Source organism: Perca flavescens, chromosome 3 (assembly GCF_004354835.1).
Source record: "Perca flavescens isolate YP-PL-M2 chromosome 3, PFLA_1.0, whole genome shotgun sequence".
In the NCBI taxonomy this organism is placed as follows: domain Eukaryota; kingdom Metazoa; phylum Chordata; class Actinopteri; order Perciformes; family Percidae; genus Perca; species Perca flavescens.
Window position 1 is genome coordinate 17,153,492 of NC_041333.1, and position 60,948 is coordinate 17,214,439.

Below are 60,948 nucleotides of genomic sequence, written 5' to 3' on the forward strand. Positions count from 1 at the left end.
GTAGTTATAGGATATCTAGAAAATAGGTCGTTATAAGAATCTAGACGTGGAAAGACATCTGCTTAAATGGAGAACAAGTGAATTGTTCAAAGTTGCAGTGACGGGATTCCTTGCTCAATTAATTTGAAATTGTAATGTATGTGAATTTCTTCCATTTACATAGGTTTACATTAGTTTGCATCAAACATTTTCATACCCAAGTTTGCTATGCATCTTGCATTTTCATGTGTTGAGGAATTAATGCTGATTTGCAATCTATTCTTATTACTTTGTTGTGTCATTAGCCAAACGAAGAGAGTGAGGCAGTGAAAGGAATGAACGTAGGAATCTTGGTGGTTACAGAGGAGGATCCTCAACGCCCTGTCCCCAAGGAGATGATTGATATTGCACTGATTCTGGAGAAGCATATTGTTCTTTGGGACCTGAAGGATGTGCCCAACGCATTCGCCCTGCTGATGGGTCTGCTCTACGTCTTCAACATCCATTACCCAAAAGGGCTCAAGTACATGTTCGAGGTAATACAAAAAGTGATAATGAACATTGGTGGAGACCTTTGCTCTTCAAGAGTTAATGGACTCCGGTCTCTGTGCGGCTGATGGGCAGATGGACTAGGCAGTCATAGCTGTTTTTTATATTACTCAAAAGTGCCACCCGTTATCTTGGCTACAAAGTCGTCATGGAGTTACTGTTCCTTGTTTTTAAGTGTGTCTTTTAAGAACTTGTAAGGTCAGTTGTTCGTGGGATGAAAAGGAGAACATTATTGTCATTTGATTTTGGTTTTACTACCTCAAATAGTCTTGTTAAATTATCATTGCACACACAGTTATGCAAATATTAGCTGTCAATGCTAAGGTGGACTAGAAGTCCTGAGAGTTGTTTTGCTCTGTCTCTCAAAATATGCTGTTTTTATTGCCTCTACAGTTGACATATGTGACTGTATATATTCTCTTATTTTATCTTACACACTCAGGCTATCTCACACAAACACTCACTCTCTGTCTCTCTCACTCACTCTCTGTCTCACTCACTCACTGTCTCACTCACTCACTCTCTGTCTCACACACTTACTCTCTCACTCACACAAACACTCACTCACACACTCACTCTGTCTCACACTCACTCACACAAACACTCACTCTGTCTCACACAAACTCTCACTCTATCTCACACACTCACTCACACAAACACTGTCTCTCTCACTCACACTCACTTTCTGTCTCACACACTCACAAAAACACTCACTCACTCTGTCTCACTCACTTTCTGTCTCACTCACTCACTGTCTCACTCACTCACTCTCTGTCTCGCTCACTCTGTCGCACACACTTACTCACTCCCTCACTCACTCTCTCCCTCACTCACTCTGTCTCATACACTCACTCTCTGTAGCACATTTACTCACTCTCTCACACACACACTCATTGTCTCACACACATTCACTCTCTGTCTTACACACTCACTCTGTCTCACACACTCACTCACTCACACTGTCTCATACACTCACTCACTCTCTGTCTCACACACACACACTCACACACACACACACACACATACACACACAGTAACAGTAAGGCTTGATTTGTAATGGCAGAAAAAGGCAGATAGATATTTAACAGAGTGGATAAGGAAAAAAATGTTGATGCTGTGTCTTACCATTGTTTTATATTGTATGAAACACTTGAATGTGTGAAATAAATGTTTTTGTTAATCTTGACTCCCATTCTTGTCTTGTTGGTAGAACTTAGATTTTCAAGGCAACCGAGTCAACTTACTTGATATGTTAATACAACACACATAATGAAGTCAACAAAAAATACAAAGCTTAGTCAAGACAACTTGTAAATGCACATTAGCCCCACTACATAATGTTGTTGAATTGATGTAGATTGGAGTTGACTCCACACAATCATTAGTTCATATAATGCATAATTAGAAGTTGGATCCACTAAATTGAATGTTGTGTTTACAAATAAACCTTAGTTGACTGAACATGTTATTAGTACAGTGAACTTGCAACATTAACTTGAGAGAACTGAATAACCTCTTTGTGCCAACTTAATATCTGATTTCCAATCAACTTATAATTTCAAGGCAACCAAGTTACACATATTTTTAAGTTGAGTCAACAATTTTTTTTTTACAGTGGAGAGACGACGTAAATGTGACGTGAGCAACCTGTCTGAAAGTTGTAAGTCTTCTGGTAGCTGTGCCAAGAGAAATCTCAATCATTCCCAATCTTGCAGAGACGGAGAGCGTAGGTATATGTAAGGAGATAACATAGGCACAGGCTAATTATTGCTAACTAAAATGCTAGTTAACATTAGTAATTAAACTTAAACAGCTAATGTAAGTCGAAACTGCCTGCGAGCTTCTCCTGTACTATATGGTAATTCCTCTACTATGCAACAGTAAGTCGCGTGGTTATGACACAATTGTTAGCCTATTTTTACAAAAACGTCTACTATGGAGCCATAACGTGAGGTACAAGGTAATGGAGCCTTTTATAGCTTGTCGTGTTTCTTTAGAAATAAACAATGGACAAATAAAGTCTTTAAACGCTTCAGATGTAAAGTTATTCGCTGTCAAAGTGACGTCAAAATGAATGGCAGTCAATAGAATGCTAACGGCGGGTGATGGCTTGTTAGCATCAAAATGTCGCCATAGGAGCTGCACGTTGTGAGGACAGGTTTACCCCTTTGGGGACATCCAACCTAAAAAAAGAGGGACATTAGGCGAAATATCCAGCGGCACCTTAACAATCCCGGAAGTGGAACGTCGTTGATATAGACTATTGTGAGCCTAAAACTCCTATGCATTCACTCTTAGACACCATAACGTTAACTGTTATCAAAGTCCTTTTAGGCAAGTCATGCCACTCGGCCGCCATCTTGGCAACGCCTCCGGGCAGCTATTTCGGACTAACAAGACCAGGCTCCTATCTAAATGAATGGGCAGAGAGTCGAAACTGCACTTTTACTGGTCATCGGGACATAAAAACTACATGTATAGAAACATCAGTAGAATATGATAAAAATCGCTGAAAAAGTTTGATGACTTTGACTCAAAATAACGTTTAAAACGCTTTTTTCCCCACAGGTTATACTGTTACTACGCATGCGCAAGGGTTCACGACACCAACTTCATTTACGTCTCTATCCAGAATGCCGGTGTTGTGCTTTAACTACCTTGGTAGTCCGGTGCCTTGGCGTTGTTATCATCCTCTTCCATCTGATCTTGCACACACCCGCCTTCACACTGGCAGTTGAAATCAGCTCCGTAATACGCCCCCAGCGGACGTCGTACTACACCGTTGAAGAGCTTCGGAAGCGATTTACAAAAATGTCAGAACAACTAGAAGGACTGATAAGTGTCTGAATGTCCGATTCTCTCTGACCTCTCTTATACAGCTATAAATAGAAAGGCTGCTGCGTGGAGAGAAGTTGCCCAGGACGTTGACATGTCACGTCGGTTAAATGTGATATATAGCGGTATAATGTCAATAGTTAGACGTCTGTTGCTAGCTAACCAATTAGCATTAGCAGGTTTGTTTATCAGTACCATAGCAACGCTACCTTCCGTCGGATAGGAACCGTCCGTAGCTTTTCGCAAGAGTTAAATTTTTTGAACGCATCCGGATGACCAACTGACACGATTTGTTTTCGCACTGCACTCGTTCGGATCCGGTTCGGACCCATTCGCATGCGGTCTGCGAATCTCCACAGGAAATGAATGACTTCAGGCCGTTTCGAAGCCGTATCGGAGCTGATTTCAACTGCCAGTGTGAAGGCGGCGTGACACGCCACAACTCGCTGTGGCCAAATCGTCTCCGCTGCAAAACCTCAACTGTGCGCATGCGTCAGTGGAACCAGACGATAGGCTTAAATGTTTTCCGGCTTGACTGTTAAAAAGCAGATGATTGGCTTTCCAGCGGGAGGGGCGGGACATGTGCATACAACCGCCATCTTTGCCGTTACGGGTTTTCCTTATATAGTTGTATTGAGGATTGAGGAAGTGGCATGTCTCTTCTAAATAGTCTCTGCTGTTATTCAACACATGAATCACATTACTATCACACCTGAATAAACATTAAACCACATTGATTGAATTTCATACAATAACATGTTTATTCCAGAATCGGGCAATTTAACCCTTTAAAATGTCCGTATGGCCATCAACAAAATACACCTGGGGTTTTTAATACTCAGTTTGTGGCAACGTTACCACAACGTTGGCGCGCTTGTTGGAGCTCATTTGAAATCCTCAAGGAGAATACTATGTGTACTCACTGTTCCTTGGTAACTCAGAAAGCTGTTAGTAGCAGTCTTTTCAAACCCTCTGTCCAGCGGGAAGCTGTACGATGAAGACACCTGTCCTGAGTCTCTTTGTGTGCAAACCGAACCTCAGGCTCTTCTGCCATGCAGCGGCGGCAAGTCCTAAGCACCTCTACTGCAGCATCACGTGTGGCAGCATCCGATGTACACTATCCAGAAATTCACAAACACTAGCTAATGAGCTTACTAAAGCTTAACTATAAAAGTCCATATCATTATCGTTATCAATTCAATTCAGTTTTATTTATACTATCAACTCATAACAAGAGTTATCTCGAGACACTTTACAGATAGAGTAGGTCTAGACCACACTCTATAATTTACAATTTACAAAGCCCCAACCTAATTCCCCCAAGAGCAAGCATTAGCAGTGGCTAATGCGACAGTGGCGAGGTATCAATACACATACTCACAAAAAAAACTTGGTGGCAAGCATGGTGGATTTCGGCACGCACAGTTTCTTCTCCCAGCTCCTAAGGGTGATAGTTAAATGGCTAGCTGAGCTTATTAGCAACAGTCCATACGTGGCTATGGCGTTAGCTCCACTTCATTACCGTTACCGATTAAAACAGCTACAAAACACAGTTTACTCTACCGTTTCAGCAGGGTCACACGCTGACATATATTCCCCTGGTTTTAACTTTAAAGAACAGTAATTTAACCGATGTACTGAATTTAAAACCAACTCTTAGCGTTTCTCAAATTACAGTACACTCTCAATCTGTTTCTCGTTCCGTTAAATCCCGCCCCCTCAAAAGAATCCGGTAGGTTACAAGACTCCTGTCTGATTGGCTAGTAACAAATTTGACACCTGGCCGCACCCAATACAAAAGAAAAGCACCTGAGAGGTTCATGGACTACTTACAACAGAGGACATTTCATTATCTCATTGTCTCTATGTTTATGCAAATTGCAAAAGTTATTATATACCAGGCATAATTGAACCAGCCCATATACTTTTTTAAAAGTAAAGCATATCCAAGAACAATATATAAACAAGTTTAGCAGGGTGCTACATTTATATAATATAATTTAGCTGTTAGGCTAGCACTCCATTAGCAGCCATAATCCTGAGCAATCTTTTGAGTGATTTTTAAAAGTGTAATTTGCGATCAATTAAAAGTAGCAATTGTTTGGCTGTTTTGTAATGGTTTGCAATTGTGTGTTTTTGTTCTTGCCAGACAAAGCTAAATAATTGATGGCTGCTTTTACTGTAGCATTCTCAGCGTGTCAAAAAGTGATGCTTGGTCAGGTGCCTTTGGCGTTTGTTACTGACGCAAAAAGTCTCCTTTGGCGCTGTGGCACAGCTGATGGACTATCAAAAATTGACCTGAATGGCCGTGATTGCTCACGGGGCACGCGCTCGGAACGCAACACAGATGCGCCTGGTGGAAATTAGGTGTTAGGTCATACTACTCGCTATACTGTTGCATTTTACAGTGTCGCGGTCGAGCTACGGCTATGTCCGATGCGTTCCATACAGACCCTAAAGGGTGATTTTTGCGTCGGTATCTCACACTGACAAAGCGTATTTTACAAGTTGGGAGTGAGAATGAGTTGGTAATGCATGCGTTGTTTGTGTTCTGTGTCCAAGGCTGTAATCAAAATGTAATGGATCGCTTGTAAAAAGAGGTTACATAGAAATGGAAAAACAAAATTAATATATTAATATAAAACATGTTTTCTCTCTATAACTTATTTGTTTGTTATTTGGCATTGAGCCTTTGGGCTTTGCAACTAAAATAAAAGTCTCTACAACACTGATGCACTTGCATGTGTTAGGGTTGTGGTCTGTAGTCTTCAGTTATTAAACAAAATTACATCAAACAAAATTTACTTAATTTACTGTACAACTGTCAAGATGTTTTCTTATATATTGATATGTTGTTTTTTAAGGTGCAATTGTACAACACAGCCTTGTGCACTAAGGTTCAATGACTGTGAAATTGTATAATTATATTTAATCACAGCAGTGAGATTTCAAAGACATATTGTTTGTAGCTTTTCGGTAAGGTACAAAGAAATTAATATTGTGTGTCATCAGGAGGACTGAACCAACGGTGAATCAAACACCACTCAGATGTGTATCTGTTTCTGTAATTTCCTCATGCCTCCACCTCTTGTCCTTTAGACTTCAGCAAAGATTACGTTGAACCTTTGCAGATGAAGGACAGTTGTTTTCATCACAAGCCTCTCATCAACAAACCTCAAAGCATCAGTCAAAGCTGCTGCTGATGCTACTGCTGCTGCTGCACACTTCCTGTCACTCTTAACAGGCTCCTTAGTCACTTACTGTATGCATTATTGAGTAAGGAATGGCATGCAGGCATGTCAAACAGCATGCACGCAGGCACGCAAATTTATTGCACTGCATGAGATGAGACAGCATTTGAAAGATATAAATGATGATGACACAGCATGATTTAGCTGAGCTTAAGATTTTGATAAGAAATGTTTTTCAGGCTGAACATATGTATTCAAACCTTAAATACATATAAGTATATGCAAATCTAAGGTATCCCACTGCAGAATGCAATAACTGGTGTGGGTTTTACCGATCATCCCCAATGGCAAAATGTTATACACTGCAAAAAAGTTAAACCTTCTAATAAAACTAAACCCATAATGGCACATAATGGCTTTTTTTTAGCTGTGTTGATAACACTTTGGCCTCCTATTTTATCTTCATTTATAATCCCAAATAGGGCATGTGTTATCCTTTTGAAATTTCCATTAAAATCGGGCCAAAGCTCCTTCAAAAGCACCACTGAAATCCCCTTGGTATTCTTTGCAGCAAGGTAGAAACTATAATGGAATACATATAGAATAGGTTATCTGTTATAACCCTTACAGACTACTCCACACCAGTTGTAAAGCCAGGATCAGAGGAAATGACTCAATGGATTTAATAATGCAGATTAAAGTGAGACTGGTGTTATTATGGTATTGGAAAAATGCTAAAACCTTTAATTAGACACAGTGTAGATATTTATCTCTCTCTTTTCTTTTGAATCAGGTTGTCACTTCCACATATTACTAGGTGACAGTTATGTCATGGCAAATAACTCACTCTTAATGACTGTCAAGCTGTATCTCAGTTGCAAGGATGTGATGTGGTCTCTTGGGTCGATAGCTGACCTACTGTAGAGCGGAGGCTCTCGAACCTCATGCTAAAGCCCCTTAAAGCACCCACAGTGTGCACAAGATGCTGGGAGGGAAGTTAAAAAGAGGATTATAACCCCAACATTGTCAATTACTGTTATTTTTATTTGGTTACTATGTTGAAATTCTTCTAATTGCACAAAATATTTTACCTTGCAACGCAGCTGGATTTTCACGAGATTGCTCGAGAATCGCAGGATCACATATCACACGAAAATTCTGTTCGTTCAAAACAACAATGGGCGAATGTGATAGACAGATGGTTTATCCGATCACCTGCCAGGTATTTTTTGTGGGGCTTCTTATTTTAAAAAACGGATGTCTTTCTATTCGCGTGGGTCAGGTGCACCACTCAAATGGTTCTCCTGTCTCTGATGTTGAGGGGAGTGAAAGAGGAACGGATTGGGGCATGGGGGAGCGGTGTGCAAAAGCAGAAAGTGGAACACATTAAACAAGGCCAAAGTGGAGATAGATAGATATAGAGAGAGAGAGAGAGAAAGAGAGAGAGAAGGACTCATCTTGCCAAGGATATGATTATAACCGCACCAAGAGAGCTCTCCAATCTCTCACGTTCACCCCCAGCACAATTATCAACACAGCCCACTGCTCGTATACCAATCCCAGGCTTCTGATTTGATAGATTGTGTTAAGATTTAGATTGATGCTCTGCCTAGGGGGATAAATGATTACGAATGACTTGGACCCATCTTCACAAACCTCCACAGTAGACAAGAGCCAGGTGGAATGAGTTGGTCAGAAAGAGGGGAGAAGTGGAAGGGGTCTGAGTTGAAAAGCTCAGCACGCTGCACTTCACTTTAGACATCTGCTTTCAACATTATACTGTCTTGCATATCAAGCCAAGTTTGCAGAATTAGAGAAGAAACCAGACGCGAGGCGTATCCAATTGATCCAATCATATCCATTACAATAATGTTCTTGTCTCACAATTTCTCATTTTCTTTGAGATGAAATAACTTCCACTTTTGAAGCTTCATTGTGTTCTTGTTTGACACTTTTAACTTGCCTTTAGCATGCAGTTGATTTGCTGGTGCCACTGTGGAAGAGGGACTGCTCCCTAATTGCATCTCAGTGTGAATGCGGATAAACAGGTAAATCACAATTACCATTCATCTTGACAAACACCTTTAGTGAAGAATTTGGAAAATACATCGACTAGGAAATCTTCAATGCAGACATAAATCCATTAAGAAATTCATTTTAATTAAGGCGGTACATATTTAAACTTGGTAATACATTTGGATCAAGATAATTCACATTTAATTTCATGTTCTTCTCCCTTTATTATTTCTTTTATTTATTCATATCTCATCTCAGCCATTATTGCTAGAAAACAACATTCACTGAAGCACACATTTTTTTTCAAATTAAAAACATTGCAACAAGGGACTCTCCCAAGCTCCCTCTGCCTATTAGTTCTTTCATCTGTGTTATCATTTAAACTCTGTTATATCCATCATCATTTAGTGGAGAAAGAAAAACAAAAATATGTGTGAGAATCATGGGATTAATGCCACATTCAAAGCAATAACTGCTTACTCAAGAGTTGTGACAAGGGGGAGCATAATCACTTTTAACAGGCATTTCATTCAACATCCAAATGAATGCAAATTATCTAATAATTGCAAATACTGCAGAGTTGTTCAAGCTGTTGGATAGCTACTGCACGAAACACATTTTTCAAAAAGGTCACAATAAGAGCTGTTCAGAAGGGTGTGAGTGTCTCATTGGCGCCTGAATGATGAGAAAAGTACAGGGTCTGCTGCGCTTCAAAAGGGGCTTCTTCAAATGCCATTTCAGCTCCCTGATAATTATTGTAGGCAAACCAACTAATAGCAACACAGTATAAAAAGATAAATCATACTGCAACAACTGTAATTCTGAGTTAGTTAATGTAAATGAAGGCAATAGGTGCTCCAAATATGTTATCCAATTATCCTTTCAAGTGGGGTGAACACAAATAGTCTTGCAGCTAAAGCTCCCCCAGCAACACTAACGATTTCACACTTCTAGTGGTTCTCATAGATGTAGCAGTCATAGCAATGGTAGTATCTGACTAAAGTCGACACGTACACAGGTTTTTAAAAACTGCTTTTTCTATGTGTTTCAGCCTTTTGTCTATTTACAAACTGTGTTTTAGGTTATTAAAAACAGATCTTTTGAATAAACTCCTGCCAGAGTAAAGATTTTCAAATACTCTGTTTTCAGTGTTGTTGTATAGACAGGGAAAACAGAGGTTTTGGCTTTTAACATCAGAGTGTGTGACGTTATCTCCTTTGTGAGGCGTCACAAATAAGGCAACATTTTGTGCAATGGCAGACGTGGCCAAAATAGTGCTGGTTCTAATCTTGCTAACAGGACTATTTACATGTTTACACATAAATGTACAGTTACTTCTCCACTATATTGAGAGTCGTCCAAAAATGTTACGTAACTATCGATGCGCCAAGACTGAGGGGACATGATGCAATCAACCTTAATTTATTAAGGTATCTTGAACACTCATGTTCAGGCAAGGTCACACAATTAACATTAGACATGTGTATAAAACAAACAAATCCGTACACATTTGTCAAAATTATGATCCAAACGCATGTCAAATTGCATTGGCTTCCATGGGATCATCTGTTTTCTATCCCCCAAAAGGGGGTGCGGCCTTGACGTTTAGCGAAGTACCTGTAGGTGCCGGCCTGATGTATATCACCGCCTCATGGTTATGTGTTTTTTTTACGCTGAATGACATTTATTTTTCTTAGAACAAACCATGAAAGAAGAAAAATATCCATGTATGTGCGAACTGTGCCTTAGATGCAAAATCAAAAGCTCATAGGTGGTGCAGTGTTGCATGTTAAAAATAAATAATTGTAGGCCTACTTGATTATATTACCAAAAAAAACAACACAAGCAGAAAACCAGTTATGATTACAATGCTTAGCCTACAAGTCAGGATATTTCTGTTAGGTCTTACAATGCATACTGTATGTGCTTCTAACACAGGCGACAGGTCATCTGTCATCACAGGTGAACCCAACAGTCAAGGTCAGTATCTGTCTTCAACAGTAATTCCCTTCAGAAATCATTAAAATCTGACAGTTATCTCTTTGTGTAATGTGTGCTCCCACGAGGGGAATGGCTTCTCAGCTTTCATAACTTACTGCACACTTACAAAGTGAAGAAACGCAAAAATCTACAAAACATAGGACTATAAGACTTGATTCTTGGTTTACTTATTTAGAAGATTACCCCCTTTACGATGAAAACAGGAAAACCCACTGTCATTTTCCTTTCATAATACTAACAAAAAAAAAATCCTGACAGTTCCCTTTGTTTGCCATTTTTCAGATTGAATCAATTAATTAAACTGAACAGCAGCAGCATGCAACACAAACAAGATGTATCATTAAGTTAGCCATGGCTCAAAATGAGGCAGACAATTAAGTAACCCTTCCATTTCCTCTTTGTATCTCTTGGGAAGACGGAACAATGGAGTTCCCAACTCTTTAGACTTTTTCCAAAGATATTACCATATTGTGCCACTTTGTCTCACTTAGCACATTGCCTGCAGGGCCTGGACAGAGAATGCTGCTGGTTGATGATCCAGCAGTAATCACACTTAAGGACTCAGTTCCTTGGTAAAAGAAGATTTTAATAATTCAGCAAAGCTATCGTGATTCAGTTAATTAATAGTCTCCTTATTGCTTGAACAGCATTGTGATTGTGTCCCACCTCTGTTTAAACTCTCCTTCTCCAGCCTCTGGACTACTACAAGCCTGGCTGTCACTGAGCTCCACATAGCCAGGACCATACAGAGTTGATGAGGGAAAACATCCACTGGAGAGTGAAGGGGGAAGAGAAGGGGAAGACAGACATAAGGAAGTCTCTCCTCAGAGACCCTGTTTTTCATGCTGCAGCAACTCCCTTCATGCACAACTGACTGCTTTTTTTGAAATCGACATCACCTTTGGTATTCCTTACAGCAAAAATAAATGATATAGTGTGTAACATTATAAATCACTGATGAGTACCACTGCCAGGACACCTGTCATTTCAGATGCAGTATTAAAAGACAAGCCAGAGTTGATTGGGCCTTGAAAGTTTGTGTGGATATGTTGGTCTCAGAGTGTGTGCCTGTGTTGTGGGTAACACCAAAGTGGAATGGAGCTTCAGTATATCAGTGATGCTTGAATTGGAGCCCTGTGGTGCTGCAGAAGGAGATTTTCCCTGACGTAATACAATTATAATAATAATCCAAAACATGGCGATGCCCCGCAGCAACAATGATAAAAGAGGGATCAAAACCACAGCAGTTTAAAGACTGGCAAAAACGAATAACCACTTAACAGTTTTCTATATTTGTGACCCCGTGTCTTTGTCTTCTTGCCTATTCATTACAGTGTGTGATTATTGCATTTACTGTGTAAATTATTACTTATTTATAATTAATTAATTGATTAAAAAAAATAATGACATTGAGTGCTTTAAGGCTGTATCGCTTTATGGATATACTGTATGATTGATTTAGGCTAACTGACAAACCAATATATTCATAAATTGTACTTACCAATTGTTAAACAGTACAGCTGCTAATTAAAATGATTCAGTAGCTATCACTGTATACGGATGGGAAAAGTGCCAAGGATGTGCCAGACATCAGTGGTGCTGGTCCAGTACATTGGTATGGGAAATTCCCCCTAGGGATTTCTATATGGGAATACCACGTGTACAGGTCTAGGCGTGATCCATATATAGCAGAGAGAATACATATGGATCATATATGGATCTGTGCCAGTAAAGCAGACACTTAAAACCAATCTGTAAAAAAGTTAGTTTTAAACATCCTGGTATCCTAGTGGGAACACCTATAGTGAAATATGAAGCACAGCATTGTCTTTCATTGGCTGTGTTAATAGAAATTATTGTTTTATTCTTTGTCATCAAAAAAACTGTATCCTGGCTCCTCTGTACCAACTTTGCTCTAATGTTTGCCAGGGGGCAAAATAGAATCCAAATGTCCAAGTAGATGGCGCAAGTCCATTAAACTGTGTCACCAAGTACATCACATTAGTCAGCCACTGCCTGAAGGGAAAACATATCCTCTCTACCAATTCTGCTGTTGTTAGACTAAGAAAAAAGCAGATTAAAAGACATTTTAAACTTGCTGCAATCAGGAATTTACAACAGCTTTAATTCCATTTACGTTGTTACTGGCGGGTATGGTACACAAGTACAGAAAACGCAACTGCTTCTGAGCTAGACTTTACATCCATTCATCAATGTAAAAACAATTTAGCTTCTTTTGTTTCAAACACAGCATCCCAACAGAAAGAGTGAACTCTGCATTTCCTGAGAGTCCTCTGCCAGCAGCAGCAGCAGCAGCACTCGCCATGAGTGATGATTGCTTTGATTGATTTGCAAAAGTGAGAACTTTTTCATTCTGTTACCTTTGTCACTGGGGTTGAAATCAGTGATTGCTAACAGTATTACAGGGACTTCTATATCATGCTCTTGTTGCTGCTGGCTCTTGCCCTTCATGTTAGCTTGTTGTAAGATTTTTTTTTTTTTTTTAAATGATGCAATGCTAGGATGTCTTTGGTCTGACTTTGGTCATCACAAAGACTGATGTTACACTTGAGTGATAAAGTATCAGTGAGGTAAACTCATGAAATTCACATTACACCATCCCTCCCTGTCCAAAACATGGGGATATCCATCAACTGTGTTCTGACACCGCTAGTCTACATGCAGGCATGCAACATAGACTATAAGGTTTTATTTTGAAATGTTTATTTCCTTTTGTCAATTAAGATTTTCTTTCTCCATTACAACATTATCTTTTTCCAATATTGTGTTTCCATACAACTTGCAACACTGTTGAATACTTCCATTAAAATAATTTTTAACTTTATTACATTAAGAAAAAAAGAACAAAGTTTTGAGCCTAAATTGGGTCTTCATCAGTCACAGATGTATCGAATTGACTCAGGTGTGTGTCACTGAAGAAATAGTCTCAGTTCCTCCCATGGGTATGGCTACAGTCCCAGGACCAGTGCTATGTAAGCTAACATAACATGGTGTACATATAGGTAATTTATCACAAAATCAGCAATACAAAATATTATTAAGGAATTAATTAAAAATAATTACACAAATATATACAAAATAACAAAGTAAATCACTAAAGGAACAATCAAAGGAAAAAAGTCAAACACAAATATCAATTTAATTAAGGGTGATATTAGACAGCATGAGTTTCCAAGGTGTAACTCACCAGCATGCATCACACTTCTCATGGGAGGGCCTGGGACTATTTAATGACACACACCTGAGTTAGTTTGATACCTCTGTACCTGATGGAAGAGCCAATTTGGCCTCAAAATGTTGTACTTTTTTTTTTTTATGAAGTCCACATTGTTGCGAGTCTTTGGAAAGCAGAAATCACCATACACTTTTTGGACCCAGAATCTGGACAAGAAAGATGTGTTTTACACAGATTCCCACACACTTTTTTTGCAGACTTTATTTTCTTGTCTAAATTGGACTACAGCGCCTGACAATTACAGAGTTTTGTGATTTCACTTAAGCTACAGTGCTCTCTGGCTGATATTCATCAAAACATTAACATTTCTTTGTTGATTATGTGTTTATTGTTAAACTGAAATAAAATGCAGGATTTGTCGGCCAAAACAACACACAGATGTAATTGCTGTATCTATTATTTCAGTTTTGCCAAGTTCACCTCATTCTTACTCAGCAAAGGCCCCGGGGAGCTGCTTCAGGGGTTGCACACATCCACATGATTATACCTCAAAGCTGCAAAGTCCACATACCGGTCATTAGTTTTCCACGGAACAACACTGCAGCAGTGCTCAGAGTTACTTCCAGTAAACAACATTACTCAAACTGAAAACCATACCTGGGAAAAAATGAGAGAGGCTGCTGAGTAATGTCAATACATTTATGAGTGTATCTGTATACACACGGCAAACACTGATATTCATGTGGCACTTAACAGTGTCTCAGAACTTCATTTATTTGAAATCTTTTGTAATTTTATGTTAAACATACGTACATTTCATGAGAAGTCAAGTAGAGGAGCAGTGTAGCATGCATCACATTTCCTTGCAGGCGTATAATCACAGTTAATGTTTTAAGAAAACTATGTACAGCAAATAATAATCACAATAATTATCACAGTAATAATAATAATAATAATAATAATAATAATAATAATATGTGATTTTTCAATTTATAAAATTGCAAATATGTAGATATTGGCATAGCCACATCATACAGCAAGTAAATTGTCTCGTCTTTAACACATTCTAATCAGTAATAGGTTTTAAGATTAAGAGCTCACATATCAGTTTTAACACTGCAATGAACACTGACTTGATATCTATAAGATTTGTAGAAAATTTCCACCATGAATAAACACAATAAATAGCAGTTTGCAACTTGTATGTGTGTGGTATACACAGATGGCTCCTTATGTGACAAGTACAATGATTTTAGAGAACAATGTTACATTTGCCCTTTCTCCATGAAACAGGTCATTGTTACAGACATTTCTTGTTTTACATTCAGTGATTTGGAGAACAGGACTCCACAAACAATTCACATGTACTGTAGAGCCAACATGCCTTTCAATAAGACACTTCAGTTTTTCAGTCACTCAGCTCCATAACTTTAAAAAGCAGATCGCAGTTTGCAAGGTGCCTTTTCCTTGAGGATGAGGTATTCGCCAGAAGAGATGCTTTTATTTATCGCTCTTCCCTCAGTCTGATCAGACAAGTCATGCTGCAGTTTAGCAGTGCAAGATCTTAATGAATGCCTTTCTGAACTCGACATTAAAGGTGGTGTATATAATGGGATTTACAGCACTATTCACGTAGCCCAGCCAAGTGAAAGCATTATACATCTCAGCAGGAACCTTGCATTTTGTGCAGTGGGTGTTCAAGATATGTGTAATGAAAAACGGCAGCCAGCATATGATGAATACACCTGAGGAGATACAAGAAAAATGGGAATATTAGAAAAAGAACATCAGAAGAGTGAAGAAGAAGCCGTCTCTTATTCAACACCCAGGTATGGGTAAAAATGGAGTTGAACTCTAAAATGCAAGTATCAGAACGATTTCTTTTTGTTGCATCATTCCCCGTCTTGTCTTCAAGCTTTGTTTTAGTTCTTACCAAAAAACAATGAAATGGAAATAACAACACAAGCAGAGTCGGCCAAGAACCAGAGAGGGCGGGGGGCTTGTGCAAAAGAAAAACTGCTTTTGTAAATTGTACATTACATGATTAGCTTGTGGTAAATTAGAAGAGAAACAAATATTTAGTCTTGATGAGTTTGAACAGTACCCCCGCTGGTTTCATGTTGTAACCACTGCATGGTTTTGCATGTGTGAAGTTTATAACAAAAACATAGTTATTTGGTTGTGGAAATGCTTCATATCACACAGTGTCAGTTCCACTTCGATGTGCATATTAGATTAAATAGCATTTTGTTAAACTTTAATGCTACTGATTGTAAATTATTTATAACAAATAAATAATGAAATGAAATGAAAAAAATGTGAAATGAAAAAAATCTATTACAATTAAACCAACTTACCAAGGACGATGGCTAACATCTGAGTGGCCTTTTTCTCCTTCTGCTGGGAGATCTTTCTCTTGCTCATGGTTTTCACAGAGGTCTGAGTTTTGCCATTAGGTAAGGCCTGCGTCTGGAAGGCTTTGGCCACAACGGGTGCTGGATCCCTTGGGGCCTCCTTGGTAGGATTGCCATTCTTTTCTGCTTTCTGGCGCTCCTGAGGAGGTGTGGGAGGTGTGGAAGTGCAGGGGCTAGCGTTGGCTTTGTTAGGCATCAAAAGCTGGTGGCTGGTGGCCGGAGTGTCTCCAAGAGCACACTGTGGTTGCTGCTTCTGTTTCTGGCTGCTGCCACTGTTGTTCAGCTCATCCAGCTCCAGTTCTTCCCCCTCATTGACTACATCTTTGATGAATATCTAAGCAAGGTCAGGATGAGCAAAAAAACCATGGATTCAGATGGCCATTTTTTAGTTAGGCAATAGGTGACATTTAAAATAACAGGCAATAAACAGATAAGAAAAGATCACACTTTCAGTCTTTAATTTAGTTTTGCTGTGCTCACAGAAGCAGAAAGGTGCCTTTTCAAGCTATATTTGGTATGGAGGAAAACTTCAAGGTGACACATTGCTAAATCTTTTGCAGGCAAAACAAATATTTTTCCAACAATTAAACTTTTTAGAAAAAAAGTGGAACAAAAAAAAGAGCACACACCACTTTCTTCTTGTTGACAGGAAAACTCCCATTAGATTTAACAATCATGGTGCACAACCTCACATCCTCTGGATGAGTGCACTTATCCTGAAATGAAAACAGCTATGTCAGGCAAGGAGAGGGTACAATGTCAAAGCATAACTGGCAAAAGGGCTGTCTAAGCACAGGTCCCACAGCCTCCCAGGTTAAATGAGGCTTTCTGGTACAGAAAGGCTGTTTAGCAAGAATCTGATCCGCAGCTTCAACTGCAGCTGCAGGTCCATTTACCTAACAGTGTAAGACATTTTTGGCTATTTTACCAAGATGATGCAAACTCATCCAATAATACAACAGTATAAGTGGAACTTTATACAAATTATGTTCTTTTCCTCCATAAAGATTATGTACATAATCCTTCAATATGCTGCCATATAACGACTTCGCAGATCATTAAATTATATAGTAATGTGGAGTCTATATTATTCCCTGCAACCTCCCATGCCCCCCCACACACACACACACACACACACACACACACACACAGACACAGACACAGACACAGACACACACACACACACACAGACACACACACGCACACACATATATAAAGCAATAGTGAAACGTGCCAGTAAATGTAACATTACAGTGGGATTAAAATTGGTCTCCTGGATGGAACCAGTTACAGAGTATTTAATTTACATACAGGTGGGGGGGGCACTTAAAATGCCTTAGGTGTAACTGAGCCTTGACCTTTAAATCTCTTGCCTTGAATGTTGTCCACTGTTTTTCCAAAGAAAAATCAATTCTCTTCTTGTCTTGGTTTTCCCCTTTACGTTAGGTTATGTAATGCAAAGCCCATCCATAAAACCATTTAGTTAACCCAAGTAAAATTGGGTTGAGAAAATGATTGATTGTTTTTTTTTCTCAAACTTATGGAAAAAGACATGATTCTAAAATGTTCAGAAACACAGAGCTATGGTATATGGTATAATTAAAGTTGTAAGTCAATCTCAGTTTCATTTTAAAGCTGAAAAGCATTAGTAGTAAACAGCAGCCATATTGCAAGCTCACCTTCAGCGAAGTGGCCACATCAGGGTCAGGATCCTGACAAACGCGCTGCTTCGGTTTGGTGTTGACACGTTTTCTGCGCTTCCTCAGGACCACATAAATTTGCACATAAACCAGCAGAGTGATGATGAAGGGAACATAGAAGGACACGATGGAGGAGTATACCACAAAGGCCGGATTGGCGATCACACAGAGAGTATCATCACGAGTAGCTGTGGAGATAAGCACAGGGTGAATGAATAAAGGCCTCAGACTGCATGTTATGTTCCAACTAAAATAGTTTTATGTAGTTTTGTTTTTGTTGCTGTGCCTTTTGGAAAACGTTCTACAATAAAATGGAGAACTTTGTTTCAATTAAACTTGCATCTAAAAACCAAAGGTTGCTTTTTGATTTTAATTTGATTTGAAAAAACTCCTATACTCCCCCCACCCGGAGGTCATTCACTGTTTTTTCTTTCACCTCCTCCTTCTTATTGGCTTAGACCATTGCAATCCTTTTACTGTAATACCAACCAACCTCACTCAGAACTGCCTTATAGCTGATCCAGGAGGCTGCCACAGGGCTTCTATCTGGTGCCAAATGTGGAGATCATATCACCCCAATTTGAGATTCCCTGCACTGGTTGCCTGTTAATTTTAGATTTCACTGATTTACTTTTAAAGCCAGCCAAATTTGCCCTGAGCTACATCACTGGCTCCCTTCTCACCAGAACACACACACACACACACACACACACACACACACACACACACACAGAGCCGTTAATTTAAGATTAGACAATTGTTGCCACACAGATTTAGATAACACCAGAGTCGTCATAGATACTGTAGATGTCACAGTAATTGTGTAGTTCATGTCACAGTAACAACTTGTTATCTTCACACTTCAGGGTGGCTGTGGCTCAGGAAGTATAGCAGGTTGTCTATTACAGTTTTTTTGGATTGCTTAAGCATGATTTTCAAACACACTACACACAATTAGCACAACCACACACAATTAGCAAAACACTACAGATCCTTTGCATATTTAAACACTCTTGTAAAAACTATATTTTAAACACTTTTGTTTTAAAACCACACTTTGTTACCATATGAAACACACACGTTTCACATTACTATACTCTGTTTGCACGAGTTACACTCTTCTGTGATAAACCTAAAACACTTTTAGCACTTCTACTTCCCTATGATTAGAGTAGGCTATCATCAACAAAGTACAAATATAATGTAAATTCACCAAACACTACACAAGACCAATGTTGCAGACTGAAGAAACTCATTTATTTCTCAACACGCCCAAAATGTTGACATGGAGATTCATAATACTGTAACAAAATGTCACTTTACGTATTGTACTGTAAGTTTACTGTAAAAAAAAAAACTAGACATTGTCTCTTCGCCTAGCTGCATTTGGCCAGAGAATTTCATCAACATCACAGGCAATGTTGTCATTACCAAGACACCTTGGAAAGAAACGTCTTGAATGACGAATCCATCCTTGCATTGCTGCTACCTCCATCTGGTCACAGGCCTCCTCCATGGCTTGGATGAGGGGTACCTCAGCCTGGAGACGGAGATCATATACCTTCCACCGCCATGCCGAGAAAAACTCTTCTATAGGGTTGAGGAATGGAGGGTATGGTGGAAGATATAGGACGGTGAAATGTGATGTTGCTGAAACCAGTTCTGAACCAGAGCAGAGCGGTGGAAAGACACATTGTCCCAGACAACAATGTATTGCATATGATCGATTTGATTTGCTGCTGTTATGTTGTGCAATTGGTCCAAGAATGTAAGTATGAGTACTGTGTTGTAAGGGCCCATATGGGCATGGCGGTGGAGGACCCCATTCTGTGTAATGGCTGCACAGAGTGTTATATTACCCCCACGTTGCCCTGGGACATCGACTATAGCCCTGTGGCCAATGATGTTTCTTTCCCTCCTTTGTGTTCTCGTCAGGTTGAACCCAGCCTCATCTACGTAAATGAACTCATGCTGGATCTCCTCTCCATCCATTCATAAAACTCTCTGAAGAACAGTGTCAGGCAAAATTGTGTAGTTCAGTGTAGATGTAGTATACATATTACAGTACAGTAAAAGATTATGAGACAGTATGCAAGATCACACTGCTAAAGTGAATACATACCTCTGCATAATCATGCCGCAGTCGTTTCACCCTGTCGGAATTGCGCTCCAAAGGCACTCGATAAATTTGCTTCATTTGAATATTATTTTTTTTAGGATGCGTGCCAGTGTTGATGTTGAGACATGATGGATATCGTTGAAACTGCTGTGGTTATTGACAATGTTAGTTTGGAGTTGATTGAGTGTTATAGCATTGTTGGCCAAAACCATGTTTACTATCTCCCTCTCTTGCTGTTCTGTGAACATAGGAGGCCTTCCCCCTTGTCGTGCCTGACCCTCAATCCTATGTAGAAAAAAACCCAGTATACAATAGTACAGTAATTTCACAGGAAAAGGTAACAGAAGTGCTGATAGTGCATAGAATACAGTACTGTAAGCAGTTACTGAAACCGTGCAGATGTATTTGATATGATGATATTTTTACAATACCTATTTTCCAGTCGAAATGTTCTTATCACACTTGCCACTGTGTATCGGGTTAGATTTGGCTGTACTCGCAGTCCAGCCTCCCTCAGCGTCAGACCATGGTTGACAACGTGGTCAACCAGTGTTGCGCGGATCTCATTTGTCAGATTCGGTCCTCTTTGAGCACCTTCTTGTCTTCTTCTTCTTCCTCTACCTCTACCTCTACCTCTACCTCCAGCATGGCCTCCATCTCTTCCTCTTCCTCTGTTGATTCTTCCTCTGTTGATTCCTCTTCCTCCCCTTCCTCCTCCTCCTTGTCCTCCTCCTCGTTCTCCTCGTTCTCCTCCTCGTCTTACTCTTTCTCTGACTCTTTCCATTGTGCTTGAAGACCGATGAACTCACCTGTGTCTACAATTAGGCAAACAAGTGTTTGCACACCTGATGACTGTGTTGAACCAATTGGTTGGACGGTGCGGTAATTTGACAGTCAGTGCTTTGGTATTGCAAGGAAGTGACTTCATGACAGATTTTTTGTGTGTAATGTATGTTAAGTGTGTTTAGTGTTTTGCAAATCACTGTGTGTAGAGTTTTGCAACAAGTGTGAGGTTGACAATAGGCTTATAGTTGTGCAAATATGGGCTGATGTTTTGCTTCTTGAGTGTAAGGTTTTGCTATTAGTGTACTACTTTTAATTTTAGTGTGTAAGCTATCCAAAAAAACTGTAAAGGAGCAGTCCGATTTCACATATGAAATTCTGTTACCTTGTGAGGAGGACTCGTACTCAGAACAGTTTATCTTCTGTATCTCTGGCAGGAAATAATCCTTTTAGAGTAAATAACCCCGTTCAGTTTAAAAGACGTGGAAATTACTGGAAATCGAGGATACACTGTTTTTGGAGCTTGAGCCGTCAGCATATCTCGGCCTTCAAATTTGATCATTATTTCTTTCATCGGTTTCTACCAAGCCATCCCTTTTATGGAAGAAACATACTAAATACCTCTTTAATTTTAAACACCTGTCGACATGTTGAACTGTCCCCGAACCCCAACTGCACACAAACCTGCGACTGTGTGTGTGAGAGTGTTTGCGTGTGGGTGAATGAGAGGCCCTTTGTAAAGCGCGTTGGGTAAAAGCACAATATACTGTACAAGGCAGTCCATTTACGACACAAATCTGAGGTTGTGATAATGTGTTTGAAATGATCATACAGACACATCTGACATATTTGCTTTCCATCCACAGTTAAAAAAAATATTAACAAAAATATTTTAAACATAGATTGCGAAAGCTTAAAAACAAATCTTAATTGCTTCCGTTTCAGTGGTTCCTGCTGGTGGTCTCTGCAGCCACTACTCACTTGAAAGCGGTTGTGAGGCTCACAAATCCACACATCTGAGTTCCGGCAGAAATGTCGTTACATCAAGGCACTCAAAGGGATGAGTGGAGCTTCAAAGAGACAGGAATCGAGCCATAGGAGCTGATCAGCAACACGTCTGAGAAGCCCTTTAACTGTAATCCTCTGTAAAAAACCTCTGTTCTGTAGAATAATCTAAAGGGCTATGCCTCGCTTAAAGTAGTTGTGTCAGTATGAAGTACAGTAACATTTTTATTGCATGGGTAGCTCATATGTACTTCTGCAACACAATTCTGTACAGTGTGCAATGCTGCACATCGGTGCTGACATTGAGATTCTGCTTTAGTACAATTGCAAATATGGGCAAGCATTTAAAAGATACATCAGCTATCTTCACAATGTATATGTGTCTACAATGTATGCTGTACTGTACTGTGCAATGGATGTACTCGTGAATAATTCAGTACTGCACCACTATTGCTCCACCAATTTAGTCTCACACCCTGACGAAATGTTTATTATATGTATCACACGCTTTCTCACCTGTGTTATTTAGGCCAAACAATAGGGGACATGATATGGCGAAAGACAGTACCCACACCACCGAGATCATTACTGTGACCCTTCTCCTGGAGCTGTAGCGAGTGTTGTACAGCATTGGCATTGCAACTGCAGTGTAGCTGTAAGGGGTGAAGAAAAAATAGGTACTTTAATTTGAATGTATTTCTACAAGACAACACGGAAAGCATGAAAAAGAATTTTTGTATAAAATAGTGCAACGTATGGTTTGAATTTATTCATGTTCAATTTGAGGACCTAAGGCTTAATGTATCGCCTTACTGTTGATAGTTCTCTTTCTTCATCAATGGATTTTAGCTCAAAAGAGGACAGGGAACATGAAGCCTACAAGTGGTAAAACCAAGAAATGTTGCCTGTCATCTTTGATCAGATCCTTTTTGATGTTTGACCGGCGCTTTGGAAACAGATATGTGCTATGGGCTGCAGTTTACAAGAAGAGGTAGTGTTTTTCTCCCAGGAAATGCTTTATCATTTAAACTTGTTACATTGGTTGACCTTATTAGTGAGCTTGCTGTAATCACCAGGAAATGCATAGCTTTTTACAGTGTCTCATGCATTGATTTCTGTGCAATTTGGTTTGAGCTTTTAGGTGACTTTGGGTTTCTTTATGCAAACATACAAAGCAAGTCAGGATATCTAAGGTAATTTTATTACGTCATGTATGTTGTCATGGATTGTGCAACACATTGTACTAAGGTCTTGGGTAAAATAAGCCTCTCCAATTGGCCCAAAAGTAATAATGCCTAGTGCTGGGGCAAGGCCTTATTTCTGACGGGCAGATTTTTTTTTTTGTCTACCTGCTCCTGAATCACAATTTTTTATTGTATAATGCGGGTGTTATTCCATAATGAAGTGAAAATGCATTACATTTTGACATTTTATTACATTTTAACATTTTGACGTTTTTTTACATATTGATGTTTTATTACATTATGCGTTATAGCATATTGCATTGTTATTACATATTGGGTTGTTATTACATAATGCGTTGTTACATGCTGCTTTTAAAAAAAAAAAGTTAAATTCTTACACTGCACTGTAACTTTTATTCTTGTATATTATACCTGTGTTATTTTATTATAGCTGTTTTTAGATGATCTTTTTCACATTTTACATAGAAGGGATTATTATTGACAGCTGAGAGTTTATATTCAAATGTTAAACAGTTTCTCATGCTATTTGGAGTAGTGTTTGTATGACTAACTGCATTAACAAAAACTACAGAACATATTTTTGCCTTGCCACAAGTCACTAAAATCTAACTGCTCTAACATAATTGTCTTGTAAAATATTTTAGTGCACATTATGACTCACTGATCGCGTCCTGAAGCGTTTTGATAGGAAAGTGTGCTTATTGGCAATCTGAGTTCTGTTAAAAAAACATTTGGCATGTTTATATTCATATCACCTCCTACACAAAAGCAGTTTTGTCTTATGCCTATTAGTCGTTGGCTTATAAAGAGGATGTGAGTTACTGACTGGAATGGCCAACTCCAACTGCTGTTGGTGTCTTTATTTTTTATTTTTTTAACAATAGATTAACTAACAATCCTCTTTTCTGCTCTGCGTTCACAAAATGCAAAAATTAAGTTTCCGACACGTTTACTTTGGTTAATAAAAACAAAATTAGTAGCAAAAGAACCAATCCTTTGATGTATGCATTACAGTGCTGCCTGGAGCAGCTGAATTGATAAAAGGAAACACATTTGTCTGCGACTCTTATCTGAACTAACTACAAAATCGGCATTATACAGCCTGGGAAAGCAACTCGTGCTACTGTCACACTCATCCTTCTAGCAATTAGCATACTGTGTAGCCTACACAGCAAGCAGGCACAAGTCAGATAAATAATATAAATGTTAATTTAGATGCTATTCCTCTCTGCATGTAAAATTCATTTCAGACACATGCAAACAATGATCTACTGGGAGATTATTCAGAGTAGCTTTTATTAAGCTTTTGCATTCTAATTCATTCAATTTAGTAAGAGTTGATATTGTCTCTGTGTGTGACCATGGTGAATATTTATTTTGGGTTTAAGATGAGTAATGCAGCCAAGCAGAAAATCATGTAAAATTAAAGTTAACAGAACTCCATAAAAATGAAAACCTGGGAAATGTTATGTCCTTGGTATTCTTCAGACGTCACGTAGAGCAAACCAAGCTCTCCCACTTTTAATACATGTTCTAGTTGTCAACATTACATGATTACAGTTCTTTATTGAAAGCTCGAGCTTTACATATTCTCAATGAATGAATCAATAAGTCATCATGCCAGTTAACCAACTAAATAAGTGGATTTATTAAGTCATTAATTATTCCAGGTGAAGGAGGTCTTGTGACATAGGTGCTGTCATAGACTGGTATTTTAGGCACTTAGGGCCTTTATAAATATTTACTTTCAATGATTACTAAAGAGTCATTCTTAAACTTAACAGCAGGCCTAAAAGTAGTGTTCTACTGCATTCTCTGGTTAAAAGTTTAAAGTCTGCTGCACGTCTGACCACACCCAGCAACACCAATGGTTGCAGTGCAAGATGTCTGCTCTGTTGCACTGTTGGAGTGTACTGACTGGAGGACAGTTCTCTAGCACTGAGGCCAGTTAAACCATTGGAAATCAGCAAAACAAGATTTTTAACAGCTGTTAATTTATTCTTTAAATATATTTCTGTAATTTCTTTTACCCCACTGATGCTTTTTCTACAGATGTGGTACGTTTCCAAATACATTTTTCATCACAAGCAGATGAGCTAAAAGTCATATGGAAATTAGATGCTTTTTTAAAGAATGTTTACCACCCTTTAAGTAATTTATTGTGCCATTTATCATATCATCATATTTTATTGATTATGCTATTACTACTGCGTATGTTGTTTGTGGAGCCTTTTTCTTTTGTTAGCCCGATGTAATTTATTATTTGGCTGCTTATGTGTTTCATTTTGTGAATGTTTTCCTTTGTGGTATGTATTTTTGTTTTATGTATGCATTTACATTAATTACTGAGTGTGTTATCATTTTAGGTGGTCCTGTGATTTTCCCACTTTTGTGATTGATTGATTGTTTGTGATTGATTGTTTGAAGTCTGTAGCTAAAGATACTGCCTTATTGTACAGTATTGTTTATGTTATACCCGGCACTACTTCTTTATTAAAGTTGGTGCTGACTGTAGGCAGGAGTCCACGACCACAGGTTATGCACACGCAATTTGACAAATTCACATTTATAACTCTGTAACATCTGGCGGCAAGTAATAAGGACGGGTATGTACTCCCATACCAATTTACGTGACATAAAGGTGTTGTGTATAGTGTAAAATCCATGTTTGTAAAAGGCATTTAGGTGGGCTAAAAAAATTATGTGGGCTTTGATGGTCATGCACTTAAACATTTCCATTGAAAATCCATGCAGAAAGCATAAGAGGAAGGCCTAAACAATCTGTGCACTCACCGATCAATGCTGATGGCACAGAGATTGAGGATACTGGCTGTACACATCATCACATCCAGAGTGACAAAGATGTCACAGTGGATTTTGCTAAAGCGCCACTCTCCCACTACCTAGAAGAGAAAAACATCAACAAATGTCAGTTTACAGCAACAGTGAACAGAACAAAGCCGCTGCACCTAGTCAGAAATTATGTGTGTTTACTTCTGAAACAAAAAGCGACCTTGACAATCAAGCCTCCTACATTTATTGCATTTCATATTATTTCCACATCGGTGACAGAAAGAGAGAGTGAATAGAGAGCAGAACTGAGTAGGAGAAAATTATAAATTAGGGTAAATGAATGAATTGAATATATATATATATATATATATATATATATATATATATATATATATATATATATATATATATATACATACACTCACCTAAAGGATTATTAGGAACACCATACTAATACCGTGTTTGACCCTATCCTATCAATATGGGCCAACATTTCTAAATCTAAATCTAAATCAATTTCTTGAATCAATGACACAAAGAATTAAGGCAGTTCTGAAGGCGAAAGGGATCCCTCACACCATTACATCACCACCACCAGCCTGCCCAGTGGTAACAAGGCATGACAGATCCATGTTCTCATTCTGTTTACGCCAAATTCTGACTCTACCATTTGAATGTCTCAACAGAAATTGAGACTCATCAGACCAGGCAACATTTTTCCAGTCCTCAATTGTCCAATTTTGGTGAGCTCGTGCAAATTGTATCCTCATTTTCCTATTTTTAGTGGAAATGAGTGGTACCTGGTGGGGTCTTCTGCTGGTGTAGCCCATCCGCCTCAAGGTTGTGCGTGTTGTGGCTTCACAAATGCTTTACTGAATACCTCGGTTGTAACGAGTGGTTATTTGAGTCAAAGTTGATCTTCTATCAGCTTGAATCACTCGGCCCATTCTCCTCTGACCTCTAGCATCAACAAGGCATTTTCGCCCCAGGACTGCCACATACTGGATGTTTTTCAGAACATTATCTATAAACCCTAGAAATGGTTGTGCGTGAAAATCCCAGTAACTGAGCAGATTGTGAAATACTCAAACCAGCCCGTCTGGCACCAACAACCATGCCACGCTCAAAGTTGCTTAGATCACCTTTCTTCCCATTCTGACATTCAGTTTGGAGTTCAGGAGATTATCTAGACCTGGACCACCCCCTAAATGCACTGAAGCAGCTGCCACGTGATTGGTTGATTAGATAATTGCATTAACGAGAAATTTAACAGGTGTTCCTAATAATCCTTTAGGTGAGTGTATATAAACTCAGCAAAAAAAGAAACGTCCTCTCACTTTCAACTGCCTTTATTTTCAGCCAACTTAACATGCGTAAAACTTTGTATGAAAATAAAAAAATTCAACTACTAAGAAATAAACTGAACAATGTTTTACAGACATGTGGCTAACATAAATGGAAAAATGTGTCCCTGAACAAAGGATGGTCAAAATCAAAAGTTACAGGGAAGACATCCTCCTCCCTCATGTGGTACCTTTCCTGCAGGCTCATCCTGACATGACCCTCCAGCATGATGATGCCACCAGCCATACCATTCGTTCTGTGCGCAATTTCCTGCAAGACAGGAAAGTTAGTGTTCTGCCATGGCCAGCAAAGAGCCCGATTCTCAATCCCATTGAGCACGTCTGGGACCTGTTGGATCGGAGGGTAAGGGCGAGAACCATGCCCCCCAGAAATGTCCAGAAACTTGCAGGTGCCTTGGTGGAAGAGTGTGGTAACATCTCATAACAAGAACTGGCAAACCTGGTACAGTCCACGAGGAGGAGATGCACTGCAGTACTTAATGCAGCTGGTGGCCACACCAGATACTGACTGTGACTTTTAATTTTGACCATCCTTTGTTCAGGGACACATTTTTCCATTTCTGTGAAAACGTTGTTCAGTTTATTTCTTAGTAGTTGAATTTTTTTATGTTCATACAAAGTTTTACGCATGTTGGCTGAAAATAAAATCAAAGCAGTTAAAAGTGAGAGGAGGTTTTTTTTTTTTATATATATATATATATATATATATATATATATATATATATATATATATATATATACATATATATACAGTATATATTTATAGGCCTATAATAGTAATCCAAATGGTCTGTTATATTCATGTTATCAAAGTAATGTTACACCTGACATAGTTTAAATTGACATATTATCTAATTTGATAGTTCCGTGACTTCATGACATCTTTTCACTGACCACAGTAGGAATTAAAAACTATATAGCAAGACTATAGGCACCATCAGTGTTAGTGAGATAATTATCCTTGAACATGTATCCTGGTCTGCAGCCCCATGTGGCTTCCAATCAAAGACATGATCAAAACCTATTTGTATTCATACCTCGGTTGCTCTCTGTTACATGGTCAAACCCCAAGATGAAACTAACATCATCAGTGATCTCTTCACCACTGCCTATCCCTAGCCCCACGCCCCTCCCCTTTTCATCTGTGCCTGACTCTTGTTTTGTTTTGTTTGTTTGTCTTTATTATCTATACCCTGTAAAGCGACTTTGAGTTCGTGAAAAGCGCTATATAAATTCAATTTATTATTATTATTATTATTATTATTATTATTAGTGATGCTCTGACAGGTCTGAGCCATCCGATGCCACCCACCTCACCTGACACTACATACCTACCTGCTTCCTTCAACAGCTCTGAAAAGGGTGCAACAGATGACTGTGTTGTTGGGGGGCAACTCCTACCTCTCCGTGACAGATTAACATTTGTCTTAGGTCATGTCTTCATAAAAGTAAATGGCTGTATGTTGTTGCTGGTGTCTACAACAGTTGCAGTGATTGCAGAATGATCTGACAGCCTAATGAGCGCACAACCTCTCCTCTCCTCTTGCCCAAATTTAAGAGCCTCATTTAAGAGCTGAAAACCATTGGCTGCAACACAGATCTATTTGTATCAATGTGGGGAAACATATTCAGTGGATATTAATCTGCTTGTCTAAAGCAATAAAAACAAAACAAATATATGCTAAAATAGTATAATTATTATGAAACGTTGACTGTGGGATATAGGCATTCTCAATTTAGTTCTTGCTATTTCACCCCCCAAACACACTTCTCAAACTTAATTTATAACCTCCCACTGTGCATATGTGCATAGCAAATCATCATTCAGAATGTATCAGCATTCTGATTTAAAATGCAAAGGTAAGCAGTTGGGAAATTGAAAATGCAGTAATGGAGGCTGGGGAATGGAGAAAGTTGTTATAAAGTGCAATTGACACGTCACTTAAAATCAAGATGAAATGAAACTGACTTTTTCATCTAAAACTTGTCTGTCTTAATGGCATTCATAATAATAATAAACAACAAACTTTATAGATATATGTTCATTCATAGCAGAAATGCTGAGGTGCATGCATAAAAACTACTAAAGAAGAATTACAAAGACAACTCAAACAGCTGTTAAAAAGCACATAGCATACATTATTTGAACATATTACATGTCTAATGAAAAAATACTACTCAGCATTAATCTATGCGCCACAATGTTGGATGGACATCTTTACTGACAAGAAGGAATAATGATATCATGATATTTATCTCCAAACCACAGATACACACTAATCTTTTTAACTCTTGAAAATAATTAAATTAATTCTCTTTTGCAGACTGATTGTTGGTTGTCTGTCTTTTTATATGTGTTGTTATATGTGTTGTTCTTGTATGCAGGTTTTGCCGTTGTTTGAGTATAAATGTTTCTTCTCAGGTCTCTCTTTATCTCAATGAGACTACCTTAAAATACTTAAAATTACTGCATGAGCATAATACATGCAGAAATAATATTTTGAATACAATGATTATTAATGGAATTCCTCATGTTTTTTAATTAATTTGCTAGTCTTGAAAAGTCAGTAATTCACCTTGATTTTAAACACGCTCTGACCCTCAAGCCATGCATAAAGTTCTCTCCATATGCTCACTAAATCAGTCACACTTTACAGAAAGTGAAAACTGTGGTAATGAATGCTAATTCAGCATTTAATAACAAAGGGCAAGTTGAATGCCCTGTCTGTGACTAAGCTCTCACAAAAGTTCATGCTGATACATAATTAACACAAGAAACTTCACGGTCATGGTCAGCGAGACTGGAATTAAGAAAATAAAATGTCTGTACATAGATAAAGAAGAAAAAGGAGTGTGTATGTGGTGGGATTGGAGATAGTTATATGTAATAAAGAAGAGATAAACAAAACCAAAATATTGCTACCAAACACTGAACAAATACTGACGAGTGTTTGTTGTTATTCTCTGAAGATGCACATGATTTTAGGTTGTGTCTCTGATTGCAGGAGCATTTCCTGAAGAACGCGAAATCCATCAGCATATTTAAGGTCACCTTCCCTTTCACAATTCAAATCTCGAGGATAAGATTAAAAACTGGATTCTCAGAAAATGTTTTCCACTTCTGCTAAATAATTTATTTGCAAGGATTTATAACAGTCCAATTGCTACTGTCTCAGTTTACTTACTACCTACTTCACATTAGCAGGAGGCAGACAAAACACACTTAACATATTCTGGATAATCCATTTTGACTTTGACAAACCACCAGTATTTAGTTCCCAGCATGTTAAAAGTGTGTGCTTTTCCCAATTCCCAACTTTGTATCTCCTCGACTCCTCAACTCCTTGACTCCTCGACTGCTCGATCCTCCAGCTTGTGACCTGGAAATCATTCTCAGCGTGCATGTTGAAGGACGTCCCAATTCCTAACATGCACATCGAGGAGTGAGGATCGAGCATCAAGGAGACTCCTCGGAGGAGTTATAATCGAGGATACACAGACAGACTTTTTACCCGCGTCATGTAAACAAAGAGCACACAGAGGAGAGAGAGAGAGAGAGAGAGAGAGAGAGCGATGATATCCGCGGCTCCGTGGTTAATCTAACGTTAAGGATTGGGCCAGTCACATCATACAAATTAACATTGTGATTAATTGCAGTTGGGTGAAATAATACACAATGAGGAAAATATTATGAACATTCTCTAAAATGTGAACATAGCAGAGCTGCTGTCGGACAGACAGCTTGATTTGTAGCTAGGTGCGTGAGACACTTGAGAAACAGCAGTAATTTCATTAGGATTATTTCAGAATCTAAAGGTCTAGTTCTGTTTCCTCTGTCCAGTTTATAACTACAGTTAGTTTTGCTGCTTAAATATCCAATGATATCAGCTGCAGTGACATTTCTGTGCGCATGGAAACGTTTACAAGAAGCATCTCTAATCATTAAAGTAAGCTAAATCGTTATAGAAAACACTCATCAGGCTAGATCAATACAATAGACTACAACATTTAAAAAGCAACGGAGCCTGCAGGGACTGCCGAGGGCCAGTTAAATGTCCATGCGGGTTTCACTGGTTTGTAAATCGGAGAAAATAATTAATTCATGTGGCTGGAAGGTGGAAGGTGGAAGATGTTAAGCTCACAGGCTGATTCGGATAAAAAGCCGATCCACGCATTAATAATAGACAGAGTGCGTTTCTGTTTGTGTGTATATAATATAGGCCTAGCCTTTATATTTGTATAGTTCTTTTCATACAAACATTTGTAGTGTTTTACACAAAAAAAATGTATAGGCTATAGTTATACTGTATAGTCTATTATAAATATATATGCATGTGTGTGTGTGTATATTAAATACAACAAATAAAAATGTACGACCCCCATATATTCTTATCACATTTTGCCACGTTGTGAGTTGAACTCAAAGTAATTATATAGAAGTGGTCATGAACACGGTAGAGAGAGATCATAAATTGCAGCGTATGACAAAACAATGGACAGCAGATGCAGGGAATTGGGAAAAGGGCTGTAAGACATATGGAGTCTTGTCTATGTAAGAAACTGAACTGAACAGTTTTCCATGTTATCTTCACACAATAAATAAACACTGCAGCCCCCACCCTCCCAATGAAATAATAATCATGGCAGTCTCTGATCATGATTTGAAATCCTTCAGCTCACATACATAATTTGGTGACACAATTTAAATGTGTCTAAATTTACACATCAAATAAATAAGTCAATAAAAATACCAATAACCCCATGTTGTAGATCCACCCTGATTGATCCTACGTGCAACAGACTTCATAAGTATCCAGTTTAAATAATCTTAAGGATTTTGCAACAGAACAGGTTAGAAAAAAAATGTAATGACAAATTATGTCAAAGGATGAATTCTAAAACTGCACATGCTGCTCTTAAAGGGGCACTCCATAGATTACACCACGCTGACAGTTTACTCGTCATTAGGAGTTCTACTCAGCCTGTGAAAACAGTAGGGCTGTGCTCGATTAAAGAAATTCTTAGTCGACTAACAATCATTCAGTTTAGTTGACTAATCGATTAGTTGATTTAATCGACAGATCTGTAAAGCTGAGTTTCTCCGCAAAGAGTCATGCAAAGCACCACTTTAATTCTTGTATTTACAAGAGATGTGCTCGTACGTTTCTTGGAAATAAGTCATTCAGCATGAAAAAAGCATAAAACATGACTAATCGACTAAAGAAATCTAAGTCGACTAAGACCAAAACCACCGATTAGTCGACTAATTGACTAAGAGGGAGCAGCCCTAGAAAACAGTTGTATAATGTCACTCTGTGACTCTGGTGGAAGCTCGCTAAAGGTCTCTAAACCCTGAGGATGTCATAGTGATGTCATCTCAGTTTGGGTCTGGAGGAGACTAAACATTTACATTAACAGAAAGCCTGTGTTACCAACTGAGGGCATAGAGTTTGAAAAAAGTGAGCATTTACTAGGGAGGGAGGTTCAAATGGAATGTTATTAATTTGCATTATGGGAAATGTAGGATTGTGGCTCTTGACTCATACGAGGGACTACATTACAAAATATCTCAGAATCTGTAACTTTGATTTTGATTCCTTTTTGAAATCCAACTCTTGTGAGTCCCCTACCTTTATGGAATTGCAATACTAAATCACTGGAGTACCCCTTTAATCCACAATGTTTGGTGCTTGCTCATGTCCTCATTTGGAAGAAAGTGACAATAGGGGGTTTCTCCAAAGATAAACACAAAAAAGCAGGGGAAGCCAGCGAAAACTAGAGTGCAGCTAATGACTCAATCAGTGCCCTTGTAACCTAATGCTGTGTTTGTCTCCACCAATACAAAAGAAGCCCAACTGTCTAATTTGTGTCCAAAAACATGCTGTTACTTATATTTGATGAAAGTTTCAGAGCAGTGTCAGCACTTACCACACTCCAAATGTGTTGTCCACCTGTGCAAATCAAACACTTTACACCACTGGAGATCTTTTCTGCCATTATATTAAAATCAATATTTTATTGAGAACATTACGTGATAACACTTCCAACTTTTCCATAATACTTTGACGTGGGCTCCCGCCGTGTGGACCCAGCTGCCCATATCGACAGAGAGAGCAAGTAAACTATTCTAATAAAAACAAACAGTATGCAGGTTGCATACTATATGGATAAAAGTTTTCTTGTTTATTGGTAACAGAAACAGAATTGTAATTTATAACACTCACCACTTATAAAAAATATTCATATCCCTGTAAGATTACTGTTACAGTGATCCATTGCCAGTCCCCACTGTGCTGTATGTACAAACAAACATACATGGAGACAGGCAAAGACCATGACATCCTATAGATTTATACACTCTGATCAGAGGGATAATCTTCATGACTCACTGAGAGGTACAGGAGGATTAGAGTGCCTGTAGTCTTAGATTGCCTTTCTCTACATCAGACAGCGTGACCTAAAGCCTGATGATCAGAAATAAACCCGGGGATGGGAAGATAGACCGAAGAAATGAGCAACGACCAGAAGATAGAGAGAGACTTTTCTGAAAGATAGTCCACATCCTGTTTTCTATTGATTTAGTAGATTGGAGATGATTTTGTGTTGTTCTGTTTTAGGTTGCACTGGTTAGCAGGCATCGACGTGTTGCTTTAAAAACACAGGTCTGCATTATCCCACACAGCAGCGAATGCAAAATGATATATCCAAGAATTTGGAAGAATTATTCATAAACATCTGACCTCTGACTGAATAGACCGGCCTAACATTTTGATGTTGTCACATAGTGTTGCTACATTACGGCCCTTTAACCACTACAGGCCTGATATTTACAATGCTGATGCGAATGTATCTTGTTTCACCTTGAGCCTTTGATCTGCTGTTAGCTCCGGCTGGCTTGCTTGGCTCAAACCCTTTTCCCCAGTATTTTGCTGGCACCAGGTTTCATATTAAGCCCTGCTGTATGCTTAATATGCTTAATTATTTATATATATATATATATATATATATATGCTAAAGTGAATTCTCTATCTCTTATCTATTGTATATAATATAGTTGTTGAAGGTTGAATAATATACTGCAAGTCTGCAAATCACTTTCTTTTGTTTTCAATGACACAAGATGAAAAAGAGGTATACTGTAGGTCTACAGATAAGGAGAGCTGCAGGGCATATCAGGTTATTTATTTGTCTTCCAGTATGTGCAAAGAGTATACTGTACATGTGTGAAAATGTTTTTTGGGTGTGTGTGTATATATCTCTGCTGTCCTACCTCTAAGTAGACGACCCATGGCATAACCAGTGTGGCCACCAGAAGGTCAGCAACAGCCAGGCTGACGATCAGGTAGTTGGTGGTGGTCTGCAGGGCCTTCTCTCTGGACACAGCTATGCACACCAGCACGTTGCCGAAGACGATGACAAAGATGAGCAGAGTAAGCAGCATGGCATAGTAGTTGTAAGGGTGCTTGTGCTCTTGATCTGTTTCGTTGAAGCTCCATGTTCCATTATCATTGAAACTGTCATTGTAGGCATACTGGGTAAAGACATCCATTAGCTGTGAGTGACGAAGGCCAAGAACGGGCCCTGCAAAACACGCAGACATACAGAGAGAAAACAGCATTTGTATGTAGTTGTATTCATGTGAATGTAAATGTGTGTAGTAACAGTTTTATGAAGAAAACAAAAACTGTGATGTTTTGGGATAATCTGTATTCCTGCAATAATTGCTATGCAGAACAATTTGTCTTTTATAGTAATCTTTTAAACCCTGTGCACCGAGTAATGGGAGCATCTTTATTTTAAATTATTGGGGAGATTCCAAATGTGTATAAAATGATGTTGAAGGCATTTACCATATTTCCATCTAATACAACTATAAAACCCTGGAATGAACTTAAAGGGAATAATCAAGACTATAAGAAGTTCATTTAGGGAACTGGCAGAAATTTAAATGCATCTGTGTGGCCTTGTACATAAAACTACTCAAAAGCCTGAAGTCTGCATTCACCAGAACATATTGTGATATTAAAGTTATGCATTTCCCCCAGTGCAGAGCATTCTTTCTTTTACAACTATTAAAACAATTGTAACACAACATAAAAAGGTAGCTTGTGGGGCAGGGGCATGCACAGACATTTTGGAGGGCAGGGGCTCAAGTGAAGGGCAAATAATTATTAAATAATTATTTATTAACAAAACGTCACAACTCTGATTTCCCAACCAATTTATTTTAATTCCCTCACACACACACAATTGTTCAATATTCAACAGGTTTCTACAAAAATAATCAGTTCACAGAAAGACCATGGTCTTAGTATTCACTGGGTTTATCACAAGAGCAGGCAACAGCAGAGGAAACTCTGCCACAATGTGCATGTTTTCTATGCTACTGATTTCAAGTATATAATTAGAATAACTGACAGCACCAAGGAGAGGGAGATAGTTTCACTAAGAATTAGTTTTTTTTTCAAATGGCAATACATCATTTTAATTATTTTGTGTTATTAATAAATAACAATTAAATAATAATAATAATAATAGTAATAACATTAACAATAAAGGTAGATCAACATGAACTCTAAATCAACCATACAAAACTAAAACCCAGATAACATAATTGCAGACCGAAAAAAAGAACATTATTAAAACACACTTTAACTAGGACAGAAACCTTTCAGAACATTTTCTTTTTTTTTGCACCGCTTCAGGCGGAACAGTTCAAACGACCCCGGCCCTCCCCTACAAAAACTTAACATCCTTAGATTAAGATCTGTGCACTGCATACTTAAGATGATTATTACAAACAATTAATGTTGTTTAGTATAATGAATATGTTTTTTTAACAAAAGAATAAGTAGTGACCACTAAAAAGGTTTAATTACAACTAAATCTGGGTTTACAGTGTGCTTTTTGCTTAAAACACCATATATACTGTAAGCGTAAGGCATATCGTTACAGCCTGGATATTCCTGGGTGATGACTAGTTGGTGTCATTTCTTTGTTTGATTACAATGACACTAATCTTAAGTTTTTATTTACATCACTGAGTAGATTTGACACTACATATCATCCTGCTCTTTTATGAAGCTGTGTGTCTCATCTTTTTAGAATAACATGAAAAACACACAGACACATCCTATTTTACCAAACCCTTAGCAGTGCAGTTCCCTCCTACCTGTCTAGATTAATGTTTATGTCATCCTCCATTTTCCCAGCTCCATTTTCACTCCCTCATTGCCGCTAACTCACACCGTAATTGGTTCTCCAGCATTTCAGGCTGCTGCTCCCGCTGACTTAAATCTACTTAACATCCTCATCTACATTTAACTCTTTTTATCACTGCACCTAATTCCATTTCCACAACCCAACAATTATTTTCTTACCCTTGTAATTGTTTTTATAGAATGTTTTTGTCTTCTTGATTCTACCTTGTTGTAGTTGTTATGACTGTTATCTGTCACTGTTGCCTCTTGCAAGGGCATGACTGTAGAAATCTGGTTGAACAAAGTTAAAGAGGGAATGAACAATATGGAGTAAGTGTTTTTTAATGCATTCTGTGTCTGAAATATGTCAGGCAATAAAGTATTTGCACAGAAGGTGACATGTACAACTTCAAAGTCCTGCTTTGATTTGGCGAACACTTTCAGTACATCAATACATTTTATAATTGTATCTCAGGTGATCTTCAGGTGACACAGTGACATTAGGCTCACGATAAGGACTCTGACTTTGCAGTTCCAAATTGCAAATTGTCTTTAGTTAAGGCCACTCTGTTGTAGACCTGCTTCTGTTTTGAGTCAGTTTTATGATGTTTGACCAGACAAACTTTCAAAACACAAACAAATGATCCTAACATTGGCATGATAAAATGTTCTGATTTAATTCCATATTTATCGATCCCCAAGTGGTTGTAGGGGAAGCAGAAAAGGCACAATCCAGGATGCATCATGCTTCATGATCAAAGATTTTTTTTCAAGTCTGTCTTTAAACAGCACTCACACACCGATATGGATGTTAAAACAGCTTATAGCTGCTATAATAATTCCTCCTCTCCATACAGGCAATGAAGATATGTCTTCCTTATGAAATTCTAATTTAAAAGATGGGAGACAAAATCAAGTTCTTGGTAAAACTCCTTAGTTCAGCCAAAGCTAATTTTGAGCAGACTTAAAGAAATCAAGAGTCTTTTAGTACAACATTGTCGATTTTCTATGTGTTAATATCCCTGACCTCAGTCAGGAAACAGTAGTGTCTATGAAAACAGAGGGGAGTTTGTACTACAAGGGTTGTAACTTTGGAAAATATCCTCATTATATGGCTAACAGACTGACAAATCCTAATATTAGCTTTACAGTAAACTGCAGAATCCAATTTTACACAAAGCAAGGGCTGGTTTTGGTCCTCAATCTCTTTACAGCCATTATGGAGAGGAGGAAGAATTATGGAAGCAGAAAAAACAGCTTCACTGTAAATATATAATATATACATATGTATATGTGTATACATATGTATAAAGATGGACTTTCATCTTTTTTTTTACGTATCCTTAAAGTCCTGTTGTTGCTATGAATGGTTTTCTTTCAATAAAACATGATTTTTTTCTCTTAAGCACTTTGAGTTTACATGTAATGAAATGTGCTAGATAAATAATTGCAATATTTTCTTATATCTGCATGTAAAGATTACATGACCAACACATCCAGGTTATTTTTTAGCAAATGTGACACGTGAAGCCATGTTTTGGTTTTAGTTTTTCCAGTCAGTGGTTTTCTTCATGTGGGTTTTCAATTATTTATTGTAGTCTAAAAAACACTCTGCACCACAGCTTTCTTTCACCTCCTCGAGCTTAATATGGAACTCTTGAACTAAGTGTTGCAGCAATGCAGATGCTTTTTTTCATTTATTACATTCATCTTCTTGCAGTATCATTGACTTATGAAGGCCAAATTATTTTGTGCTCTTTTGCGCCCTATATGAGCATGGAGTGTTCAGAGGGCCACGAAAATCTCTGTCAAGGATTATCAGAACACATTTACTTGTGAAGGACATACCCTTTTAGCAATTAGTTTATAGGGTCCAGAAATGTATAACCTACAATACATCTGAATGACACTGCACTTGATTAGATTAGACTTTCAAAAAGGTGTGTCCACTTGTTGCTTTAACCTTGACTGTGAATGTTAAGACCTTAAAAAGTAATTATTTTCTCTCTCTGCTGTTTTAAGATCAGCTTGTCAATACAGAGCATAAACATGCAAATGTGACTAGATAACAGAAGGATGGACACAACTAAATACATATTGTACACTGCAACATGAAAGACATCTAGCATTCTTGAGCCCAGGAGACAGCTAAATGAATAACAACAATTACCAGAGGAGGGCAGAGGAAAGCCTTAGTGAAGGAAAGAAGAAAGAATTATAGAGAAGAAAGAAAGGGGTGAGTGAGGGAAGAGTGTTCCTGTTAGGATGTGTAAGCATTGCTCTGGGGCACCAGTCTGTGTGTGTACCCTGCAGATGCCCTGTGCTGTCTAATCTCATTTATTTGCCCGCTCTACTTCTTTACTTACAGTATGTGAGACTATTCTCACTGCTGGCCGGATAGCTGGTGCTTGGTTATAAACAAATACCTTGGCTTCTTCCCTGCTGCCTCCAATCTCTTCTATTCTTTAAATGACTCCTCTGTGACCTGTAGGCTACCTGATTATGATAATAATCATGTCCTTCTCCACAGGTAAGTCAGAGGTTAAACAAAAGAACCCAAAACTGATTTAGTGTCTAAATTCAGAATTTGTGTGTGTACTTAGGGACAAACACTAACCCAGATCCCTCCCACCTTTGCACATGCACTTACCATCCAGTAGCAGCTGCTAATGCTAATCCCTTATTGCCTTCCCACTAGAGCTGGGCGATATGGAGAAAATCAAATATCATGATATTTTTGACCAAATACATGAATATCGATATTGAGGTAATATTGTAGGGTTGACTATTGATGCACACACAATATTTACACAATGAGATTGACATACAGTATAACCATTAGTAATGTGAATATAATGAGTGGGTAAAGGCAAATAAAAGAACAGCTAGAGCATCTAACGTATTCATTCAAAGGTCTAATGTTGCTGTCATAAATGGCCGTTTTACTAGTTGGAGAAATAGCTGAAGCAGTCAGCTTCTTTGTAGTCTATATCGACAACGTTTCACTTCCTGGATTGTTCAGGTGCTGCCAAAAATTCTGCCAGATGTCCCTCATTTCGGGCCAGATGTCAGTCACTTTACTCTTTCTTTGTGTTGCCATTTTAAATTCCGGTCAAGTTATGACGACTATGGTTAACGTTTTCTCAGATCTCTGCAGGGTAAATCCAGACAGCTAGCTAGACTATCTGTCCAATTTGAGTTTTTGCACGACTAAAACAACTTTTGAAGGTTCCACCAAAACAAGTTCCTTCCCGAGGCTATTTTGCAGAGGAACTGTTGCTCCGTCTGGTGCCTAGAGCCCAAGACGATTGTGATTGGTTTAAAGAAATGCCAATAAACCAGTGCACGTTTTTTCTCCCATCCCGGAATGCTGTGTGGCAACATGGCATCATGACTTTGCGTAAACATACTGTACACGCCACTTTCCTAAAGCCAAAAGGCGTGTTATCTGTATGCATTTTGAGCTTTCTAAGTGTATGTCTACGCTGTATATAGTGGATGTAAACATACACACCACGTGGCGTCTTCTTGTGAGAACGTGCCGTACTATCGCGAGAACAACGTCACACGCTTGTAAAATAAAAAAAAAAGGAAAAGAACATTGGGAAAGGCTTTAGTAACACAAAAAAACGACAAAAACATGACGGTGACCAACGTCACACGCTTAGGAAAACAATAAACAGTTGGGTTTAGGAAAGAAACATTGGGGAAGGCTTATAAAAAAAATAAAAATTAACAAAAAAAATAAATAAAAGAACAACGGTTGACAAACGCCACACAAGGGACACGATCCCAGCTATCCAGGGTGAAAGCCCTGTGTTTTACCCATCCACCACCCCAACCAACCACCCTCCGCGGAGTTACATCCTTTTATACTACTCGCTACTGCGAAACTTCACACGTAATGTAGGTCAATGGCGGCCGAACGGCGTTGATAAACACGCTAAAAAGCGATTATGCATCTTGATAACACGCAAAAATGGCATATGAATTGGCGTGTCATACATACGCCACTTTATGAGATCAGTCTGTGTGTGGACTAACCAGACCCTCCCCTGCAGCGCTGTTGAGAAAGGTCTGGCAATGCGAGACTAGCTTCTTTTTAATTGAGATAACAGTTGAGAATATCACCAAACTGTTTTAGAGCCAGAATCCAAAAGCAACATGGTGACAGTCTACAAAGCTACTGTATCAAGGTTGTTGTAAATTGACTGACTGAAAAAAACAGCTCTCAAACTAGAACACTGAAACAGAACTGACAGTGTGCACTTGAAAGAATTTCTTCAAAATGTACTCATTACAAACATACTACAAACAAGATGATACCTAAGATCCACACAACAAACCACCAACCTAGTTCCTTCTTGAAACTACTACCACAACTTTAGTGAAAATGACATTGACATGGAGCTGATTCAAGTCAAGTCAAGTTTATTTATACAGCCCAAAATCACAAATCACAAATTTGTCTCAAGGGACTTCAAAATCATCTGTAGGACAACAAGGACTATAGGTATTAGGGTTAATAGAATAGAATAGAAACTAAGAACGACCCGCCTGAACAGGTACAAGTAGAGCTGGGCGATATGGAGAAAATCAAATAGCAAGATATTTTTGACCAAATATATCAATATTGAAGCGGTATTGTAGGATTGACTATTGATGCTTTCACAAATTATTTACATAATTGATAATCATTAGTAGTGTGGATATAATGACTAAGTGCGTACAGCTAACAGTCGAAAAGTTCAAAAAATAACATCACTTTTCTCTAATGTAGCCTCTTAAAACAGGAAAAGACAACACTTATTATGATATGATTATGATCACATATTACAATATTATGATATCCAAAATGTAAGACGATATCTAGCCTCATACATCTATATCAATATAATATATTGCCCAGCCCTAGGTACAAGCCCTAAAGTCATCAAAGAATAAGCAACTAACTGAAAGCGTGAAAAGTTGAGAAGTAGAGCTTTAAAGTTTGGATTTAAAAGGCCCTGCAGCCTATTGACTTCTTTTAAACTCTGGGGACAGACAGGAACCCTGGATTCTGAAAGCAGAGAGCACAAGATGGAATAATGTGACACAAGAGACAGTAGGGAGCAGAAATTTCTATCCCACGTGATAGAATCAAGTTGAGGCTGTTAACCTCTGCAGTGAGAAGTTTTTTGCACAAATATTGAAATCATCAATAATTAAAATCTCATCAAAATGAGTAACAAGGTCTAAGATAAATCCAAATTATTTTAAAAACTTGGAATAAGAGCCAGATGGTCTATAGAGTACCACGAGGTGGACTAATCAAAGTATGTTGCCCTGGACAAAGCTGATGCATCCTTCAGTTACAATGATTCCTAACACACTTAGGTAGGACAGTGCCTATCTTTATTTAAAGACCAGCTGGCTAAGACCAGGCTATGTGAGAATGTTGATCTGGATATTAAGATATCAGAGAGACAGCTTAGCTTAGAGAGCTTAGTTTTGAAGATTTTAAGCAAAGAAAATGCTTGAAATAGATACCGGGCCAGAAAAGCAAAATTATTAGAGAGGGGATGTCTGAGCAATTGGCCTTCTGCCCAGTCTGGTGTCAGTCTTTGTCTGTGTGATTAGTTCATGGCGGTGAGCCAACACTAAAGGCGGGAAACAGAAACATCAAGTAGCACAACTGATTAGATACTTTTCCAACTACTTTAAGAGGGTGGAGACATTTTACAGGTACAATGCCAGAGCTAGGGAAGCAAACCAGAACCTTATTAGACAAGGCTGAGTAATTTTCTTAGTGTATACCAGTGCAATGGAGTGAAATAAACTGCCTCATGTAATTACAGAAGTGCCATGGTCTTGAAGGCAAACTGTGGCTGCTCAACATCTTTCCCAAATAAAGTGATACATATTTTACTTCAGTGTATGGCAACATTTCATAATTAATTTATCTGGTTGATATTTTCCATTAGACTTTAATGCATTTGTTGAGAAAAAAAAGAATGTAAATTACAGACTTCATCCTGCCCTTTTTGCACAGTAAGGGTAGATTTCATTATTATTATTACACAAATTAGAAAGTAAAATGACTATGATTAATGTAATAATTTTACTAAAATAAGGTGTAATAATTAGGTTTACTCTCTCACAGCACAAATTGGTCATTCCATAGCTGCAAAAGTTTATGTGTTGCTGCTCAATACCAGTATCTCTAATTATTTTTCGAGGTGCTGTGATTTCCTGCTTTGAAAACCTTTCACTCTGTGCTCTCTGCTTTTGAACAAACGTATGCACTTTGCAATTCTCAAATTAAAAAGACGGGGCTAAAAACAGGCAACACATTATTTTTGTAATCCATTATGGTGTATTATTCTTTCAAGCTCCCCCCTAATTAGCAATCATTCTCGCTGGTTTTGTCATAATGTGACTCTTAAATTTGTGTCTATTGTTTTAGTTGTGACTATTTGGGACCACAGTAAGCAACGCGAGACACCTGTCAGTGCTGTCGCAAACATCCACTATTCTCAGCTCAGAAACTGATGTGTGTTGTACGTAGTCTAAATAGGAACAGAAGTCAATAAGCTACTGGTAGGAAAAATCTCACACACAAACTCGGTTTCATCAGCAAAGACTACTCCATCAACCAGATACCTTTGAATAATTTATTAATGAAAGCTGATTGATGTGCGAGGGGTGAAGTGGCTTGTAGTTATCCGTTTGCTGACTGCATTGTGCTGAAGCTTTAGTAGGGAATCCGCCATAGCACCTGGGCGCGACAGACCCCCTTGGCAGCTTATGGAGAGGAGATAGGAGAGGAAGGAAGAAACAGGGTGGGAGGGAGAGGAGAGGTTAGGTGGGTATTTCTAGGAATGCTGGAAGAGGCGCAATTGAGGTGTGGCCCTGCTCCGGAAATTCTGCTAGGTAGCTTCAATAAATGAAATGACCAGGATGTAATTGGGAGCTTTAACTCTAAAGAGGAGTTTACAATCACAGATAGAAACTGAAGTAGCACAGTGGGTGTCATCCATGTCCTAATAAACAAAACTGCCAGGCAGCAAAGTATGCAAAGTGTGAAAGCAATTCTAAAAATGTAGCAAATTGACTAATATGGCTGAAATTGTGTGAAAATGGTTGCACCAGTTGCATCAGTTATTTGATGTGTAATACAATTGTGAGTGTGTGCTTTATTTCTTTGGCTTCAACTGTTGGACTTTTTTCAGGGGTGTGTGGGAGATCAGGGCTGCCAGTAAACTGGAGAACTATAGTCATAAAATGTCTAACACAGTCTGACATATAATACAAATATATACATATTTTACATACATATATATAAAATATAATGCAATGTATCAGCTTAAATAACAGTTTAACTTTATGCTCACCAACAACATACAAATGTTCAAGCTATAGTAGGTAGTTTCTGTCGTACCCATGAGGAATTCTAAGTAATGAGAACACTGCTGTTGTTGCATCCACATGACACAAACCTTCCGTAATCGCGTACGCGCCCCCACCCCTCCTCCACACAGTTACTTGTAGCCAAGGAGGACACGGAGGATTAAAAAAACATGGACTCATCAAAAGAGGTAATTATCTTCACTTGAGTTTCTGCGAGCGAAAGTTGCCGGACGACACCATGTTCTAAATATAGCCATACTGAGAAATACAGAGAGAGTTTTGTGAAGCTGATACTCTTAATTAATTGAATGTAATGACCGTTCATTAAAATAAAAAAGTTACACACTAAAGCTTTAAGAGCATGTAGAAAAGCACACAAACACATGCACTGACTACACATGATACAACTAATGTTTGTATCTGTGTGAGCAGTGTGTTACATAATGTCTTTACATTTTACTTCAACGTCCACTTCAAATCCAATTTCAATGCCACAGTTGTATCTATTGTTTTTTGTTCTTGGTTTAATTAACAGACTGATGGACAGGTTGCGCAGATGTGGGTGATTCACTCAGAAAGAAAGACTGCAGCATAGCAAAGAAAAACGTCATGACAATTTTTAGGATAATGGACTTGCTAAGTTTGTATTCTCAAAAAAAGGGCAATCTAAACTACAAGCACACAGTTGAGTGCATGATAGCTTGGAAAGTACACTGTGGGTAGGTCTAATTACAAAATGTTCTAAATGCTTTTGTGACTGTTACAGGAACACTTTGATGTTTTTAGAAATGTTTGTTTGCTGTCTTACTCGCTGTAAGATGAAAAGATCAATACATTTTTACAGTGCAGTATGGCGATTCGTAGATCCGAGGCATGTTTTGCTTAGTTCTGCTCAGAGACTAGAAGCAGGGTAAATGATAAAGTCAACACATTATATAGACTTATGGATACACTTAGAAAGATGTAGGCTATAATACTGTAAACTGCTATGGACATGACAACTGAACAAAATCAAAATCTCCAGAACAAATAAATAAGAGGACTTTAAAGGAATACGCCACCGTTAGTTGAAATAGGGCTTATCATGGTCTACCCTGGCTGTAGATAGGTGGGCCAACACATTTTTTGTCTCAGTGCAAGTAATTATGTTGTTTTTTTGTCTTTTGTTGGCTCACTTTTACTCACAACATGCTAACTGGCAACATAGGATTCCATTCACTACGCTAAGCTAACTAGCGGTGGCGCTGCCGGTGTTGCACCTGACTAAAACAATGCATGCACAAAAAATGTGTTGGCCCACCTATCTACAGCTAGGGGAGACCGTGATAAGCCCTATTTTAACAAACTGTGGCGTATCCCTTTAAGTGAAAGAATGGATTACACTGAGTTTGTCTGCTCTAACAGATGCTGCAGCTTGTTAGCAATGCCCAGCTAACAAACTTCCTATCTCCAGTAATAACCAAGAATCACTGTAAAAAGCATATTATTAGCCAATTAAATTATTATTTGGAATCACAGTACAAAGAGTTTGGGGCTGGAACATCCAGTGTGTGAAAGCCTGGTCTCAGATGCTACTATATCAGAGATTAGGTGAGTAGTGGCTTTGTCCTGCTCTCCATTGGACAAGCTCACTCCAGCAAAGACTTTACCTGAGATAGCGTTACATTAGTCACATTTATTGGTTGTCACAAACTGGTTTAGGGAATGTGACAAGGAGTGAGTCCAAGCAAGGTTATACTTGTGTTTATTAAAGCAAGGTCAACTACAATGGAGTGGTTAGATTAGCAATTAAAGTAATGTATTCTTGTGTGGCATGTGTGCTGTGGAGGTGTTAAAGGTACAAAACCAAAAGATTAATGCAGGGTGCTCGCCAGCTGTAGGATAGGGGAGACAGAAAGAACACACAGACTAGTTTTTGATAGCCTGGAAGGCCAAGGTGAGCTTAATCAAGCTAACCACCCTCCCTGTCAACTGGCTGATGAGGTTGACAGCCTCTGAGACGGTGACCCAAAGTACACGTCAAAATGTTGATCTCAAAATGAGCTCACACAAGAGCTCATCACAAGTGCCAAACACAAGGCCTACAGCCAGACAAAGCAAACTTACTGCTCAGTCTTCAAACTTCCAACTAACAAATAGACCAAGTAAGTGCCAACCAAAGTAGTATACCCATAGGTTCCTCTAAATGGCACTGACTGGAGAAAAGACGCTGGAACAAGTACTGCATGTCCCGCCCATTTAGGCTCCGCAGTGAGCACCACTTGGAGAGCTTAGATGAAGGGAATCAGGTGATTGCAGGGCAGATGGGAGTGGGAGGATCTGGGATGAAAAGATAATAGTCTGAGTGTATTTGGTGGATAGTTAAAGAATGATGCTAAAAGGGTCTGGGAAAGTGGAAATGTGGCAGAAAAAAAGCACCAGAGAGGCAGAATGAGCAGGAACATACACAACTGAGGTGGACATTGTGACAAGCATATGTCCTATCCCAGAATGGAAGCTTGCTGGGCATAGCAACGGTAACTTCAAAATGACTGAAGTTGAAACGAACACAAAGCTTTAGGATAAGATCTTTAAGAGGCTGCACTGGGCACAGCTGATCATTTAACTGATGGATCACAATGCATCTATGTATTCACACCCGTATTATTGTCATGGTACAACAGCGGAACCAAAAGCACAACTCAGAGCAGAGAGTAAAAAGGTAATGGAGCTTTGCGTCGAGGCATAAACCTCTATGTACATGTGTGCCTGCTCTACCCACTAAGCCAACCACATTGTTACTCTCACATACACAGCACAACCAGTATAAAAACGCACACTGAGATATTATGTTGAGAGATGTTTATGCATGAATTTTCATATTCATGTGAAGGCTTTATATTACTAAACAGATGGATTAAGAGTGGCAAATACAGTGTATTAATCTCTCATCATCAAACAGGTTAAATAGTGCCGTAGCCCAAACAGGTGACCTCTGACTTTTGAGCAGTTGACCCAGTACTGAATGGATAGCCTGACCTCACTTTCTACCCACAATTCCTTAGTCTCACATGCAACCGCATCCTCTTATTCCCAGGTGACCCTGGCACTGATCTATGAAAGCAGGAGGCATTATCGGGCTATCCAGGACTTCCATAGTAGTGACAAGGCTTTTCTCTGCAGACATCTGGCCAACAAAAACAGATAAAAAGCAAAAGTGGGGGAGTTTGTCTCGTACCCAGTAACTACATGTCTTCCATAGGGTTTGGCTATACTTTCTTTCTTCATCAGATATAGTGAAGAATTTCATTCCGAGAAGAAATAGCCAACGCTTGCAATATCTGACACAAGTATCTATAGAAGCATAGACAGGTTATGGTACTTACAGAGATTGAACCTTCTAATTTGTAAATATAGGTATTACTAACTGTTATTATATTATTAACAATATGAATACTAGCCTGTTCTCATGAACCATTGTACATTAAGCTACAAAAAGTATTGCACTATAATTAATACATATTCCACATATCTCGTACGATATCATACAAACCCATTCATGAGAATGCTTTGATGAATATATAGGTGTAGATTGTTACAGTTTATTAGCTGCCATGTTATTGTTTGATATTGCAGCCAGCTAATTATTTTGTAATAACGGAGTACTTAATTATACTTATATGGAGCACACGTAAAATAATTAGGAGGTACAATAATGTAGTTATGGGGGAGCAAAATAGGCATGACTTTACCCAGTAATTGTAAACATCTCCTGATCAAAAAATAGTGTCAACATAATTACAAATACACAAATTGTTCTTTTACTTTAACTATATTATTATTGTACCCCACATTATTTAAGTTGAAAAGTTTTACAGCATTATTTTTGCTGTAAACTTATTAAGGCTGCTTCATTCACAGCAACTGTTTTGCAATTGCAATCACATCTACCATAGCATATTGAATGGTCTCTGAAATGGCATCAGGCAGAAAAATAATAATCAGGCCTGTTCCTTGTTGCTGTTGAGTGCTAATCTCATCCAATCATGCAGCAGCGATGCAGTCATCATTTTTATTAAACCTTGCTATAAACCACACTGTTAATCTTACAATAAGCCCCATTTAATCAACAATTTGTATTGAATCACTGCTATTCTAGAGGCTTGAAATTTGATTGTTAAACCCCCTCAAACACACAGAAACACACACACATGCACAAACAACACATCCTGCATGTGAATGCAACAGAAGAGAAACACACCATTTACACCAGTACCTTCATTACCGCTCTACAATACACATCAGTGTTGTTTTGCCCTATTTTCTCAATGTTCCTTTCACATTCTTGGGCATTGTTTGAAATGCACAATGTGAAATATGTTTCATAGAGTGATTATCCTAACTGAAAGTATCTACTAATATTGGATTCAATAATCAAATTTATGTGGATAATATGTCAGGGTAATTTTCTTTTCTAAATTCATTTTGTCAATTATTTACACCTTGTTTTTCCTCATAGAAGGGTATTTAGTATTGCTAACGCTCTCCAACTCTTGCAACATAAAAATGTATCCTAATTCCTAGTATCAGCCTATGCAAAGGGGAAGCAAAACCTCAAGTTGATACCACTTGGTCAATACTGTCAAAGTGTTTCATTCTACCCTGCGATAGCCTTCATCCTAATTAGTTTCCTATCTGCTACAGCCCCTCTTAGATGCCAGGTCAAAATCATTGATGCTGGCAAAGTCAATGACTATCTTGTGAATTCCCTTTTTTGTAAAATAGCTCCCTTTTGCTTGCTATAAGTGAAGAGGCCATTCATCACAATTGGGAAGCTGCTTTTTGCAGGCTGGCTGTGTAGGTGGTAGCTGCAATGACTTTTACCATGCTGAAAATAAACCTGCTCATTCAGAGTATAGCAATTAGTGTCATTTTCTTGGTGTTGCAATTATGCATCCTTTCTCTCTACACTTACCATTTAAATGTTGTAAAATCCTTCTTATGTAAAGGTGCACTCAGTTTGATTTGGCCCCCTTCTGAGATATGGCAATACATTATTATTAAAAAAATGGAAAAATGGTGAATGAGTCAAAAGAAATATACTGTATATTGCTATTTCCTAAAAATAAAAGGCACTCTTGCAGCCAAAATCGGTTCTGCTCTAAGTGGTAAACTATTATCTTCATAAAACAACTACAATAGTAAAAGAGTCACAATTTAAAGAAAGTGTTTGTAATGATGATTATAAATCACATCTATCTTTTCAATCCGATTCATTTCTCTATATTTAAACAAAGAAAAAAAAGACAGCAGTTTGTTGTGCCAAGGTGCTGAACCTCCTGACTTGACTTCTAAACAAGTACAACAGGGACCACTCAGTCATTTATTTGACTGACGTATGCAATAACCTGTATCACTGGAAATTCAGAGTACAAGTTTTACCACTAACAAGGGACTTCTCACCGTGGATATGCTGTCAGAAAGAGGTGAGGACAAATGAAATATTGGAGACCATCCAGGAAGCCCCAAGTTGAGTCATATTGAGAGAAAGGAAGATGGATATAAAGGGCTGAATAAAAGTCACTAATGCATTATCCACAAAGACAAAAACCCTCTGGGTACAAATTCCACCTATGCATCAATGTTATTGATAGAGTTGGACATAAAGGTTATTGTAGCAATGATTTCAGCCATTACCTACTCAAATCAAGCCATAAGGGTAAAAATGGTGGAGCATTCACCACCCTGGAAGGAGATGAGAGGAGAGGGAGGTTGGTAACAAGCCTCCATTTACCTCATTAGGTCGTAGGGAAGCTCCAACCTAACAACCAGTCTTGTCTCTTGTGAGGCCAAATACTTCACACACAAGTACACATACCACACACACACACCTCTGGCTGATTTTCCATTACAAGCCAAATAACACACAGACACACACATAGGAAAGGCTGCACACAAACATCCACACATTGTCCCTGCACAACCTTACACACGTTGCCTCCTCAACAAAGGTCATAGATGATCTGGTAAATCCGTTGCTACTGTAGGCCCCCACCGTACCTGTCGGCAACAACTGTGTTGTTGAAAAGTCAACACATTATGTTGTTGATAAAAATAAAAGAAACTGTGTTTTTCCTGTCTGGTACATGTCTGAGCTTACTGCACAGTCATCTCATGCAGTTTATAATCATGCATAGCCCCACACTGACCTGGATGGTGCTGTTGGCTATGGTGCGACCAGAGATGCAGTGTAGCAGGTAGATCTATTGCATTGGTGATACCTGTACCTGGGTCTTTCTGTTATCACATTCTCCCTCTTCTGAGTTTAGAGATTATCTGACACACGATCAAACTTCCAAGACTTCAGTCCCCACAATCTCTAAGTGAAAATGTTGCATTATTTGGTTGCTTTGTTTGTCCTTTGAGAAAAATGTGGCCAGCAGAGATATTTGAAGCAAAGCTGATTACTTCAATTTCATAATTGTGGCCATACGGGGCTGCATTTAAAGGGAAAGGAAGGGAAGTATGACCCAAACTAATATCAGTGATTTGTGAGTTATTAAAAATAGCAGCCTGCAATATTCTCCTTTCCATGAACAAAAGTTCTCATCGGTATCTGCATCGGTATGACTACATTGCACGTGCAAATGCAGGGGCCTGTTATAGCATGCTACAACCTACTAAGACTTGCGAAAACATGTCAGTCCTTTTCTATGTGAAAATGGGATTGGCAGGATGGAACTTGTTAAAATCATATTTTGAGCAACTTGCAAGTTCTGCAACAAGAACGAGATGCAACAAATGAGTCTGCATAAAGGTTATATGGCCAGATGGATTGCTAGTGACAACAGAAACCGCAATGTTGTCTTGTGGTTGTCACTTTTACCAGGAATTTGAAAGAAATAAGGGTTCTTGTTTACTTTCAAGCTGCTGTGTGATCGCTAAGAGGGGTGCAAGAGAGGAAATTGGATCCACAATTTCTCAGGCAAGAAATATTCAATTGCTGTTTTTGAGTGGTTGATTGCATGGAAAGGATTGTAAGCAATGAATGCTGCCAGTTAAATAGCAAGGTAATTTTCAAAAGTAGTAGTTTTGCAGGGCCTATTATGTAGAAGCTTTCTACAAAATGCTCAAGTCATTGGTATTGAATAAGCTAATTGTAATCACGTTAAATTGCTGAAGGAGATTGGCCCTAAAACCCTTAATTAGAGGGTTGCCAGTACACTTCTTTCTGCGAAAAACAAGATACTGTATACTTAATTTTTATGTTTCTCAATTTTTTATTCACCTGTCCATGGCACATTATGCTGATACAGACCTATATGTAAAAATACTGTAGCAATGTAAAGAGTCCACAACATTTCTTTTGCAAACAATTGCCTATTGCAGACCCAGAGCAACATGAGCATCCCATTGGAGTCATGTTACTGACCACCTTAGAGGGTTCGAGGGTTAGAGATATTTTGCTGATTTAAATCCAGCTTTGTGTCATGGCAGTGTGGGCAGTGTATTTAGATGAAAGTTGTGTAGCTTCCCTTCATGGCCGCAGTGTACGGAGGTCCGCCGAGATCCGCCAGATGATGCAAAACTCGTCACGTCATTGCATGAATAAAGTGTATTAAAACAATGAAAATTAAGGTGCTGCTCCAGATTAGTGCTTTTAAAAAGATAAATAAATATGTAACAAACAAACAAAAAACTATTCCCTGCATACATTTCACTCTCTCTTTTCTCTCTCCCACACACAATCACCTACCCACATATACAGCACATGTATTTTGGGATACAGGCCATTGACTGACACCCTCCCATCCCTCCCAGACAACACAGACCCACCCGCACACATATGTATAAGATAGCAGCAGGTTTCAGCATAGGAAGAAAGTTCGCAGATGAGATAATGTCCAGAGGTAGTGTGGTTGATCATGACAGGGGATGGGAGATGGGTTGGGGTGGGAAATGGCCATTATTGCACAGAGTTATTGTTTGTTCAGTGAACGTATGGCCCAGGGGAAAAAGATGTTGCATCTCGGCTGCTCAGAGCTCCGTACAAGTTGATAGAAAAATGTCCATGAGTTAATCAGTACAAAATTGGCAACTACCACAAACAAAAGTAGAAGATATACTGTAAAAACATTTGTATTGCAACCACTTGTTTTGCGGCTTACATATTCTTGAGGAACATATCAAGCAGGGGCAGGGCTAGAAGGGAGGCACATGTTTTTTTTTCAGAGATTAGCAGTTGCTGATAAAGTATTCGGACAATAATGTATCAAAGCTAAGACCAAAATGTCATACAGACTGGAGGATACATGCTTGTTTTGTTCACCAAACAAAAGACTCCCAGACTCTTGAGGAAAATGTCAAAGAAGCTGGCACTGAAAGGCTGTTTAGTACAATCCCAGCTTGACACACAAAAAATTGGTTAGATGGTAGCCTAAGTGAGTCGTCTCATGCCAGGATTGAATCTGACACATCACCCCCACTTCATCTCACTTTCACTTTTTAATTTTTGGCCTTTTGAAGGCTAAGGTTCAGAACCAAAAGAAGACCTTATAAGTAAGCGGTGTAAATGATTTTTCTTTTCAGACCTTGAGGGTCTGTGTGTCAGGCACCATCTGCTAGAGTTAGAATGATGTGGAACTACTGCTTCTAGTTAAAAGTCTACAGGGAGACACTTGAATGGACCACACATTCCCGTTTCAGGGTATTCACACCAAACACATTACACTACATATTTCATTTCTCCAAGGAAATCCTGTTCTTTCTTTCTACTTATGCTATTAATCCTCATTACTTCCCCTTTGTTCTAATAGTCACCCTGTCAATCACTGCACATTGTCTGTCACCCCGTTGGTCCACATCCCCCTGTGGGACTGTAAGTAGTTTTTAAGCCATTTAGCTGTGGCTCTACAGGAGCCACGACCAATTAGGATATTCTGTGTCCAACAACATTTATTGTGTGTCTGTATGGAATGTGCATGTGCATTCATGCACATATGTGGTTGTACAAGAGGGTGCCTGCTATCCTCTGACAAGGTAGCCTATCTGTAGCTAAAGCACTTTCACACCTCTCAGGGGATATATTGTGTGTGTGTCTAGCTCCACAGCGGATCAGTGAGATAGAGAGTCATGGAAAGGTTCCCTGTTTTTTCTGCACACCCTGAATTTTGACTGGCTGTTGCTTGCTCATCCCTCAAGAGACCAAGAGCAATGGGATGTTTTTCAAATTAAAACTTGCCTATGTGATGATGCATCTCTATCTAGCAGAGCGTTAGATGATCATACGTTATTTTTGGTCTGCTTTTAATGGCAAGGCAGTCACTTTAGCAACTTTGCGTATTTGCATGTGCAATGTGTGATGAATTTGCGAAGGTTTTAGTGATATTCAAATTGCACTGTAAAGGCAAATAATACAGAGTATGTACACCTCACCAAATGACTGCTGATTGGCAGAGAAAAAATTGAAGAAAAGAAAATAGGTGGGTGCTGGCTGCCTTTATTTTACAGCTGCATTTGATATCATTGATGACGAGTTATTAATGAAAAAAATAGAATGTTACGCCTCTGCTCAATTATTTAACTAACAGGACCAAATGTGTTTTATTGGAAGCGGTTGGCGCACAATTGTTTCTTTGTTTGGTCGGTAATTAACACGTGGCATCGGTGTAGATGCGATCAATCAATAACTTGTTGTCCAAGAGTTCAAACTTAAAGTTGGATATGACAATCCGTTCATTTTAAATAAACAAAACTAATCAAACAAAAATAATAGTTCTTCTTTTAGTCTTATCACGTTATCATACACTTAACCACGTTTTCACCATACACCTAACCACGGTCAAAAAACTGTGACTTTGCTGTGCGCAACACAGTTGAACCAATTAGGCCACATTTAAATAAACTTTTTCCACCCCCAGCGTCACACGCTGGTTGCCAATAAAATGGCTCCAACACAACTGGCCCCTAATTGTATATGGCTATACAAGACAATTAAACACACACACACACACACACACACACACACACACACACACACACACACACGGAGCAATTTATAACTTATTAGAAACATTTTCAAAACTGCAAAATTAGGCTACGTTAAACAAAGTTCCTTTTTTTTTAGAGTCTGCTTAGCATGTCAACTTTTTATGCTGACAATTCATTTTATACTAATAGACAATAAAATGGTCTTTCAATAATGTTTGTTTTTGTCTGGATTTGAACAGAATTGACCATGCCGAACTTGTCAGGGAATGTTTTGATTACTTTTCCAATTATCCAGGAATTTCATGGGGCTGTGGCATCCACAATCAAAACAATGTCTCATGTTGCAAGATTACGTTTTGTTTTGTTCCACTTTTGCCTTTCCTGTAGCAAAGCAAGATACTCCTTTGCCCATCTTTTCCAGAATAAATCTGAAATGTACTGTGCCTGTTTCCATCGTCTTCTTACATACTGGTCCTTTTGATCAAACAGTCCCGGAGGCAAACTCGGTTTCTTTTTCTATGTAAGAAGATGGTTTGGCGTCAGAAGTTCCAAATCGTTAGGATCTGCAGAGACTTTGGTAAAGGGTCGATCATTTAAGATTGCTTCAGCTTCACATAAGACAGCGACCAAGGCTTCATCAGTTTGTTGGTGTTAAACAGATATCAGCAGCTTTCTAACCAGCCTGATTATGCTTTCCCAAGCACAGCCATGATGTGAAGCTCTTCACCGTCCCATTGTTCAATTCTGCAATTGCTCCTTTTAGCTCCCTCTCTGCTCCTGTGAAGTTTGTGCCATTATCTGAGCAGACATGTGACACTGGTACGGCCTTTCTTTACCTGAACTGGCCCAAAGTCATCAACCCCGACCTTTGTGAATGGAGGTAAGTCTCGAGTAGTTCTCTCTTTGGGCAGGTCAGCCATCTTTTGATCAAACATTTTTCCTTTGTGACCATGCAAAAAGCACAACTTGACAAGATTTTTCTCGCAGCGGCATTAGCATGTGTGATCCAATAAGGTTAAGGATGTGATTTCTCCCCCCATGCCTTATCTGTTCATGGATATGTCGGAGAATTAACATGGAGATATGCTGATTTTTTGACAGGATAATTGGGTGTTTGCTTTCTTCTGGCATAGCAGCCCTGAACAGCCTTCAACCAACTCTCAGCAGTCCGTCTCCTACAACAGGGTTGAGGTTGTAGATGGGACTACTCTTTTTCACAGATTTTACAGACAACAAAGCACAAATCTCATCGTTAAATCTTTTTTTTGTGGAATTGGATGATAGCATTTTCTGCCATTGACAGGTCACCAGTAAATCTTGTCCCATTAAGTTACTGGCTTTTGACATTTCCAGTTCAATGTAACTGATGTAATTGATTGAGAGTATCCAACAGAAGTTTCTTCCTTTTTCGACTCAATTCTAGTAAAGCCTTCTTGATTTTCAATATCCGCAATACTGCAGTTTTCCGTCTCTTCCAATCAGAGTAATACATGATCAGCGGACTGGTTGCACTGCTTTTCTGTAAATTTATTGCATTTGCAGAGATCTCCTTTTTGGATCACCTTCATCAATAGTGGACCCCACCTTGCAGTGCATCCATGTTTCCTATGCTTTCCACAAGAATTCTGGACCTGACATGTCTTGTTCAAAAGTTTGTGAACTGTAACTCCTCTAGATGCATCATCTGCAATGCATGGTCCACTGCCCGGCACCGAACCCTGATGTCCGTCCGCACCGCATCTAGCTGCCCACACTCTCCAATGCGTGGTCCGCTGCACCAGCGCTTTCACTGTTTTGCGTCTCTCAGTTCTTGCCAACGTAATTAACGCAACAAACAATTGCCAATCAATAACTTGTTGTCCAAGAGTTCAAACTTAAAGTTGGATATGAAAATCTGTTTATTTTAAATAAAAAACAAAACTAATCAAACAAAATAATAGTTCTTCTTTTAGTCTTACCACGTTATCATACACTTACTCACCATACACCTAACCACGTTTTCACCATATACCTAACCACGATCAAAAAACTGTGACCTTGCTGTGTGCAACACTGTTAGCTGTCTTGGGCCATTGCTGTACACCATTTTCACAAATGACTGATGAATGAATGTATGCGGATGATTCAACTTTATATATGTTGGCATTCACACAATTAGTTAAATACGGTTTTAAATGTAGAATTGCGATTAGTGGTTGAATGTAGGCCAGGAATTATTTCAAAATTGTCCAAATTGGGCCCCTCATTCACACCCACTCCAGCACCACCACCACCCACCCTTAGCTCTCATACAAACACAGGCAATTATTAAATATGCTCTTGGCCATTAGCTGTATTTGAAAGATGGAGACAGCTTAGAGCCCAAAAGGATGCAGAGTTGGCTTATTTTCTCCTGAACAGGTAAGCATTAGCTTCAGGCTAATTTATCACAGCTACTAGGGATGGGCATTTTTTGTCATTTCAACATTTGTGTACTCATATTGAATTATATAGCTAGAGTAACCGAGTTGGTTACTCGCAAAAACAATTGAGACATAGCCAGTAAAGTGATCTCGACTGGTCCTGGCTAACGCCGCCATGCTAACCCTGTTAACTGCGAACGTTACCGGGAGGACCAGGCATGCAGCCCATGGCTGTTTACAGCGTGTAGCCTCTTCAGCGGCTGGAGCCGACAACGGTGAGTTATTTTAAACCACGAGAGGGGGGCTGTAAATCGGAAAGAGAGGACTGTGAGTTTGCAGTGTGTTTAGCGATTGCCGTAATTCTAAGCTAATGAAGTGTGTTCCGTCGGCAAGGTAGTGGTATTTTTAGCGTTTCGTATTGTAATTCTAAGCCGAGGAAGTGTGCCTGACTGGCGTGCGGAGAGGACAGTGAGGTTGTTGTGTTTTTAGCGGTTCATACTGTAATTTTAAGCCGAAAAAATGTGTCTGTCAGTTGGTTACAGAGCTCCGCGTGAGCACGGGCTTTTATGACTGTCAATATAGCCAGCATCTAACGTTAGCTACTCCGCTGTGCTGTGGAGTAATGTCTGGCTATGTGAGACTAGCATCTACCGTTAGCTACTCTGCTGTGCTGTGGAGTAATGTCTGGCTATGTGAGAAAAGCGTCTAGCAACATTGTTGTGAATGCTGCTGTCTCAGCCTGGCAACCCCCGTGAACTTCGAGTCTGGGCAGGAGGGGGCGGGGGAAACGACACTCCAGTATTTTGAATTGGTAGTGCAGTAACTATTTTAACCGCTAGCTGCCAGTATTACACACAATATTACATATTGCACCTTTAACACTAGAATGAAATGGACCTTATTAAGATTTGTAATGTGTTGGGGACAGTGGAGTGTAATGGACTATTTCAAATTTTCTGATTTTTGAATTGCCAGAAGCTTGTTTTGTCTGTGTGTGTTTAAGTCTTGTCTTGTTTATTCTGTAACTCAGTGCAATAAAATACTGAGCCCACATACTCATTTAGCGTTACACTTATTACTCAAACATAATGCACCATATTGTTTATATACAGTACATATGTATCAATATATATCATGGACACACCATTAATGTAAAGAGAGACCAACCTGCCAACATAACCTTCTCAGCATATAACTGTAACCTGGAGCTTAATCAGATCCTGATGGATCTCCCATTGGCTTTAAGACCTAATTGGCTCCTCCATCCGTTCGGTGATGGTACTGGTCCCGAGAGTGTTGACATATTTGACATGCTGGGGAGTGGGTTTCAGGAGAGAGAGAATGTAGGCCAGTCAGATACATTCACAGAGATCCAATACAATTAAATGATTTACTGTTAAAACCCAATGGGGCTGCAGAGTCACATGTATGCCACACACATACTGTAAGACATACAGGAGGAGCTGCAATATTACTGAGATATACAATAATTCCACTGCTTGTTAGAGGAGACTATGTTTACACTGCCATTTTGAATTTTCAGTTAGTGCTTTAGGTTCTGCTGAAAAGGTAAGCTATTTCATCTTAGCTCACTTATGTTACAGACAGAACCAAATGCAAAGGTCACGGAAGCTCTCGTGTCCATTCCTTTGCCTTTTTTGTTTATTCTGGTCCAAACAATGTTCCCTCTGCTCCCTCTTTTTACTTTCTTCTGCTTACATTGACATGACCTCAGGAAACATCTACAGCTTTTTAACATTCTGGGTCTGCTAGAACTGGAAGAGCTGTGTTTTCCATGATGCATGATTAGAAGGTGTTTGTGGACCTTAACGGTTCTATGGTTTCACTTTTCTGAAATCATCACAAATAATCTTTTGTGTATCAAAGTAATCAAGACAATAATTAACTTGCATTAAGGCATGTAGAACTTAATTATACTTAACTTTCAGAGTTTACCCCCCCCCCAAAGAAAATATATATATAATGCCTCACTGCTGCCTCTAAAGAGAACCAAATTAAATTTTAAAAAACAACTGTTGTAACATTGCCAAGAGTTTGTAGATTGTGTAGTGTTTTTTATCTTGCAAAACCGAAGGGAATGCTTCAATTTAAAACAATTTGGTACTTGAATCTAATGGTTTCACTCCAGTCCAGCACATATGGAGAATAGCTTTGTTCTGAAGAGTGTCTGTTTAATAAATGAGGTTGTGATTTCACTGACTGGATTTGGGCACAAGAACCCTGTAAACATTTGTCTGGGTTTGTAATTGAAGTGCAGCATGGTGTTGGCTTTTTCTTGAATGCATGTCATCTCTCTTAGGAGCAGTATGATGAATTTAAATGTCACTATTGACTGACCAGCTGCATCGAGTGATTTGGCTTTAAACCTCCTAACAACTGTGCTAATAATGTGCCTTATCTACTTAAAGAATGTCAACCACCTTGATGTAAATATCCTCATGTAAGCCAATCTCTCACAATGTAAAGCAATAGCAGAGTCTGTGTAAGTATTATCTTTTCCTTCTATTAATCCCAGTAAATTGTGTTGAGAAAAATATCGGTTTTTAAATTGACAGTTATCTGGAAGCATCCAGGGGATTTAATTCAATGCAACTGTCTGTGTCAAACAGCTGGACTTCACTAGCACTGCTGTTTTGCTCACAATGAAGTGTGACAGATCAGAGACAGGAAGATGTAGAATCCATATGGATGAACAATGTGTCATACTGTCACTGAAAAGACAGCGAATACACACAACATCCAGTCTCAACAGATATCTTGGTATTTAACTAAAGATGCTTTCCCTTGGAATAAGCTGTTCACTTTCCTCTAGCAAGAAGGATTCAAATTTACATAACCAACTTTCCCCTGTCCAATAAAACCTGGCAGTGTCCTTTTAATTGAAAGTTCCATTTTGGAGACCAGGTGTTATGACCAGGGTTCAGTTATCCAAAGATCCATACCTGCCGACATACAGCACAGCTGCTGACCACATGTCAAAGCAGTGTTTATATTTTGTACCTGAGTTATCAGTTATTATGAAGGGTGGTCATATTTAGCCATATTTTGTTTCCTTCTTTTTCCTTTTTTTTCAGTCATTGCTAACTAATTAAAACGTGACTATAGCTGGATGTCAATATCAGCATTGTCATGATCACCATTCGCTGCCACAACATGTTACTGCATTTGGAAAATGGCAAACTAAGCATAATGATCCCAAAGAAAAACACACTAAAATACTGTAAATCTGCGGAAAGTGTGGAGGGACCAATTACATATTTCATCCGGAAAAAACAGCAACATCAGGCTATATACTGTACAAGCATTTCAAATACATAAATCATAAAAAGGCCAGTATACACTCAGTATCACAGCCACACTGTTAGTGCACACACGTTTAACAGGATAGCTGAACATAACCCCCCACCCCCCTTTCTTTCCCCGTCATTAATTTCGCCTGGTGTTAACTTGTTAAAGCTGCTCAACGAGGGTTAATAGGATACAGGACGGGTTGTGCAGCCAGAACAGCAGTCACCTGCCCTGCACGGAGCGTTGTGTCGAGGAGAAGAACCCAGCATTAATTACAAACTGTAACGCACAAACAGCGCTCCGTGGGTTGGAAAGGACAGATTAACACAGGCACACTGCCACATTTGAAGAAATAAATTACAGCTCTCTTAGAACACTTTTTCTAGGATGGATTACAGCGGGGAGCAAATGTTTGCTTTCAGTTAAAGCCAATCCGGATCAATACTGTTTAACCGACCTGCTATACAATAAATCATCCCTATAATATAAAGCTGTGTGTGTGTCACACATAGGCCTACACTGTTCGTGCGCTTACGCGCTCACACTCACTCATTCAGAAACGGACTCAAAGTGTTCGTTTGGAAATAAACAAATAATGCGCGTTCAGGTGAAGCGAAAAATCTTTCTGGCAACAGCAAATTCACCTTGAAAGTTAATATCTCTGGAATCACAGCCAATAAATCACTTTGCATCAACCAGAAGCTCTCATTAAGTAGGCTGGACTGGACCACTGATCCCTGCTGGATTAAAACACGAATAGGGCGTTATTTTGTGCTATATTGACGAAGATAGATTATTTTGTGTCTTTGCCAAGTTCGGTACAAATCACACAAGTAAAATAATTGCCTTACCTTCACGCCATAAGTTTAACTGAGTCTTTGTTTTTACAGGCACCGGCTGTTAAATCCAAGAGCATCCACAGTTAACTCGTTTCCTTCATTTGCTTTGCACATGGTTTACTCTTTATAATTGAACCGAGTCGGTGCAGCGCCTTGGGTGCGAGGCATTAGTAGGCTAGAGGCTGTTAGGAAAAACTGCACTGGTGAGAGCCACAAAATACATATTATAAAAAATAAATAAAACTGCTTTAAATCATTAACTGTTTCCCGCTTGTTTCTTAAAACGCCGAGTGATTTTATTCGGTTTCGGTCTTCAGAGAAGTGAAGCAGAGGTTGAAATTGTACGATGTCCGTCTGGTGTCCAGGAGCTTTACGCACGGAGTTACCTTCGGTACTGACGGAGGCAGGAGACGCGGCGACTGTAAAGAAGTGTGCAAAATCAAGGCGGGGTTACATCTGTTCACAACCTGGGACGTCCGTATATTTCCTTTACTGTCACCGGCATGGGGGAGATCGTATACATCACCTTGTGTTAGTTTGCCTTATATTTTCCGATCAGCAGTCTTCACTTATCCACACGAGCTACGTTTTTTAGTAATTAGTAAGCGATGGGAAAATGGTAGACCTGTGAATGTAAAGTATTTCATCCTCTGATGGCAGAGTGGACGAGATTCGAAAGAGAAATAGTTT

The 60,948-nt window shown here is 38.8% G+C and overlaps 1 protein-coding gene and 1 long non-coding RNA gene across 2 annotated transcripts; both read right to left on the reverse strand.

Annotated features, from left to right (window-relative positions):
• Window positions 1-4,100: 4,100 nt before the first annotated feature.
• LOC114553291 (uncharacterized) lies at window positions 4,101-5,110 on the reverse strand. The gene is made up of 2 exons (XR_003692282.1): window positions 4,745-5,110; window positions 4,101-4,480 (listed from the first exon to the last, which is right to left on the reverse strand). It is a non-coding gene; the product is annotated as an uncharacterized LOC114553291 (long non-coding RNA).
• Window positions 5,111-15,315: 10,205 nt separating this feature from the next.
• On the reverse strand, window positions 15,316-60,352 carry drd2a (dopamine receptor D2a). The gene is made up of 8 exons (XM_028573677.1): window positions 60,271-60,352; window positions 34,421-34,731; window positions 25,787-25,896; window positions 22,305-22,441; window positions 17,861-18,069; window positions 16,811-16,897; window positions 16,125-16,515; window positions 15,316-15,512 (listed from the first exon to the last, which is right to left on the reverse strand). Exons 2-8 carry the CDS (start codon window positions 34,697-34,699, stop codon window positions 15,316-15,318), a joined length of 1,410 nt encoding a protein of 469 aa, XP_028429478.1. The 5' UTR covers window positions 34,700-34,731; window positions 60,271-60,352.
• Between the last annotated feature and the right edge of the window lie 596 nt (window positions 60,353-60,948).

What these genes read in the sequence shown, in the direction of transcription:
- drd2a (XM_028573677.1), bottom strand. Translation starts at nt 34,699, where the DNA reads ATGGATGTCTTTACCCAGTATGCCTACAATGACAGTTTCAATGATAAT. An exon ending in ATGTGGCCACTTCGCTGAAG is followed by an intron (nt 16,898 to 17,860) that starts GTGAGCTTGCAA and finishes TTTTCATTTCAG; the next exon opens with GATAAGTGCACTCATCCAGA. An exon ending in GATGTTAGCCATCGTCCTTG is followed by an intron (nt 15,513 to 16,124) that starts GTAAGTTGGTTT and finishes GTATCTCCTCAG; the next exon opens with GTGTATTCATCATATGCTGG.